Here is a 72,089-nt window from a genome sequence, read left to right as displayed (position 1 = left end):
AAAACCACTTATGTGCTTCTACTGCCACCTGGTGGAAAAGCAGAATTAGTTTCTGGAGAAAAAAAATGAGATACAACTTACGACAATTGAGCCCCAAATTTGTTAAATGAGACATTTTAAAGCAATGGTTACCAACAGGTGGTCCACGGATCATTGGTGGTCCGCGAGAAAAGTTTGGTGGTCCGTGGAGAAATTTTTGTATTTTTTGTATTGCACTTAAACTATGGCCCCTGGGCCGGATATGGCCTGAGAGCAATTAATTCAGCCCACATGCAGAAACACGTGACTGCACTGTCCACATCACCCCGCCCACACGCCAGCCCACACTCTTAAAACTGAGCTCACACCTCAACTTGAGTAGAGTGGTGCAAGCCATACGAATTGGAACTAGAAGGTAAAACCAAGAGCTTGCCATGGTCACCTGAACGGCTGCCAGGGTGGGGGGTCAGAGGAAGGTTCAGCCGCCTTTGGGGACTCCATCTCTCCTTTTGCAAGGCCTCTGGGTGGGACTCTAGTAATCAGAAGGCACTTGCACTCAAAACACACGGATTTGGCTAACAAATCACTTGAATATTTTCAAAGAATGCATGAAAGTATGCAAAAGCAAGTAAATGCTTTAACAAAAATGGCAGTTAAAGATAAGTCCTTATTAAAGGCTTCTTTTCTGACAGCACTTCAGATTGCAAAAAATAAAAAGCCATATACGATTAGAGAAGAATTAATTAAGCCTTGCATGTTACAAGCCAGTGAAGAGGTTTTTTTGAAAGCAGGCTGTCCAGAAACTGAAAGCTGTCAAGCGCAGAATTGAAGACATGGCTGAAAATCAAATTGTAAAAATGGTGAAAAATTCAACTTGATGAATCAACAGATATAAATAATAAGGCACTTTCCTTTGTTTTGTGAGGTTTGAGTGTGAAAGAGAGTTAAAGGAAGAACTACTTTGTTCACTCAACTTGCCAGGTAGAACAACTAGCTCTGAGATTTTTGAAGCACTGAATGGTTATTTCTTGGAACATGGAATTGAATGGAAAAAATCTATTAGGACAGGTAGAGACGGTGCTGCAAACATGACTGGAAATCTTTCAGGAATTGTTACAAAGGTGAAAAGTGTTGGTCACCCAGACATTTTGTCTACACACTGCATTATACATCGCGAGAAACTTGCAGTGAAAAAAATGTCCCCAGAATTACACGAAGTATTATCAGATGTTATTAAAATTTTAAATGAAATTCGGCACAAAGCGCTCAATTCTCAAATGTTTGAGGCACTTTGTGAAGAAATGGGTTCAGAGCAGGGATGAAATGCTCCTGGATCGGACCGGATCACGTGATCCGGTAGCGATGGCAGCGGGTGGTTCGGAGAACTGGTAGCAATAATCCCTGCCCCCCCATCCGCCCATGCCCAGCTGAGCCGAGCGATCATCAGAAGTGTTTTTTTTTTTTTAAAAAAGCATTTTTTCGGCCAAAGAAAAAATGCTTTAAAAGTTAAAAAAAAAAAAAGCCTTTGATGATCGCGCAGCTCAGCTGTGTGCTAGCCAAAAAACGGTGGGGGGGGGGAGTCCGTTTTTCCTCCCAACAGGCTTCTGGGGAGGAAAAACGGACTCTCCCCCACCCCGTTTTTGGCTTGCTTAGCAAGCCTGCTGGAAAAGGAAACAGACTTCCCACCACCACCCCGACTCCATTTTTTGGGTTGTCCAGCAAGCCTCCTGGAAGAGGAAATGGACTCCCCACCCCCCACCCCGTTTTTAGCAAGCCTGCTGGAAGGGAAAACGGGGTGTGTGTGGGGGGGTTCGTTTTTGAGAGAGAGAGAGAAAGAAAGGAGGCAAGAAAGGAAGGAAGGAAGAGAGGAAGGAAAGAGTACAAACATGGCACTAGACCCAGCTTCAGAGGATAATCCAGGGCTGGAAGGGACCTGGAGGTCATCTAGTCCAACCTGCTCCAGCAGGACATTGCTAGTGAGTTTCTGTTGTTTGATCCCCCAATCACATAGCCACGCCCACCCAGTCACACAAACTCCCCACAGAACCGGTAGCAAAAAAAAATTAGATTTCACCCCTGATTCAGCGTATACTCACCTTCTTCTGCATACTGAGGTGAGATGGCTGTCAAGGGGCAAAATACTAACCCGACTGTTCACCCTGCGCGAAGAAGTTAAAATTGTTTCTCTACCAGCAAAATAATACAAAATTTCAAGAACTCTTGTCTGACGATGAGGGGGTAGCCAAGCTTGCATACTTGGCAGATATTTTTTCGCTGTTAAAAATGAACTAAATTTATCTTTGCAAGGACAACTTAAGGACGTGTTCACACTACGAGGTAAAGTGGATGCTTTTCAAAAGAAAATATTACTGTGGCAAACGCGATTGGCTGAAGAAGGTCTGCAGATGTTTTCAAATTTTGATGAATATATGAGAGAGAACGATGTCAACCGGCAGGTGATAACCACTGTTCAATAGCACTTAACAATCACTGACAGAATCTTTTGGTCACTACTACCGAAAGAAAGAAGATCTCAGACATGGCAATATGTGGATAATAGATCCATTTGTAGCAAACATTGAAGATAGCAATTTAAGTATGCATGAAAAAGAAAGTCTCACCAATCTATCATCTGACGAGTCTCAAAGCTAAATTCCGGTTATCCATATCAAGATCTCATTTCTGGCTCTCCGTAAAAAGTGAATACCCATTGCTGAGTGAAAAAGCAATGAAAATTTTGATTTCAATTTTCAACAACTTATTTGTGTGAAAAGACATTTTCATCTGTTACAGCAATTAAAACTCTCGGCTTGAAATAAAAACAACACTTCGTCTTGCAGTAACGTCATTGGAGCCAAAAATCCATAAACTTGGGTTAAACAAGCAGGAACAAATATCACATTAAAAATGCATAAGCATTTTATAATTTTGCTATATTAAATAGGTGCATTTCATATTAATAAAATGGAAGTTCTCTGATCATTATTTTACAAATGTATTTATCTTTTTTAAAAAAAATCATATTAGTGGTCCGTGGGATTTCAAATTATGAATTAATGGTCCGCGGGATTTCAAATTATGAATATGGTGGTCCATGGGATTTAAAGTTAACATTCCGGTTCCGGTGAGCACGAGAGCAACAGAACAAGAGAGGGGCTCCTCTGAGACCTAAGATTAATTCACAATTATTGATTAAATATCCCCCACTACCGTGACTGACAGGTGTCCCCACTTTGACGAAGTCCTGAGGATCCGACTGATATATTCCGAGAGCGTTAATTCCAGCATATCGCTCCTCCATAACCACCGGCAACTGCCCAACTGCTGTTACTACTGCCATCTTGTAACGGCCGTTCTTAGAAACCTGACCCAGAACCGAGTGATCAAATTGCCTCTTTAAATCCAAACACCGGCTCCTCCGACTCAACGGCCCAGTAAATTCAAGAGATCCATATTTGGCGACTGCCGCCACCGCCACCCACACGCCGCTAACAGGATACAGGCGACCTACACAACCCTCCGCTGATCCACATCGCTGCCGCGATTTGACATCCGCCACCGCTCGGCTGGAATTTGGAAGTGACTGTCACCGCCAGGGTGAGCGACGCCGCCGGACCAACAACCTAAATTTTGGATTTCCCGCCATTGTGGCCGTGCTGGGGAGGGCTTTCCCCGCTGCCGCTGCTTGCTGTTGGGGATTCCCACTGTTGTGACCGACGCCAGGCTTTCCCCACTGCCATGGCTCACTGCCGGAGGCTCCCGACGCAAAGGAGGGCTTCCCCCACCGCTGAGACTTGCTGCTGGGGATTCCCACCGCCGGCGCCAACACCGGGCTTTCCCCACAGCCGAGGCTTGCTGCCAGGATTCCTGAGACTGACATCGGGCTTCCCCCTCTGCCGAAGCTTGCAAACGAGGATTCCTCAATATCACTGAGTGATAGAAGTTAAGAAAGATCTATTTAAGAGAAGATAATTCTTCAATTGTTGAAATTGGTAAGAGTGAAATAAATTAAAAGAAACAAGAATAATACTGCTTGAATATTAATTTACATAAGAATTAAAAAATTTTTTTACTATGCCAGCCAAAAAATCCAAAAGATCAACCACTGACGCTGATAAAAACTTAGAAACAAGAATAATAGCAGCTATTGAACAAAACTTAGAAAAAAGAATTCTAGATATTGAACAAAACCTAGAAAAAACAATACTAGCTATTGAACAAAACTTAGAAAAAAAAATTCTAACAGTTATTGAACAAAGTTTCACCAATCTGATAAAACAAATTACAACACAAAAAAATGAATACTCGACTGATCTAAATCTCTTCCCAACTCATCTAACATTACATAATACTCATCCTTCAACTCAACCTCAACAATAAATAACTACTGACCAACTAATTAGAGATGCCATGGAGAGAGGACAAAAAATAAATAATGCAATATTATTTGGACTAGAAAACACAAACGAACCCGGTATCACCAAAATTCACAACATAATTGGAAATTATAATTCATCATCCATCTCCCCAAATGAAATAATTGCAGTCTCCAGAGATGGACCAGAATATAAAAACAGTGACGGATCAATAGCACCAAGATTCTGCAGAGTCATAAACAAGAACAGCAAACTCAAGTTCATACATACCATCAACTCACTTGCTAAAACAAACCCTGCCTACAGTAAACTTAGATCACGCCCTGATCTATCTTTCTTGCAGTGGATACGTTCTCATGAACTCCGCACTGAACTTAAACGAAGACAAGACAATGGTGAATCAAACCTATATATTGATTACCGTGCCAATTGCATAAAAAATAAATCCTACAATCAAAAACTCACCACCAAACCCCCATCACCCAAAACATCCAACCAGCCATCCCAATGTTCAATCAAGTACCCATCATCTTCTGCAACAACACCAATACCATTTATGGACTACAAATAAAAGAACTCTTTTCCAACAGTGATCACTGCATGATTGACTTTCGTCTTAATATACGTCATTACTTAAATCATCATATCAATAGCATTCCTAACTACAACTTCAAAAAAGCCAACTATGACCTTATAAACAATGATCTTTCATCTCTGGACTGGCAAAATCTGTTCTCAACCTGTATAACTGCTGAAGAGTTTTCCTACTTGAAATCAATAGAGTCATCAAACTATACGTACCACAAACTACCACCAAGATCAGGAAAAGCAAACTACCTATATCAATAAAAAAGCTTCAATCTAAAAAAAAATCTCTCTGGAAAAGAAACAAAAAGGGCTATGTAGCAAATTTTAAAAATCGCTACAGAACTATATGCAACCAAATAAAAACCGAATGCACAAATTACCACACCAAGCAAGAAGAGGATCTTCTACGCACAAATTCCAGTCGTGCCTTCTATAATTTTGTTAACAATAAGCTTAAAGACTCTAGATCCATCCCACCACTAAAAGATTCTAACGGCAAAGAATACAATAACGAAACAACTAAAGCAAACCTCTTTAACAAATTCTTTGGCTCAGTTTTTGTCAACAGTGATGACACATATCCGACATTCCCAAATCATACAAGAAATGAGTATGACGACTTAACTAATATAGATTTTACTGAAGATAATGTTGGAAAAGCTCTTCGCAACTTGAAACCATCTCTATCCATTGGACCTGATCGACTTTGTGCCTACTTCTTAAAAAAACTTTTTAGTAATTTAGCAGAACCCCTAAGTATAATCTTTAATAAAACTTTCACAACCAGTTCCCTTCCCAATCTCTGGTCACTAGCCACAGTCATTCCAATTTTCAAAAAAGGCGACCCCAGCTTAGTTGAAAATTATAGATCAATCTCTCTATGCTGCGTCGCCTGCAAAGTAATGGAATCCATCATCAACCAATCCATTACCTTGCACTTAGAATTACACAACCTACTCTCAAATAAACAATTTGGCTTCAGAAAAAAATTATCATGCACAATTTACAACTTCTCCACTGTAAAAACCTATGGACTACAAATCTTGATCTAGGTAAAACAGATGCAATGTACATAGACTTCTGTAAAGCTTTTGACTCAATGGTACATGATAAACTTCTCCTAAAATTAAAATCCTATGGCATTTCAGGACCCTTACATAACTGGATATCTGCTTTTCTGTCGAACAGACAACAAGTGGTTAAGGTTGGTAGTGCTCTATCAAATCCTGTTCCTGTCAAGAGTAGTGTTCCTCAAGGCAGCGTTCTTGGACCAACTCTATTTATAGTATACATAAATGATCTTTGTGATCATATCTCAAGTGACTGTGTTCTCTTTGCTGATGATGTCAAACTTTTTAAAACCACTGACAATACATCTACAATTCAAAAAGACCTTGATCATCTAACCGCTTGGTCTAAAATTTGGCAACTACGAATCTCAACCAGCAAATGCTCAGTCCTACATATTGGAAGAAAGAACCCAACCATTAAGTACATGCTTGATGGACATTACCTCACAGATGACCCCCACCCTGTCAAAGACCTTGGAGTTTTTATACCTAACGATCTAAGTGCCAAAGCCCACTGCAACTATATACCAAAAAAGGCTCTAAAAGTTGTTAACTTAATTCTACGTAGCTTCTTTTCCAAAAACACCACGCTACTGACCAGAGCATATAAAACTTTTGCTAGGCCAATTCTTGATTACTGCCCGCCTGTCTGGAACCCATACCATATATCTGATATCAATACAGTTGAGCGTGTCCAGGGGTATTTTACGAGAAGAGTTCTCCACTCCCCCATAACCAATAAAATACTTTATTCCACCAGACTTGATATCCTGGGTCTAGAAAACTTGAAACTTCGTCGCCTTCGACAGGACCTGGGTTTAGCTCATAGAATCATCCGTTGTAATGTCCTTCCTGCCAATGACTACTTCAGTTTCAACTACAATAACACAAGAGCTACCAACAGATTTAAACTTAATGTCAACCGCACCAGTTTAGATTGCAGAAAACACGATTTCTGTAACAGAATTGTCTACGCTTGGAATGCATTACCTGACTTTGTGGTCTCTTCTCATAACCCCAAAAGCTTTATTAAAAATCTATCCACTGTTGACCTCACCACATTTCTAGGAGGACTCTAAGGGGCGTGCATATATATATATATATATATATATATATATATATATTTGTTTTCTGAGGTTTTCACGGTGTTATGCTTAGCGCGTTTCTGGGAGCAATGCCCCAGAAGCACGGCTGAAGCCTGAAGATGACGAATGAGACTTCAAACGCCGCCAAGACACTTCCAATTTTACACGGAGAAAACCCGAACAACCAAAGACCTATATATATATATATATATATATATATATATATATATATATATATATATATATATATATATATATATATAATATGTTTTCTGAGGTTTGTATGCTTATACTACCTTGTTTCTCCTCGTATATGTTTATATATTATATAATCTTTTGTGTTATGCTTGTTATGCTTGTGTATATTGTTATGACAAAATTAAATAAATAAATAAATAAATAAATAAACAAACTTGGTGGTCCCTGAAATCCAAAAGTTTGGGGACCCCTGCCTTAGAATGATCCGACGTTCTGAGCTCAGCTTTCCATCCAGCTACTAGTGGCACAGTGGAGGGAGCAAATGCCATGGTCCAGAAATACTTCAGATACTACAAGAGCTACCAACAGACTGAGTGGACTGAACTGCCCTTCGTAGAAGTAGCCTACAAACAACCCTGTACACAACAGAACAGGGTTTACCCCAGAGGTGGGATTCAGCCAGTTCAGGTGAACCGGTAGTGAAAATTTTGAGCAGTTTGGAGAACTGGCAAATCCCACCACTGGTTCCGGCCCACACTGGCTCCCCGCTTGCCCTGCTTATGTGCTGCTTGCCACTCGCCCCTGCCCAGCCCTGCTGCACCCAGTCACTCCTCTCACCTCCCCAGCATAGCTTTGCTTCTGTTGGGCTCCTCGCTTTTGTTGACCACAGTCTCTGCAGCTTGCCTGCCTTCCCACACGGTGCCTATGGCCCAACAGAGCAGCCCTGATCTGCCTTGGAGCCTGTGAGCAACTCTGGCCAAGTGCCTCCACCTGCAGCTTGCCTGCCTTCCACACAGCTGAATCAGGGGTGGATAATAATTTTTTTTTACTACCAGTTCTGTGGGCGTGGCTTGATGATCATGTGACAGTGGGTGTGGCTTGATGGTCATATGACTGGGTAGGCATGGCCAACTCAATGTCTCTCATGTTAAGGGATACCTCGCCTGGCCCCTCCCCTCCCAGCCATTCCTTGCCACACCCAGCCTCAACGTATCTATAGTTCTGCAAAAATGTTCACCTTTTTCAACTTTATTATCTACATACTATAGATCAGGGGTCTCCAAACTTGACCACTTTAAGACTTATGGACTTCAACTCCCAGAATTCCTCAGCCAGCTTTGCTGTCTTAGTCTTAAAGTGGCCAAGGTTAGAGACCTTTGCTATTATTAAGTCCGTGACTAGTGGGTACAAAAGGAGTCTCACACAAAGGTTGTAAGGAACACAACCTTTATTTAACTCACAATTAATCACAATGGGATAACGTGTTAAGCTCAAACCAACTCTCCCGTGACAGCCCTTATATACTAGCTGCCTCAGGAACTTTAACCAATGACAGGACTTCCAAACTCCCGCTTCTTTCCTCCAGCGCGTCTTAACCAATCAGAGACCGCCTGGCTGTTGTCAAGGCTGTTGTCGTAACCCCGAGGACTTTGTTAGACATAACACCCTTCCCCTCCTGGATCGCGCATGCGTAATCGGCTAAGTATGCAGGGCGACGTCGACTCCGCTCCGATCTCCTTAGTACAGGGCCGGACGCCGAAAGAGTGGGCGAGGCGGAGGTTGGGCTCGCTGACGAAGGTATCTCCGCCCTCGGATTTGGATTGGGCAAGGCTTTGTGGGGCCTTGCCGAAGAGGATGACTCCACCCCTAGGGAAGGACTGGCCAGCGCTGGAACACTCGGAATCTCAGGTAAGTTTGCCGATGAGATCGATTCACAGTTTGAGGGTTGGAGTCCCTCCCCGGCCCGGAAGGCTAGTCTCTGGAAGGGGCCCAGCGTTGTCGTAGGTTCCTCTCGGGGTCGTTGCCCTGGCGGTTGGGTAGTCCTGTTCATGGTGTGGCTCCTCGATGCCCGGCATTCTCCGCCGGAGCTGGTTCACATGCCGGCGCCACTCTCTCCCATCTGCCAATCGGACCCTGTAGGAATAGGGGCCAGTCATTTCCGTAATGGCTCCTGGTACCCATTTAGGAGACGACCCAAAGTTCTGGGCAAAAACAGGGTCCCCTGAACTAAACCCCCGGGGCACACTGGCATTGTACCGAGGTTGGTCAGTATCATACTGTGGATGTAATCGATCCAGGGTCGTCCGGAGACGCCGACCCATTAACAACTCGGCCGGAGTAAGATGAGTGACTGGGCACGGAGTGGTATGTTGTGCCCTTAAATACTGGCAAATTCGGTGGTGCCAGTTAGTGGGCCCCAAACGGGCCAGCGCCTCCTTCGCCGATCTGACAGCCCGTTCTGCCCGGCCATTAGCTTCTGGATGGAACGGGGCCGTGGGCGCATGTCTAATGCCATGCTTGGCTAAAAACATCTGGAACGGTGCCGACATGAATTGAGGCCCGTTGTCCGTCACCACGAGATCTGGCAACCCGTGGGTGACAAACAACCGATCTAAAACTCAGATGGTGGCCTCAGCGGTGGTAGTGGGCATAATTGCCAACTCCACCCACTTGGAGTAGGCGTCCACTACCACCAAGAATGACTTACCCAAGTACGGCCCTGCATAATCCAAATGGATTCGGGACCAGGGTGAACGGGGTACCTCCCACTCCCTAATGGGCACCGCCGGGGGAGCTGGCCTCGACTGTTGACAACTCGTGCAACAGGAGACACACATTTCAATATCCCGGTCCACCCCTGGCCACCACACATAACTCCTGGCCAGCGACGTCATGCGGACAATGCCAGGGTGGGCCTCGTGTAGGGTATTCAGAATGACCCCCTTCAGAGTAGACGGAATCACCACTCTACTTCCCCACAGAAGACATCCCCTGAGTGCAGACAGCTCATGAAAGGAAGAAAATCCTCCGGCACTGGGCCCACAGGCCAACCCCTCCGGACCCAGTCCAAAACCTGGGCCAGGGTTTGGTCCTTTGCAGAGTGGTGTGCAATGTCTGCAGCAGAAATTGGGGGTCCCCACTCTTCAACTAATAAAACAGAACCCGCGGGGGCTGGGTCACAAACCAGAGTAGGCAACGGGCAGCGACTTAGGGCATCTGCATGCCCGATCGCTTTCCCTGGTCGATAAATCATTTTGTAATTATAAGCGGACAAGAATTCAGTCCAGCGAGACATTCTTGGGGACAATATTTGGGGTGACGGCCTGTCACCTGCTAAAATGCCAAGAAGCGGCTTGTGGTCGGTCACTAATGAAAAGAAACGGCCATAAAGATAGTGGTGGAATCTCTTGATTCCAGCCACTGCTGCAAGGGCCTCTTTATCCAACTGGCTATAGTTCCGTTCGGACGCTGAAAGTGTCCGGGAATAATATGCCATGGAAGCCTCTGCTCCGCTAGGCAGCACGTGACTTAACACTGCTCCTATGCCAAATGGCGAGGCATCGCAGGCCAGAATGACAGGGAGGAGAGGGTCGTATTGAACTAGAACCGCTTGGGAAGTTAGAAGGCCTTTAACAGCCTTGAATGAAGCGGCCGCTTCTTTACCCCACTTCTAAGGTGCATTGGCCTCTAACAATTGGTGCAAGGGCTCTGCCAGGGTCGCCTTATGGGGCAAAAATACCGCGTAAAAATTCAGGAGCCCCAAAAACACCTGAAGCTCCGTCTTATTCGAAGGGGTGGGGGCTTGTAAGATAGCCTCGACCTTAGAAGGGGCAGGGTGGATTCCTTGAGAGTCCAGAAGGAATCCCAGGAATTCCACTTGTGGAATTCCAATGTGGCACTTCTCCCTTTTTAATTTAAGTCCCGCCCTCCTGAACTGAGATAAAACGGCCCTCAGCTTTTCGGCCAGGTCCTCCGGACCCGTAGCCGAAATGAGGACGTCGTCAAAATACGGGACAACACCCTCCAACCCCTGGAGCAATCGCTCCATCAGGCATTGGAACAACCCGGGGGCAACGCTAACGCCAAATTGCAGGCGCGTGCATTTGAATGCCCCCCGGTGTGTCACAATTGTCTGGGCCAGGGCGGTGGACTCGTCTACTGGCAATTGCTGGTATGCTTGAGCGAGGTCAAGCTTCGCAAAAAGGGTGCCCCGTCCCAAGGTGTGGAGCAGGTGCTGCACCACAGGAACAGGGTATGGATTGGCTTGCAGAGCCTTATTAAGCGTCCCCTTATAGTCGGCACATAACCTAACCGACCCATTTGATTTAAGGGAAATCACTATTGGCGTTTCCCAGGGGGAATGATCTATGGCCTCTAGCCCCCCTGGGAAATGAGTTTGTCCAATTCCTCGTCAACCTTAAGCCTCAATGCGAGTGGCACCCTCCTAGGTTTTAGGCGAATCGGCACTATCTGGGGGTCCAAATTAAACGATATCGGGGTACCAGTATATTTTCCCAACTGATCACTGAAAACATCAGCGAAGTCGCGGATGATGCTCTCGTAACTGTCGGGAACAGTGGAATGGACCCCTATGACATTCAGGCGGAAAGCCCTGAACCAGTCCAACCCCAGTAAGGTTGGCAGGTTACCCCTCACCACGATTAGAGGCAACCCACCCGAGAAGCCCCCATGACACACAGGGACATTGCAACAACCCATAACTGGAATAACCCGCCCCTGATAGTCTTTGAGGATGACAGGGCATGGTCTCAGGCGAGACTTGGAGAAAGTTGGCAAATGTCGCTTGAGGGCGGACCAGGCCATTAGGGTTTTGGATGAGCCAGTGTCCAGTTCCATTCTGCATGGCTTGCCCTCCAGATTCACCGTAAGGTAGATCTTATTACCAAGAGGGTCAACGGTGGCATGCCCGACAGCGAAACAATCATCCTTGCAGGTGGCCGGCAGGCCAGAAGACTTCCGACGGGGAGCAGGATCTCTCAGGGAATCAGCCATCGGCAACCCCTGGGCTAGGTGGCCACGCTTCCCACAACGGCGGCAAACGGCATTTTTAAACTGGCAATCGGCCCTCCCGTGGCTTCCCCCGCAGCCAGCACAACTCAGCGGAGAAGACTTGGCGGCCGGCAACCCGCACCGAGGAAAGGACTTGAGACGGCGCACATCATCGTCTTCATCCGATGAGCCATATGGTGTCTCCGATGGTTGCGCCTCCCCGTGGTGAACCGCCAGGCCAGGTGCGGCTTGAGTCTCAGGTGGGCGGAATCTCTGAATCTCCGCCGCGGACTTCTCCGCCAACTCGGCCGCCTGCGCCTCAACCAACGCTGTGGCCAAGGTGAGGTCCGAGCGGGCTAGCAGCCGACGCTGCAGCCACAGGTCAGCGGTCCCAGCCACCAGCTGATCTAGAAGGACATCGTCCAGCACCGGAAACTCACAATATAGGGCAGCAGAATGCAGGGACGCCATATAATCGTTGATCGATTCCCCCGGTCGCTGGACACGCCGTCGAAACGCAAGCCTCCTGGCGATACGGGAAGACGTTGGGGAATAATGGTTCCTCAGCTTGGCCAATAAGGCATCCCACGGCATTTCAAAAACCAGCGATGGGGCAGCCAGGACTCTGGCCGTCGCAAAAACCTCACAGCCGCAGAGGCTCAGGAAGTAGCCGCACTTACGAGAGGCAGGCAAATCCACATAGTCCTGGGACTGTAAGAAGCACTTGAAGCGCTCCAGGAACGAATCCCACGTCTCAGCTGCCGGCTCAAACGGCAGGAATGCGCGGGCCTTCTCCATTCTGAGGTGATCGCGAGTGAAGCCGCAGAACCGAAAAAAAAAACAAATGGGTTGCTGTGCTGTGCGGACTCCCCACACCTTCGTCGCCAGTATTAAATCCGTGACTAGTGGGTACAAAAGGAGTCTCACACAGAGGTTGTAAGGAACACAACCTTTATTTAACTCACAATTAATCACAACGGGATAATGTGTTAAGCTTAAACCAACTCTCCGGTGACAGCCCTTATATACTAGCTGCCTCAGGAACTTTAACCAATGACAGGACTTCCAAACTCCCGCTTCTTTCCTCCAGCGCATCTTAACCAATCAGAGACTGCCTGGCTGTTGTCAAGGCTCAGGCGCGTCGTAACCCCGAGGACTTTGTTAGACATAACAGCTATAGATGCACTTTCATGGACTATTGAAAGGAGGAAATGGCTCACATGCTTTGCCCAAGAGTGTGATAGGCAACAGGCTTTTAAAGAAGGGAGTGGAAAATATTTTCCAAAGCACCAGAAGGCAAAACAAGAAGCAATGGATGGAAACTCAACGAAGAGAGAAGCAACCTAAAACTAAGGACAAATTTCCTGACATGTGAACCTATATAGATTTCAGTCATAATTTCATATATAAAATAGTCATTCATGTAATACAACCTGCATATTGTTCAAAACAATCATTAGTATTATGGCTGATGTTTGACAGCAAGCCTAAAATCCCCATTCCCTCCCCACTCCAGGGGAAGGTTACTTCAAAATCCCCATTTCCTCCCCACCCCACTAATCTGTTCTGGGAAGGAATCAAACTCCCCCCTCTTCATTTCCCAAATAAAATATCCCAGATAATTAAGGAATAATCAAGCTGTTACCAAGGAACCTGCCTGGAATTAAACATTCCTGCCAGCTGTATAAAGGAAACTTTGTAAGCAGAGATCATAGAAAATGGAAGCCGGAAGTTCGGCTCCATTTACAAGCAGGCAGAAAACTCATTCAAGACAGGATACTTCACAATGGAAATCGCCCAAACCCTTTTAGAAACACAAAGCCCATGTTGCACAAACCCCAAAACTTCAAAAACATTGAACCATATAAGAATTCCTCCTCTTATCAAATTTGTTGTTCAGTTGACCCAGAAAGGAGCTTCTAGTGGCTCTGTCAATTTAAAATGACAGCGTTTTCTCCCCACCCTCCACTTCTTCTTTGCCAAGCGATCTCCCGGCTGAGAAGCGAGCCCATCAGTTGGGAGGCTTCTTGGCTTCTCAATTTAAAGGGACGGTGTCTTATTTTTTTTCCTCTCTTCTTCACAAGTGAGTCTTGATTTTTTCCCCTTCTAGCCGATCAGCTGGGAGTCGGGAGGCAGCAATAGATTAGAGGCGGGGCCAGGCAGAATTTTTACTACCGGTTCTCTGAACTACTCAAAATGTTTACTACCGGTTCTTGCGAACTGGGGAGAACCGGTAGCAACTACTGAGCTGAATCCCACGCAGCGTTTTCTGCGCAGCCCAGCTGAGCTGCCCTGATGTGCCTGGGTGAATGACTGCAAGCAGCAAGGTCTGAATCCTGGCCTAGATGTCTCCCTTATGGCCCAGCCAGCTTGCCTGCCTTCCACGCTCATGCAGCACTCTCTGTATGACCCAGCTGCGCACCCAGATTATCCTGGGTGAGCCTGCAAGCAGCAAGACATGAATCCCAGCATAGCTTGCTCCCATGTGTTTCAATTGCAACTTATGGGGGGGGGGAGATCGCGCAAAATTGGAATTAAATATTGATTGAAGGGTGCTTTTTTTTTTTACTCCCACAGACTTGTTTTCCCTGCACACAATGGCAAGAAGTGCGATGGAAAAATGTGACGGAGGGGAAATCAAATAGGCAAAGTAATGCTTGGGGGAAGCTGCGGCCTGGGAGGTGGTGGGTGGGGCAAGCTGGGAAGTGGCTTAACAGGCTAATGCAGCCTGTTATTAACACACAGCTACCTGCAATTACAATTACTGCAGGCTCGAGTCCCACCAGGCCCAAGGTTGACTCAGCCTTCCATCCTTTATAAGGTAGGTAAAATGAGGACCCAGCTTGTTGGGGGGGCAATAAGTTGACTTTGTATATAAATATACAAATAGGATGAGACTATTGCCTTACACAATGTAAGCCGCCCTGAGTCTTCGGAGAAGGGCGGGATATAAATTCAAATAATAATAAAAAAAAGCTATGCAGCACTGCAGTGGCGAAAACAGCAACTGGAGCAGCATTCTCTTCTCCATGCTCCTCATCCTGCTTGGGGAAAGTGAGGGCATCTGGACAGCCAGGGGAAGCTCCAATGGCAAAAAGGACAACAAAGCAGCCTGCTCTTTTCCCTGGTCAGCCTCCTGCTTGGGGGAAGGAAAAAGCCTGAGCAATGGTGGGTGGGGGAAGCTCCATGGCACGGTGCTGAAATGGAGAAAATGGGGAAAGCCAACATGAGGGAAGGAAGCTGCCTTTTCTCTTTGCCTGCTACTCCTATTTCTCAAACAAACTACTGCAGATTGGAGAAGGAACATTAGCCGTCGAATTTTCTGGCAAGATAAAATTGCCACCCGATTTTTGTAATCTGGTTTTGTCTGCTCAGATCTAATAGATGCAATCTATCCGGCTGTTGTCCAAAACTATCACAATTTCAACTGGTTGTGAGACGGCCATTCTGGCTGCTAAGACGTCCACAAAATAAACAATCAAATACTTGCTATGCTACCAGGCATAGTCACTGAATACAAGTCTAGCAATACCATAGAAGATGCCAATGATGCCGTCGATTTTCCACCAGAGTTCCTAAACTCATTTGATCTGGCAGGATTGCCACATCATCTTTTACTTAAAGCGGGCTCTCTAATTCTTTTACTAAGAAACCTTGACCCACCAAAACTTTGCAATGGCACAAGGCTGTGTGTAAAGAAGATGCTGGGCAATGTAATTGAAGCAACTATCTTAACAGGAAAGAGAGAAGGTGAAACAGTTTCTATCCCATGGATCAGTGGTGGGTTCCTACCGGTTTGCACCGATTCGGGCAATCTGTTAGCGATAATTTGCCGTTGCTCGCCGAACCGGTAAAGATGACTGGCTGGTCATGCCCCTGAACCGGTTGCCTGGTTGCTGCTTGCTCACCTGGCTAGCTCCGCCCAGTCACTCCTCACCTTGTAGGCGGCAGAGCACACACTGTGTAGCACTTGCACATGCACACAGTCTGCTTGCGGCTTCCCTGCCTAACCCATGCGGTGCCTGCCCTGCACACCAACTGAGCTGCTTCCTCCTACCTATAGGTAAGCAAGCAAGTCACGCTAGCCACCCCCCAGTCCTCTTTGCTTGCCACGCCTCCCGCCCCCACCGGGCTCCCATGGCTGGCTAAGCTGCAACAGCCCAGCCCAGCTCCATTCCAGGCCATACTGCCTGTGGCCTAGCTTGCCATGCCCCACCCCCCATCCCATGGCTGGTGGTAGAAGGGAAGGCAAGTCAGCACCCACGAGGAACCGCGCTCAGCCATGTGTTTTCATGCAATAGTTTTTCATACAAGCAGCTCAAGTGTCAGGCCTGGAAACCATACTAGACTTTAGGATTCCAGATGCTGCCACATTTTTCCCCTGAGGGGAAGAAGGGGGGCTGAGGGGTATGGTAACATTCTTCAAGCGGTCAAGGTCGGATGGTGTTCACATCTGCAGGAGGAGTGGCGAGAAGATATTCGAATGAACTGGGAGAACGTGGGACCACGTGACCATCAAAGGGGTCAGGGGGGTGGGACTCTTGGGGTTTGTATAACTGGGAAAAGAATCCGGAAGTTCAGTTTTGGAATTTCACTCATCGTGTGCCAGTTTCCTCCTGCTAGTAAAGAACTCTGGAAAACAATGGCTTCTGAGTTTTTTTTATGCAGAAGAGGTTTTTTTGGAACCCTGACATCAAGCTTGAAAACTCATGGCTGGGGCCAAGGAGTGATTCCTTGTGGGTGCTGAAAGTACGGGCCTTCAACCTGGCTGTTTCTCTGTGCCAGGCTTTCCGGATGGGTCCCCAAAGCACAGTGCTGCAAAATACTTTCTCTCTCTCCCAGCAAAAGAGCAGGGGAGAGAAAACAGGTTGCCGGAGAACACGTGGAGGGCTCCATCATGTGCTCTCCAGGTCAGCAGCTGCTGCTTTTCTCCCCTGCTGCTTCTTGTCTGGGAGAGAAAATCTTTCGGAGCACTGCGCTTTAGTCAGACTCCTTTAAGTCCCATCCAGATAACCTGCACTTTCCCAGAGCCCCGAGGGTATAGTGACCAGACATCCCGCTTTTGGCGGGACAGTCCCGCTTTTTAATAATTTGTCCCGTGTCCCGCAGCATTTCAAAAAAGTCCCGTTTTTCCCCCCACTCCCATTCTGAAAATGGGAGGCGGCAACGCAAGAGGAGGAGGAGGAGGCGGAGAAGGGGGGAGTGGCAGAGAAGGGGACACAAGATCGCCCGCTGCCTGGAAGAGCCGAGAGGAGACCCCCCCCCCCCGGTCAATGGTGTCCCGCTTTGCCATCGCTGAAATCTGGTCACTTTACCCGAGGGCCTCCCCACCTGCCTGCCGCCGCCTGAAGCTGTTGGAGACACACACACACACACACACACACACACACAAAAGGACGTCTCCCTTGGAGGCTTCAGAGGCCAAGCCGTCCCCCCCCCCTTTTCTCCCTCCTGCCGCTGCCTCGAGGGCTTTGCGCCGCAGAAGCCTTTTCCTCCACAGAACTGGGGAGGGGAAAGAGAAATTATCCCTGAGCGAATGTGGCATTTTGGTGAGGCTTTGCTGGACCTCTGTGGGATAAGGGCAGCGGCAGCAGCAGCCAAGGGAACGAGCGCTGTTTGTTGTTCCTCGCCACGTTGTAAAAAGCAACCCTTGCCCCAAAGAGGTAGCAGTCTGACGAAAATAAGAGTCATACCCAGCATCCAGCACCAGAGATGGCCACTTCAGCATCTGTCAGAGGCTGGAGGCTCTTTATTTTTGTTTGCTCCGTGTTCCTCCTTCATGCAAAAAAAAAAAAAAAAAAAAAAAAAGCCCGATCTGATCTGGAGCCGAATGTCATTAGAAGCAATGCTGTCAGCCTGGAGCATTTCATTTAAGTCTTTAACTAGGTAATGAATTGAACCTCCTCCTTTAAAACATTGTTTTAGCAATGTGGATTGTTCCCCTAGGGCAGGGGTCTCCAACCTTGGCAACTTTAAGATTTATGGACTTCAACTCCCAGAGTTCCTCAGCCAGCTTTGCTTTGCTGGCTGAGGAATTCTGGGAGCTTTGCTGGCTGAGGAACTCTGGGAGTTGAAGTCCATAAGTCTAAAAGTTGCCAAGCTTGGAGACCTCTGCCCTAGACCACTTTAGGAGCAAGTTGGTGAGTTTTGCTGGTGTTTCAGGAGGAAGGGAGAGAGAGACAGAAAAGAGAGGGAGAGAAAGAAAAAGAAAGAAAGAAAGAAAAGAAAGGAAGGGGGGAAGAAAGAGAGAGCGAGAAAAAGAAGAGGAGGCAAGGACCACAAACCCTAGCACTAGATGTGGCTTCAGAAGAAGCTTTGAAACAGGACAGCAATCTAGGGCTGGAAGGGACCTTAAAGGCCATCTAGTCCAACCCCCTGCTCCAGCAGGAAATCTTATATCGTCTGGATTGTTGTGGTGCCTCTAACAGAGAAGAAAATTGCCAGAAAGGAAAAAGAATTTACTAGGACAAGGCTGCCATGCAGAGGAAGGCAGAGATAGTTCTTGACTTATGACCCAAAATTTTGGTTGCTAAGCAAGAGCGTTTAAGTGAGTTTCACCACATTTTACTCAATCCATGATCTCTCCTGGCTCTAACAGTCATGTGCAAGCTAGGGAAGAATATCTGAAGGTGTGTGTAATGTTCTAAATGTACAGAAGTTATAGTTAAATGTGTGGCAGAAAGTGGACTCTGTGTTTTTCCAAATGTAGTAAGTGAGGTTGAATGTGTATAGTTTTAAAAGAGCTCTCTCTGTGTGTGTACATACACATACAGTATATATAGTAGATAATGTATCTTTTTGTGTGCCTACATACGCTCTATACTATGTAATTTGTATGTACATATATGGCATATATGCATAGGATTTATAAGCAACATATTTTGGATGTTCAGTAGTAGTAAATAAATAGACAGGGAAATTGTATCTCGTTGAGGCCTTTGAGGCGAGGAGAGGCCAGGCACCTTAACCCTAACCCTTGATGTGAGTGACGTCAAGTTGGCCACGTCTACAGTCATACGACCAAGCCACATCTACCCAGTCACATGACCACCAAGCCACGCCCACAGAACCGGTAGTAAAAAAAAATTGGAACCCATCCCTGCCATGGATACCACTCAATCCGACGGATCTCCATTTTAACTTAAGACTGCAATATCCAGTAAGACTTGCGTTCTCCATCACAATCAACAAGTCACAGGGTCAGTACATTAAGTACTGTGGAGTAGATTTGAGATCACCGTGTTTCTCCCACAGACAACTTTATGTTGCTTGCTCAAGGATCAGGGTGAACCCGTGGCGGCGGAAGGCTCTGTCCACCTGCCTGGACACCTCTGCACATGCGCAGAAGTGGCATGCGCATGCGCCCACAAGCAAACTGGTAGCGACAGATTTTGAAACCTGCCCCTGGTTCACCCGTGAATTAATTTATTCTTGCTCATGGAGGTGAAATTAAAAATATTCATAATCAAGTTTTGTGTTAAATTAATATTACAGTGAATTTGTGAAACGTTTTACTTTATAATTTGTATACTGTACTTATACTTTTAAAACCTGTAAATAAAATTACTTTGATTTGACACTATAGATATAATTCATTCCTTTTCCTTTCTCATACAGGATTGGGATAAATAAATACCCGGGGAACGCCGTGTTATCAGCTAGTAGTAAACAAATGGACAGGGAAATTTTATCTTGTTGAGGCCTTTGAGCGAAGAGAGGCCAAGCAAAGTGCCCCTTGACGTGAGTGACATCAAGTTGGCCATGCCCATGCAATCACATGACAACCCAGCCACGCCCACAGAACTGATTGTTAAAAAATTTGAATCCCAAGTGGCAAATGGCCTTGAACTTCTCTGTAAAGTTTTGTTACGGCTAATTCCATTTCACTCATGCAATCCCCTCTCCCAACTTCCCACAGTAGGATTGTGATAGGCCTGGATTCTGAAGGCATAAAGGTAATATGGCTTCCACGCATGACATACTGAACAAGTGGTGACGAAGGTGGGATCCGTCCCAGACTGAGGCACTAGATGCGAGGTAGTCGCTGAAGCTAAGAGCTGTCATTAAACCGAGCTGAAGTCATAAATGACGAGAGGTCGTGCTATCGTAAACAATCCAGACACTGCTAGCTGAGGCGCCACCACTCGATAAGAAAGGCTGCACTATTCTTTTGCTGCATTCAACCCAGCTACCGAGACATGGGACATGGTACATAGACAAATTTGAATGTTTTTTGTTAGCCAGTGACTATACAAACATCTCAAGTGACAGGAAAAAGGCATAGGTTTTTAATGTTTTGCAGGACAGAGCTGTTAAAAACGGCCAGGAACTTGCTAGCTCGCTAAAAAATACATGCTGTGCCTTGGGAGACTAATGGCCAAATTAAGGAGCCATTATGCACAGATGCCGTCAAGGATCACCCACCAGCATGTTTTTTATCACAGAAATCAGAAAGAGGGCTGTAAAGTCCTCGCTGTTATGACCCGCTCCGAGCCTGCCTGTTGCTAGTCACCACCGATTGGCTGAGACGCACGTAAACCAAACAAGCGGGAACCTGCAATTGTTCCAGCCTGACAGCTCCTGTCTCCTCTCTCTCTCTCCCCCTTCCTTTCTTTTTCTTTCATTCTTTCTTTTCTCTCTCTCGCTTTTTCTTTTTCTTTCTTGTCTCTCTTTCTTTCTCTTTTACTTTCTTTTTCTTCTCTCCATTTCTTTCTCTTCTTCTTTCATTCTTTTTCTTTCTCTCTCCTCTTTCCTTCTTTTCTTTCTTGTCTCTCCCTTTCTTTCTCTTTCTCTTTTTCTTTCTCTTTTTCATTACTTTGTGCCACAAATCAAATTGGATTATTTTGTGCCATCAATCAACCATCCATGAATCTTTCTTTCTTTCTTTCTTTCTTTCTTTCTTTCTTTCTTTCTTTCTTTCTTTCTTTCTTTCTTTCTTGTCTCTCCCTTTGTTTTTATTTTTCTCTTTTTCTTTCCTTCTCTCTCTATCCTTCAAAGTCTAGGATAGGGGTCTCCAAACTTGGTCCTTTAAGACTTGTGGACTTCAACTCCCAGAGTTCCTCAGCCAGCAAAGTGCGCAGCTTTGGCTGCGGCAAGTCGCGGGGGTAGCAGCATGGCATCCTGGCTCCCGGGGACGCAGCGGATGCGGCAGAGGAGGCAGTGGCGGGGGCAGTGGTGGGGGCAGCGGCAGCAAAGAGGAGGCGGTGGGGGAGGCGGGGGCAGCAGTAGCACCAGAGGAGGAGGCGGCAGGCGCAGCGGCGGTAGTGCCAGAGAAGGCGGCAGGGGTGGTGGGGCAGAAGCAGTGGTGGCGGCGGTAGCGACAGAGGAGGTGGTAGCGGTGACAGCTGTGGCGGTAGCGGCGGTGGGGAGTCCCAGGAACTTTTCCTGCGTGGATTTTTGCCGCAGCAGGCATCAGCAGCAGGCAAGCATGGCAGGGCCACAGGGAAGGGAATAGGCTGCTAGCTGCCTTTCCGATGACTGGGCCCCCCAACATGCTTACCTGCCTTCCATGCGCCCTTCCCAGGGGTCCCGTGGCAGGCCCATTTTCCTGCTTTCCTCCCCCACCACTACCTCTTTGTTCGGCTGCTTACCTTCCTTGGCGGCTGTCGGGAAAGGAAGCTGACCGGGAAGTCAAGTTGACCAGATTTTTCTGCCACTGCTGGAAAGCCGTTTTCTTCGCCATGTTCCTTGCACATGTGCATCCCATTAGACTTGCAAGGCAATGGGATGCGCATGCGTAAAGAATCTGGCAGCAACAAACATGGTGGCCGGGGCGAGTGACAGGCGACCGGTTCAGGGGCATGGCCAGCCATCTTTTACTATCGGTTCTGCAAACGACTACATTTTTTTACTACCAGTTCTCCTGAACTGGTAGCAACCCACCACTGCTATCAGGCATCGTCCCATATTTTGACGACATCCTAATATCAGCAACCAATCTAGCTGAACTAAAGGAACACTTAAGGGAAGTACTTCTCAGATTTAAAAAAGGAGGTCTCAAACTAGAAAAAGGAAAGTGCAAACTAACTGTACCAGAAACCACATTCCTCAGATACCAGATAGATGTGTCTGGGCTACATCCAACATCCACTAAAACTCAAGCTATCCAGAGAATGCACCCATTCTCAAAAATAAGGCTGAATTATTAGTATTTTGGGGCCTCTTAAATTTCTACGGTATCTTCCTGTCCCATGAAGCATTGGTTGTTGTTGAACAGGCTGCTTGACTCTAGAAAACCATGGAGCTGGGGCAAGAGAGAGTGCGGCATTCAAAGCTGTCAAAAGCCTCCTGACGTAACAAAGCGCGCTAATCCAATACAATGAGAAACTACCTTTAGTGCTGGCCTGCGACGTATCTCCCTATGGAGTTGGAGCAGTGCTTAGCCACAAAATGCCAAATCGGTTAGAATCACCTATAACCTTTTTTTCAAGGACCCTCTCAAAGACTGAGTGGAACTACAGTCAAATTATAAAGAAGCCTTGGCAGCCGTCTGTGTGGTCGGAACTTTGAACTGGTCACAGACTATAAGCCACTGCTGGTTACTCGCTGTCGGACACCTCCAAGTGCTTTCACCCAGGATGAAAAGGTGGACCGTTTTCCTGGCAGCCTATGCTTATTCCTCAACACATCGACCCAGAGAACACCTCAGCCATGCTGCCCATTGCAGATTGCCAACAAAGATCCAGCTCCAGACCACAGAGTTCTCCTCATAGATGACCTCCAGTGCTCATAACCACATCTGATGTTGTGAAGCATTCAAATAAGGACCAGGTAATTGCCCTGGTGCTGGATTGGGTTAAAAGGGGCTGGCCGCAGGGGATTATTGGGGAAGAATTTAGGCCCTTTAAGACAAGACAACACGAGCTATCCACAATGCAGGGATGCTTAACTGTGGGGTAGCAGGGTGATTATCCAATCCTCATTGCCAATTGTTCAGTACCCTGAACAGCGGTGGACAGACTGAGGCAAGACCGAAATAAAACTTCAATCTTTTATTAACGCTAAAAGAGTTTGCTAACACACAACTGCTCAGCTCACAACAACAGTGAGGTTTCAGTTCATCTGACAGCTCTTTTATACTAGGCTGTCAGATGGACAGCCAATCCGAACATCTGAAGAGAATGGCAGTCCTAACCATTCTTTTTGTCGGTGGGGAACAGCAGTCAGGCATGTCTGGCTAATAGGACCGAGTATGCTAGATTAATTAAGCCCCACCTCTACCTGTCAGGAGTCAGCGTTGCCGGCAAGAAGGGCTTTTAACCCAATACCTCCGAGGACCATGTGGAGCGGTTCAGGACTGCTGGCTGGCAGCTCCTGGAGGAACATTGGGGGCTCCCCCCCCATACAAGTTGCAGGACAGCCCGTTTTTCTTCCGGGGGCCTCTGAGTTGTGTTTGGAGCATTAGCTCCGCAGCGAGGAGCTTACCGTGCTTGATTAGATCTCGCCTGAAGTCGCAAGGCTAGCGATCTTCGTGGAGCATGAACCCGCGGCTCCTTCTCCCCCCCAGTGCAGCAATAGCCTGCACATCGACCCCAGGGCTCTGGGGAACAAAGTGAGTGGTGATTTTCACCTGTTTTCCTATCTTTGGGGCTAATAATAATAAAAAATTTACTGCAGCGGTGATTCAAGATGGAGGATGCCAAACGGTCCAAGGCATGGCCACAGTCACTATGCCTCTGATCCTGGAGAGGCCACATCTGAGGCCAACAATCAGAACAAATGCTCCAAGCCCCAGCAGGGGGATAAACCCGCTAAAGTTTCCAGAGTGGAGAAACGGCATAAAGCTCTGGAAGAAGTAATTCACAAAGCGCAGCTGCAAGCCTCCAGGAGGACAACCTCCCCACAGCCACAGAACTCCCAACGGAGACTCCTCCTCCCGCCCTCAGTCCAGATTGGTCCCTGCCCACTCTGAGTGAGACCAGCACTTGGTCCCCTGAGCAACCAGTGCCTCTGGACCTGGCACCAGCAGCTGAAATGGGGCCATTATTCCAGCCCGTCTGCTCCCTCCAACCAGTCCTGTCTGGACCAGCCGGCCCTTGAATCCGATCCACAGCCCTCCAGTATTTCTCAACCTCAGGCTGGGCCTTCACCTCTTAATATCCAACTAGAGTCCTTCGGGGCCATGATATCCAAGGCTGTTAGACAAGGCCTCGCACAATGTCTGCACCAGGGGGAATCCTCAGCTGTATCTGCTGAGGCAGCCAGCATCAGAGCTCTGTAGACCTAGAGGAGGCCAGGTCTACTCAGGAAAGGGCTCATTCTCCCAATTCTGTAGACCATGTCCTTGCTGACGAGGATCTTCCTCGAGAGCAGTCCCTGTCTGAGGATGAAGGCCTAAGGCCCGACCAGCCTTCCTTTATTGGTCTCTTCAAACTCTAGGTTTTTAAATCACTCCTCTTCAAGGCCCAAACAACTATTCGTTTGAAAGTCAACCGCCCTGCTCAGGATTCTGGCCAGTCAGAGACAAGATCCTTCCAATCTTCTCTTCATGGAACCCACAATAGAGGCTGAGACAATACCTGCTCCCAAACTTTCTGCAGATGAGGTTAGGCACTGGTGGGCATTCCCGGGATCTGGACCCAATCCCAATGGGCTGGATAAATGTCTGTATAATATGGCTCAAGATTTGGATAGTTTCTTGCAGGTGCCAAACGTGAATGCTCCTATTATGGCCTTGTCTTCTTCATCTCACCTCATGGGTCCCCCTGAGGAGACACTCAGGCCCGAAGACAAGAGAACATTGGTCAAGGGTCACCAGGCAGCCGCATGGTCAGTCAAGGCCTCTATGGCTGCCTCCTTCTTCGATAAAGTTTCACTTTTATGGCTCAGACAACTTCAGGACAGAATTCTGGTGTCTGACATGAGAACTCATCGGAATCTAAACAAGATCAGAGCTGCCCTGGAGTTCTTGGCAGACGCCACGCTCAATGTGACTCGCTTTGGGGCCAAGGCCATTGGGTCCAGACGTCTTCTTTTGCTACGCCAATAGCAGGCTGATGCCCGCAACAAATGTCACCTCGCGGCTGCACCGTACACTACTAAGTTGTTTGGTGCCCTCCAGAGCCTGTCCTGATTGAGACCCGAGACAAGAAAAAGATCGTACCCTCAGTCTCTCGGAGAGGTGACGCACGTCAACAATCCTATGCTCAGCCTCAGTCCTTTCGATCATCAGATTCCACATACTATCATCAATGACCTCAGTGGCAGTTCTCTCCCAAAGGAGGACAACAGGACAGCCAGGTGAGGCAGGGGTCCAGTTTCACGTCCCGCAGGCCATTTCGAGGAGGTAATGGAAAACCTTTCAGATGCTCCAAATGAACCATCTTCAGTCCTTCCCATTGGGGCTCAACTAATCTACTTTGCCTCCCAGTGGGACCTTATAACAGGTGATGCATGGGTCAGGGAGACAGTCCAAGAGGGCCTCCCTCTGGAATTTTCCTCCATTCCCCCTAGGGTTTTCATAGTGTCCCATCTCCCATAACAAAGGCGAGCCATTTACTAATCAAATCAGCTATACAGCATCTCCTTTCCATCGAGGCTATTCAGCCTGTACCACTAGATCAGCAGGGAGTGGGATTCTACACACGTTTGTTTGTTGTATAAAAATCCTTGGGGGGCTGGAGGGCAATCCTCAACCTAAAATCTTTGAACTGGTATATTATTTACCGCTGGTTCAAGATGCATTCACTCCACTCCATTTTAGTGTGGAGGGGGACTTCCTTTCGTCAGTCGATCTGATGGAAGCCTATCTCCACGTATCCATTCACCCCTTGTCTCTCTCTCTCTCATTCACACACACCCCCACACACCCGATCTCATTCTCATTCTTCCCACTCCCGGATCCTTCTCCCCCCCCTCCCCGCCTTCCTTTTGAAACTCCTTTCAGGGTGGGAGGGAAGACCAAATAAAAACGGGCTGCTTAGCCACTTTCTGGGACTGAAAAGCTGAGGGGACCCAAGGAAGCAGCAACTGGCCAGTACTAAGATGATCCCCACTCCCACCCCATCCTGTGCCACTTTCTTTTTCTCTCCCTGTCCCCATTCTTCTCTCTCCCGGGAAGAAGGGGACTAACCTAAAAAAAAAAAAACTTCTGCTGCTGAACAGAGAAAGTAGTAGCTGCTACGGAGTTAAAACATCACAGTTAAGATGCGCATTTTACTAGAGTGGAACTTCCAGGTCGTCTCTCAGCTGTTTTGTGCAGGAAAAAATCTTGCAAAGAAAAAAAAACTTCTCGTTTATGCAAGGCAATTAACTTCTCGCACTCAGGAGAAGTTTTTCTTCACTTTGCAAAGCTGTTGGCTTCCTGTAATCTACAGTTTACTCGTGAGCCCCATGCTCACATGTAAACTTGCTCACGAGTAAACTGCACATTAGAGAGGCAGCCAGCAGATTGCTGACTTACTCGCTCTGCTGCTCGCAGGCAGCGAAAGAAACCGCCGCCTCCTGCCTCCGTGCATGGAGGAGGCCAAGCAGCAGTGGGAAGCGCATGGGATGGGAGGCGAAGGTAGTGACGGCCAGCAATGCCCTCAGGTAAAAATGCTGTGGGCGGGAAGTCTCGACCCCCCTTAGGAGCCTGAGTTTACTCATGAGCATGATTGGCCTTTTCCCCTGTTTCTCCTGGCCAATGTTGCTCATGAGTAAATTGCAGCTAGGATCTCCTGCATGCTTCCCTCGCTGGCCAGGTCGGCTGAGGGAAATGCACGGGAAGAGCTCCAGTGCTGCGATCTCCTGCGTGCTCCCCTCCCTCCCCACGTGCATCAGTCCACCACCTGCTGCTAGTATCACCCATCCACCAGCTCTCCCTCCCTCCCCCACTCACCTGCCAGCCTGTGCCCTTTGGTCTTACCTTTGCCAGCAGTGGTGAGCAGAAGCACATGGCTAAATTTTGCAAGTAGTGACTAGGCCAGGCAGGCAAGCAAGATGAGCGAGAGAGCAAGCATCAGATGGGCAGGGTGAGTGATTGGGAACCAAGAATCGGTTTGGGGACCTGGCCAGTGGTTAGCAGGGACAATTATAGAAGTAACAGGCCCAAAATCATATTTAATTGATATAGGTGACAGAAGGGCCTGGAGAAGACATGTCAATCAAATTCGGAACCGGTTAGGAACCATATCAGAACAACAACAACCAAAACAACCAGGCCCTGACTACCCGCTGTTTACACCAACAGCTAACTCAAGCCCGAATTGGTCAGAGAACTTATCTGGGAATTGCGAGGTCCAGCAACGCCCTCTCGTCCAACCAGAAATCAGCGGAAAAAAATCCGCCCATAATCCAAGCCAGGAAGGTCAATTGGAGGAGCTGGGAGGAACAGAGAGTCCCTCCGACCAGCTCGACTCCCCGCCTAGAACTGAATTACGCAGGTCAACCAGGCACAGGGAATGCCCTGGTTACCTGTGTGACTACATATGTAAATGGTTGTTAATTTTTAACCAAATGTGTTCTGGGAAGGGAGGAGTGTTATGTATTTGAATTTTGGAGGGAACTTTTAGAGGGAAAATGCACGTTGGTGATTAGCTGGTGCCTCAGCCTGAATGGTATATAAGTAGGACTGTTCCCGTTTCAGTTGCTGGGTTCACACAATGAAGTAAAGAGCTGTTGTTACTGAAGACCTGTCTCTTGCCTCCTCATTTCTCAAACCCAATAGGGAAGTTTGCAGGGGATGATGGGGAAAGCTCAGGCTGTCTTCGCCCCCCTCAATTACAGACGAGAACATCTGGACCAGGTGAGGTTTTGTCTGCCTTGCGAAAGATACAAGAGATGGCAGCCCTCCAGATGCAGGGGGCCTGGAATCACCAGCTGTTATTCAGAGACCGAAGCCCTGATCGGAGGAGTTTCTGGTTTGATGAGGCGATTAAAAGAGAGGCTGTTTTTCTAGACATCCAGTTTGGGCTGCTGGGCAGGCAGACTTTTATTTTGTCATCCCAATGGGAGGGGAGGTACATAGGAAATTGCCCTGTCTCTACAGCATCGGTCATGTGACTGAGTGGGGGTGGCCAACTTGACCTTGCCTTGAATGACTTTGAATTGGCCACGCCAATTCAGTCACATGACCACCAATCCACGCCCACCAAATACAGAACCAGTAGTAAAAAAATTTGGAACCCACCCCTGCTCAGATGTGGACGGAGAGGACACCTGGCAAGAGTCTGCAGAGCTCCATAACCCCATTCACGGCCCACAGCAAAAACATGTTTTTTAAAGAATTCTTTTAAAAATACAAGCAGAGGGGAAGATTGCTATACTATTACTAAAGTTAGCTACCCCCCTGAAACAATAATTGGGCAAGCCAACAGCGATAGTACGATTTTTTTTATTACTGTTAAAATTGAAAGTTCTCCGTGTAAAATGGAGGTGGATGCAGGGTTCATCCATGTCCCTGATGTCCTGGAGTACCATAAAGTGATTGGTTCCCAAAATTTCAAAAAAGATGATTAGATCGAGCCTTATTAGATTACGAGATTACCAAGGGAAGCACATTCCCATCCTTGGTATCAACAAATTTCAAATTCAATATGGGCAATTCACAGGGCGGTTTCCTCTCGTAATCGTGGAGGAACCTCTCCTTTTAGGGTTTTGACTGGTTTATTGGCCAATTCGTCAATTGGCCTCTCTATCTCCAGCATCCACAACATCAGCTAACCAGTCATCTCAGACCTGGTTAAAGAGTTCTCTTCAGTCTTGGATAAGTACACAGGAAAACCTCTACCGGCCTGGATAAGTACACAGGAAAACCTCTATCCTTTAATCTAGATCCCCATGTAGCTCCCATCCGTTTGAAGTCCAGGTTGGTGCTTTTTGCCCTCAGGACTAGAGTAGACGAAGCCTTGGTTAAGTTATTAGCACAGGGTATCACTGAGGCAGTAAACCACTCAAAATGGGAAAACGCCAATAGTCACTCCTGTAAAACTTATTTGGGTTTGAGTACAATGAAATAGATGACATCATTAGGATTCGCAGCATCATCAGCAATTTTCCGCCATCAACTATCTCTCCTGATGAAATTATTGACATCTCCCATGACAACCCTGAACACAAAAACAATGGCACGATGGCTCCTCGTTTTTGCAGTCATTTGTAATAGCGAGTCCAGTAAACGCAAATTCATCCACTCAATAAATACTTGCCAGAAACTTCAGTAGTCATAATAAACTACATTTGCAGCCCAATCTTTCAATATTATAGTGTGCACGCTCCCATGAGCTTTGTGCAGAGCTCAGAAGACGCCTGTATCGTGGTGAAACTGATCTTTACATTGACTTCTACGCCGAGTGTATCAAACACAAAAGCAACAGCTCATGTCCCTACAACCACAACCCAATAACCAACAATCGATAATCCCATCAATCAAATATCTCAACACCCAACGATCAACAACCTCAACACCCTAACATCCAAAACTAAGTATGTACGCCCCCAAGATCATCCAGGTTCACCACTACTGATCTTCAATTATAGTGACCAGACGTCCCGCTTTTTGAAAAAATGTCCCACGTCCTTTTGAAAAAGCCCCGATTTTCGGCTGCCGAAGGGGGCGTGCACAGACACCGCCTCCTAGGTTTGCCGGGGAGCATGCGACGAGCGTCTCCACGTGCAGAGCGCATGTCGACTTTGGCGCGAAAGGAGCCACGCTTAAAATATCACCGGGGGAAGGCGGGGGGGAGGGGGAGGGAATTCTTGCCTTCTTGCCGCCAGCGATTGAGCGAATTCCTTCTGCCCTTTGGCTGCACGCTGCTCGTGGCTCCCCGTCTCCGAAAAGGTCTGGAAACAGCCGCTGCCTGCTCTCCCTCTCGAACACCTGATTGAAGCCAATTTCCCGCCGTGCGGATTGGACTGGCAAGTCTTGCTTTTATTCCCCTATTCTATTTGGCTCAGATTTTAATTAGCCAGGAGCATTTGAATGGTGCAGCCACGTGAAAAGCTGATGCCAGCTCCCTCGGCTTCTAAACAAAACCCATCAGGTGGGCACCTCAGCTGCAAAACAAGGGAAGGCATCTGGGGTGGGAGGTAGGTGGGAAGGTTTCACAAAAGCCGTTACAAGAAAGGGGAGGCTGGGGCTGCCCTCCTCCCTGCTGCTGCCTCCCTTTGGCTTCCAGGGGGCAGGAGAGGCGTTAAGCTAGCTGGACCCCATGGGGTGAAGCCGAAAAGGGGCACAAGAGAGTTTTGCAAGGGAACTATTATTATTGAAATATATTTGTCAGGGGAGGGAGGGGGACAATCTCTGTCTATGTTTTCTTTTAATGGACATTTTTTTCTTGTCTTGTTTGGTTTACTTTTGTTCTTCTTTCCTTCTTTTTTTTCCTTTTAGAGTTTGTATTTTAACTTTGGAAAAAATAAATAAATAAATAAAGAGAGCCAGCAAGGGGTGGGGCTGTAGTAGGCTGGGGGGCTCAAATTCTTCCCCTTCCTTCTTTCTACCTACCCTCTGGAATGAGCTTCCCCCAGGACTTCGACAACTTCCTGACCTCCAGACTTTTTGCTGCGAGCTGAAGACGTACCTATTCTTCCGAGCAGGACTGGCTTGATAGGGGTTTTTAATTTGTTTTAAATGGGGTTTATTTTATATTTTATATTATGTATTTTATATTTAAATTTAGGCCACATCGAATAAGTTTTTTTAAATAGCTTTTATTATAATATATTATATTGTTTTTACTTGGCTGTTCACTGCCCTGAGTCCTTCGGGAGAAGGGCGGTATAAAAATTAAATAATAATAATAATAATAATAATAATAATAATAATAATAATAATAATAATAATAATAATTATTATTATTTCTCTCTCTTCCAATGCCAGCCGTTGCCCTTGGCAAACAGGGGGTCTCTTTCCAACAGATTGCAGAGCCCCTTAACATCTGGAAATCAATCGGGGCTGCTGCAGAGTCTCTGGGCAGACTCTCATCCAGGGTTGATCTACGCTGGCTGGCGAACAAGTTCTCCAGAGACGTTTCCCTTGTTCGCGAGTCAGTGTGGATCAGCCCTGCTGGGAGACTCTGCAGAGGCACGAGTTCCAGATGCGAAATGGTTTCCTGGGGCGGAAAATGCTTTTCGGCTTGGTGTGAGTCTGATAATCACCAGTGGATTAAGGGTTAAATTGGGAAGAGAAGAAAGAGGGGAGAGAGGGGAAGGGAAGGGAGGAGAGGAGAGGAAAGAGAGGAGAGGAGAGGAGAAGAGAAAACGGAATGGAATGGAACAGAACATAACGGAACGGAATAGAATAGAATTTTTTATTGGCCAAGTGTGATTGGACTTACAAGGAATTTGTCTCTGGTACATAAATTGTCATTATACCTTAACACACTTGTAAGTGGATCATAAGCTTCCTAACTAACAGGAAGCAGCAGGTGAAGCTAAACAGAATTACATCAGATACCTGTACATAACAGATGACACAACTTTTTCTACGGTAAATAAAGTGTGTAAATAAAGTGTAAAACACACAATTAAGTGTTGAGACTTTGAAAGCCATTTTATGTGTGAAATATAATTTAACAAATTCTTGTGAACAATTTCATGACCTTTTAAACAACGACAGCAATCTACTAAAAAAAATTCACTCAAATGAGAAATATGCCAAAGAATAAAATAATACTACACATAATTATTTTTATTTATTATATTTGTAAATTGTACTTATGTTGACATTTTAAAAAATATATTACAATACTATTTTTGCGTTCTATGAAAATTTTTGTTGCTCCATATAGACCAAATCTTTAATCAAACACTCCCCTCCCCCCCGGTCAATGATGTCCCGCTTTACCAATGTTAAAATCTGTTGCTTTTCCAAATGTAGTAAGAATAGAATAGAATAGAATTTTATTGGCCAAGTGTGATTGGACACACAAGGAATTTGTCTTGGTGCATATGCTCTCAGTGTGCATAAAAGAAAAGATAGGTTGAATGTGTATAGTTTTAGAAGAGGTGTGTGTGTGTGTGTACATACACATACAGTATATGTAGTAGATAATGTATCTTGTGTGCCCATACACACTGTATTATATAATATGATTAATTTAGATAGTATATTTTGGATATTCAGTAGTAGTAAATAAATAGACAGGGAAATTGTATCTGATTGATACCTTTGAGGCGAGGAGAAGTCAGGCACCCTAACCTTTTGGTTATATCCTTTTTTTGTGTGCCAAAATTTTTTCATGTGTCCATGTCTGTGTCTATCCTGTTACTTGTTTTCTTGTATTTGTTGACAAATAAATAAATAAATAAATAAAACCTGATGGGTCCGTCAGAATCTGTGCTGACTACCAGTGTACCCTTAATAGGGCCCTTCAAAATAGCCCATATCCTCTACCAGTAGTGCAGCATTTGCTACACTCCCTGGAGGAGGGCAAGATATTTGCTAAATTAGACCTCACTCAGGCCTACCAGCAAATTCCTGTAGATGCCACCACAGCCAAAACACAAACCATAGCTACACATAGGGGAGCCTTTCAGTGCCATAGACTTCAACTCAGTGTCAGTGTCGTCCCAGGAATATTCCGATGCTTGATGAAACAATTACTCCAGGGCATCCTAGGTGTTGTCCCCTATTTTGATGACATCCTGGTATCTGCAGAAAATTTAGCCCAACTATCAGAATGCCTAAGAGCCGTTTTACTGAAATTTCAAAAGGCAGGGCGTACATTAAAACGCGAAAAATGCAAATTGGCTGTACAGGAAGTAGAATTCTTGGGCTATAGGGTGGAAGCCTTAGGCCTACCAATGCAAAAGTAAAGGCCATACATGAGGCCCCAATACATGGTGCCTCAGCCAAAAGACTATATAAAGAGGGCTGTTTGCCAGTTGCTTTTGCTGGGTTCTCACAATAAACTTAAGAGCTGTTGTCACCAATGACTGTCTCCTGCCTCATCATTGCCTGAACTTAACACTGGCGACGAGGGTGGGATGTGGATGGCAGTGAGACCAAGAAAGAGCTGAAATGGAGAAATAGCTTAGAACCCAGCCAGTTTTAGGACAGCCATGTAGAAACGATCGGAAATGTCTAACTACATGCCGCCAGCGACATTTGACCCAGCCAAAGAGAAGTGGGGGGGTCATACATGGCTCGCTTCGAGTGCTTCTTTGAAGCTAATGAATTGCAAGGGGTATCGGACAATCCGAAGCGCGCATACTTCCTGAGCCATTGCGGGCCTTAATTATTTGATGCCGCCAAATCGTTATCGGAACCGACGCCCATCCAGTCAGTGCCCTGGCCAGTACTACAGACGACGCTCAGAGTGCACTACGCCCCGGTGCCATCAAAGTTCGTGCAGAGGTATGAATGCCAACAGAGAGTCCAACGCGAGGGCGAATCAATCAGCGTCTATATGGCTGCTTTGAGAAAAGTTGCGACTCACTGCGAATATAGGGATTTAGAGGATTCCCTATTAGAGCAGCTCATCTGTGGAGTGAGATGTCAGGCCTGGAAACCATACTAGGCTTTAGGTTTTCAGATGCTGCCACATTTTTCCCGAGGGAGAGAAGGGGGGTTGAGGGGTATGGTAACATTCTTCAAGCAGTCAAGGTCAGATTGTGTTCACATTTGCAGAAGGAGTGGGAAGAAAAGGTTTTGAATGAAGTGGAAGAACATTGGACCATGTGCCCAGCAAAGGGGTTAGGGGGGTGGGACTCTTGGGGTTTGTATAACTGGGAAAAGAATCCGGAAGTTCAGTTTTGGAATTTCACTCATCGTGTGCCAGTTTCCTTATGCTAGTAAAGAACTCTGAAAGACAATGGCTTCAGAGTTTTTTTTATGCAGAGGAGGTTTTTCTGGAACCTTGACATTTTATCCTGGACAAGGATGGATCCAATACCAATAGTGAACCAGCCAGCCAAGGACTTACTCGACAGCGATCACGGCGTGGTGCTAACATCCCACCAAATAAACTACTAGCGGAATTAAAATCAGTACTCACTGACGATGCTTGGTTTAAAGAAAACATGCCGGACCTCACCTTAAGGGATGGACTACCCTGGAAGGGAACCAAGATTTATGTACCCGTCGTTATGCGGCTGGCTATATTACAGAGAAGCCACGACTCTCGCCTAGGAGATCACTTTGGGTTTTTGAAAACTCTCCACTTGGCTAGAAGGCAATTCTGGTGGCCAAAAATGAAATCAGATGTCGAAGACTACGTGCGGAGCTGTGCCACCTGCGCCACCATGAAGTCCAGACCAGGGAAACCCCCTGGACTCCTACAACCCGTGGCCGAACCCACCAGACCCTGGGAGGAGATTGCCATGGATTTTATTGTTGAACTCCCACCTAGTGGGGGAAATACGGTGATATGGACCGTAGTGGATTTGTTCTCTAAACAGGCCCACTTCACTGCGTGCAGCGGATTGTCATCAGCGAGAAAATTAGCCAAGCTCTTCGTAAAACACATCTACAGACTGCATGGAGTTCCTAAAAGGATAATATCCGATAGGGGTGTTCAATTCACAGCCAAGTTCTGGAGGGAGTTCCTACGGTCCATTGGATCCTCTCAAGGACTTAGTTCTGGGTTCCATCCTGAGACCAATGGTGCAGCTAAAAAATTGAACTCAATGGTGGAACAATATATACGTTGTTATGTAAATTACCAACAAGAGAACTGGTCGGATTTGTTAACATTTGCAGAGGTCGCATATAATAATGCTGTAGACAGCAGCACGGGGTTAACTCCTTTTCAGATAACCACCGGCATGGACTTCGTTCCAATGCCTGAACTCCCTGTGCAACCCCCCATTCCGTTTCCCTAACGGACTGGATGAATTCGTTGAAAAAAGGGTGAGAAAATACAAAAAAGGCTTTAGTTGTAACAGCTCAAAAATACAAAGCCCAAGCTGACAAACATCGTTCCCTTCAACCCCCTTTTTGGATTGGGGATAAAGTCTTTTTATCTACTAAGTATCTGAGGTTGAGAATACCAAGCAGAAAATTTGGTCCAAAATTTTTGGGCCCTTTCCCCATTGTAAAGATTATTAATCCCGTTACCGTCCAACTCAAACTCCCTCGAATATTGGGGAAAATACACCCGGTATTCCATAGCAGCTTATTAAAACCTGCTAGATAATCTGGACTGAGACCTCTACCTGCTGCCCCCCCCCACCCTTGATAATCCAAGGTGAAACCCACTATGAGATCAAAAAAATCCTTGACTCTAGACCAGTGATTCCCAAAGTGTGAGCCGCGGCTCCCCAGGGAGCCGCGCTATCGTCATAAGGGCGCCGCAAAATATTCAGTTAATATCTGCGCCCACTGGGTCTAACGCTGATGCGCCATTTCTGAAACATCTAGTGCGCATGCGCAGTTACAAGTCAGATTTCTATTCGTTTGTTATCACCTTCTCAGTGCTCGCATAAGTTTTTGTTTGTTGGGCTAACTTAATAGTGTGGTGGTTAAGTTACTTTTCAAAAGCTATTTTTCTGATCACCCTAAAATGGACAAATTCTTATTAAACTTGAATAATCAAGATAGTGCTAAATCTATAGACGAAGTTCCACAAACTAGTGGCAAGGGTTCCGAGAAGCGAAACATCGTAAATATGACGACAGTTACTTGGATTTTGGCTTTACATCAATAAACGAAAATGATAAAGAGAGACCACAGTGTGTATTGTGCATGAAAGTTTTGGCACCGGAATGTATGCTTCCAAGTAAGTTAAAACGACATTTAGAAACCAACCATTCTAACTTTGTTGGTAAACCTCACAACTTTTTTAAAAGAAAGTTAATGGAATTAAAACAACAAAAAGGCAGCATTTATAAACATATGTCAATACCAAATAATGCTTTGCTAGCATCATACAAAGTTGCATATAGAGTTGCTAAGTGTAAAAAGCCCCATACTATTGCTGAGCAACTCATTCTACGCGCAGCTGTAGTATTAGTGAACATCATGATTGGTGAGTCGGGAAACTATTTTCAAATGTCCCTTTGTCTAACAATACAATCAGTCGCAGAATTCAGCACATGGGGGAGGATCTCAATGCACAATTAATTGAAAAATTAAAAGGAAGTGAATATGGACTGCAACTCGATGAGGCCACAGACAATAATAAGGACGCACACTTGATTTGTTACGTACGGTTCTTAGATGGTAATTCAATTGTTGAGGACCTTCTTTTGTAAAAGTATTACTGAAGTACAAAGGCTCAGGATTTGTTCGAGATCCTGAATATATTTATGGTTGAAAATAATTTAGACTGGACAAAGTGCGTTGGCGTCTGTACTGACGGTGGTCGTTCGATGTCCGGCTCTTATGGAGGATTGCAGGCGCTTATTCGAAACAAAGCTCCAGATTCAGTTTGGACCCATTGCATCATTCACAAAGAAGCACTTGCATCAAAGTATATAAGTCCTCCACTAAATATAGTTTTAGAACGTGTGGTAAATATAGTAAACTATATAAAAACACGGCCACTAAAAGCAAGATTTTTTAAAAGAATGTGTGAAGATATGGGAGGTGAATACACATCTTTGTTGTACTACTGCCACTCACGATGGCTTTCCCGCGGGGGTGTATTGTCTCGTACGTTCCAATTACGGCAAGAAATAATACACTTTCCTTGAAGAAGAAAAACATGAGTATGCCAAACACTTTGTAGAAACAGACTTTTTGATTAAACTCGCATACCTATGTGATATCTTTGAAAAGTTGAATGTGTTGAATCTCTCTTTACAAGGAGGCAATATGCACATTTTAAAGTTAACAGAAAAGATTTCAGCTTTCAGAAAAAAATTACAGCTATGGAAACTAAAAATTAATGAAGATGATCTTAATGATTGCTTTCCCTTGTTGCACCAGTTTTTAACCTCCAATGAAATCAGTTTGTCTTGCAATTTAAAATCTCTTTTTGAAGATCATTTATCTCAGCTTATCAAATGGTTCGAAAAATACTTTGAAGCAGATAACATTGAAAAATTTACTTGGATTCAAGACCCATTTAGAGCCAAAGCTCCATCAGAATTTACCTCTACAGAAGAAGAATCTCTTATTGAGTTGTCTTGCGACACAACATTGAAGTTAAAATTTGTTAGCATGGAACTTTCTGATTTTTGGATATCAGTAAAAGAGGAATACCCACTGCTTAGTTGCAAAGCCCTAAGAATATTAATTCCTTTTGCAACGTCCTATTTGTCTTGACTGGGTTTTCGGCAGTCGCGGTAATAAAAAGTAAATATCGCTCAAAAATTAACATCGAGCAAGAAATGAGAGTCGCTATTTCCAATTTTATTCCAAGATTTGAGAAGTTGTGCAGCGAACAACAAGCCCATCCATCCCATTAATAATTTTAAATCATTAAACGATGTTCAATAAATTGTGAATTTAAAGCTCGTATTTAATTTATTTTTCAATCTAGACTATACAGAGGTCAAGTACAATATTTAGTCCACTAGAAAGGATATCCATTATCAGAATCTACTTGGGTCAAAAGTTGGAAAGTAAATGCAGACAATTTGATTAGACAATTTCACAACACTTTCCCTGGCAAACCTAAAAAAACTCTTGGAGGGGAGAGAGGGGGGTAGAAGGGAAGTGTGGACCACCGACACCCTTCTTTATTAATTCTTTGTTTTCTTTCCTAGGATATAGCTTCTTTTGCAAGGGGGACGCCTATCAGGCCTGGAAACCATACTAGGCCTTAGATTTCCAGACGCTGCCACATTTTTCCCCTGAGGGGGAGAAGGGGAGTTGAGGGGTATGGTAACATTCTTCAAGCGGTCAAGGTCGGATTGAGTTCACATCTGCAGAAGGAGTGGCAAGAAGAGGTTTCAAATAAAGTGGAAGAACGTGTGACAGCAAAGGGGTCAGGGGGGGTGGGACTCTTGGAGTTTGTATAACTGGGAAAAGAATCCGGAAGTTTCAGTTTGGGAATTTCACTAATCATGTGCCAGTTTCCTTATGCTAGTAAAGAACTTTGAAAGACAATGGCTTCAGAGTTTTTTTTATGCAGAGGAGGTTTTTCTGGAACCTTGACATGAGAGACATCTGACTGCAGAGGCGACTACTCGCTAAAAATAATCTGATTCTCACGATAGCCCTGGATGTAGCTAGGGCACATGAACTGTCCACCAAGGCTGCTGAAACGTTGCAAAAGCCAACCTTGCTAAATTCCTCAGCTAAAGCGGCTCCAGTCCACAGTGAGGAAATCCAGTCTGAATGTAAAGGTGAGAGTGAAGAAGAGGTTTTCCAAACGGGGAAGCTGGAGAGAAATGACCACGATGAGTCTGTGAGCTGCGGAGGCCAGCACCAGCGACAAAACTGCCGTTTTAAAAAAGCCATCTGCCGAAGGTGTGACAAAAAAGGCCATCTGGCGCAAATTTGTCGAGCTCCTCAGCCATGCCGCCAAAAATTCCGAACCGAGTTCAAACCAGCCTATCAACAAAACTCCAGCTCTGCGAGACGCCACCTATTGGTCCATTCAAAAAAGGAGCGAAGTCCAACCACACAACAGTACGAGTGGGCCAAGTCTCAACGCGACTGGAGAAAAAGATCTTCACAAGGGCCTGCATAGAAGGGGTGTCGTGTAAGATGGAAGTCGATACCAGATCTTCGATCACAATCATGTCCTGGGATACGATCACCAAGAACCTCCCAAGCATCGCGAAGCGGCAATTGCAGCCTCAGAGACTGAGAGTCCAAGACTACCAGGGAAACCGGATCCCTGTCCGAGGCATTACCACAGTTCGAGTCAAGTATGGACAATACACTAAATCTCTACCGATTACCATCGTAGATGGAAGCCTGCCTAGCTTGTTAGGTCTCGATTGGTTCTGGGCCCTAGGAATTGGCATCACCTGAGTCTACAGCGTCGGAGGTGACCTGAGGGAGGAACTGCTGCAAAAATTTGAGGATGTGTTCCAGGACAGCCTGGGCAAGTATATGGGAACTCCCATTCTTCATGTTGGGGGAAATGGCCATCAGGTCTGGGTTTCCTCTTCTCGCTTGCGATTGGACCGGGTCTGCTGTAATTTGAATTCTCATTGTCCCCGCCTCCTGTCTGTCACCAGCTTTTTGACTCGGTCCTGCTGGAGACCAGAGGTGTCGGATTGCTTAAATAGGAATTTTACTGTATTTTTAGAAGGTTAAATCTTTTGTTAACTAAACAGCGAGAAGGGACTTGATCCGGATATCGCTGTCGGCTTTTCTAGCCGCTTGCTGCCTTCAGCAGCTACTTCCTGGTTGCGCTCACAGGCTTGCCCTGAGGCGCGCCAGAAGAGCCGCTTCTTCTAAGCGCGGCTGAGGCAGAAGCTGTCAGCTCGCCTCTACTGGCGAGAAGGGAAACAAACCGCCCTCGTTGATGGATTGCAATTGAAGCCGCTTGCGGCTAGCGATCCCAGAGCCAGAGCCTCCCGAAGAAAGAGCCAGCCAGGATTATCGGCGTGGGAGGTGATTGACACAATTGCGCTTGCAGCCCGGCAGGCAAGCGATCTAGGGTTTCCTCGTAAACGGAGGAGCCTTTTTTTTGTCAGTAGCTGATCGCGCTAGTAGCCCAGTGGGCGAGCGATCCTCCTTCTTCCTGCCATTTTGGGAGCTGCCATTTTGAGGCCGCCTGAGGAGCCTAATTTTTTTACCTTGGTGGCTGCCTTCTGACACATTTCCTGATGGTCCGCAATTCCCTGTACAAGGATAATTATTACTAATCACGTCAGAGTGTTTGCCTGCAAACTGTGAGTGACTGGCTTTGAATTATACCGGGCTTTGTGACAGTTTAAATTGGCAGGAAAAATTCCCCAAGATGGCTGACAGGGACTATCCTCTTTATCGAGCAGGGTGCGTCATCTGAGCTGGCTGCAGACCTTACTGAACCAGGGGAGGGCCCATCTGGGGTGTTGCAACCCCCCAAATCAAAGGGCAGCTCTGTTTCTAAGAAAAAGAAGAGCTCTAAGGTTGAAGAAAGAAGGCACAAAGCCTTAGAGAAAGTTTTCCACAAGGCATCTGAGAGGGCCAGTGTGTCTAGATCTCCCTTATCTGGCTCAGTGCAAGCCCCTTCGCCAGTCCTAGGGCGGGGCCCAGTCCTTCCAGGGTCTGATTATTGGTCCCCAGACAGGGCTTTACCTGTCTCACAACCTTCAGACATTGGTCCTCTTTTTAGGACCTTATCACAAGCTGATTTATCCACAGCCCAGGCCTGGGCTCCAGCTAGGCCTGATAGCCAGGACCAATTTTTCGCTGGACAGCCAGCTATGCATTCTCCACCTATACTTCAGTTCCCAGAGTCCTTTGGGCTCATGTTGTCTGAGGCCATCCATCAGGGGGTGGCTTCAGTCTGAACGTCCAGTTCAAGTACAGGGACACAGGGATAGACAAGCCTCTGCAGTAGCATCTAGAGGCAGTGGGTCGGTCTCTCAGGAGACTGTTGAGCAGGAATCATTGTCTGAGGAAGAAGAGGTCACGGAGACGGCTTTGTCAGATGACGAAGGTCTGGGACTAGACCAACCGTCATTCGTAGGGCTCTTCAAGCCGCACCTTTTCCGTTCACTTTTGTTTAAAGCGCAAGCCACGACTGGCCTAGGGTTGCCTCCTGCAGAGGAAGTTAAAGCCCAGGCTTTACCTGGCGCTTCAGATAACCTATTTGTCGAACCATCGATGCCTGTGGAGGCCATTCCGGCCCCTAAATTGTTTGTGGACGTAGTCCAACGCCAATGGCAGAACCCGGGATCTGGGTCCAATCCTAATGCCAATGATAAGAGATTCTATAATTGCGCTCAGGACCTAGATAAAATTTTGTAGGTTCCCACAGTAGATGCCCCCATGGTGGCACTTTCCTCGGCTTCACATATTACTGGACCAGCCGATGAGGCTCTTAAACCAGAAGACAAAAAGGCTGAACGCTTTTTAGTCAAATCACATCTAGCGTCGGCCTGGGCCATTAGGGCTTCTACTGCCTCATCGTTCTTCAGCCAGGTGTTCCTTATGTGGATCAAGCAACTTCAGAATAGGATTCCATAGTCTGAGGTTAGGGCCCACCAAGACATCAACAAAGTCATTGCGGCAATAGAATTTTCAGCGGATGCTAGCCTCAACTCATCCAGATTCTCCGTCAAATCCATTGGCTCCACAATCATGTCCCGCCGGCTGTTATGGCTGAAAAATTGGCGCACTGATGCCAGAAACAAGTGGCGGCTTGCCTCATCAGCTTATCAAGGGTCTCAACTATTTGGAGCCTCTCTGGACCCCATCTTAGTGGAGACACGGGATAAAAAGAAAGTCATGTCTTCACTTTCCAGACAAGGGGAATTCAGATCTCAGCCTTATTTTCGTCCCTCTTCGACGCCTTCCTTTCATGGCCAAGAGTCTGGGGGATTCACACAAAGATCTCAGCGTTTCTCCTCCGCAAGAGGGGGTTACAATGGAAGTAACCAGGTCAGATCAGGGTCAAAATTATTCAGCCGTAGGTCTTTCCGGGGAGGGCGGGGAAAACAATCCAACTGCAATAAATAGTATCCCTACCAACCTCTCCATCGGAGGCCGGTTGGCCCATTTCTATTCTCGATGGGAGTCCTCCACCACTGATGCTTGGGTTCGGGACACGATATGCAATGGCTTTTCTCTAGAGTTTCTCTCCGGCCCCCCTACGGTTTTCTTACGGTGTCCACGCTGTTCCTATGGTTGCAACAGGAAACTGATGGATGAGGCGGTTCTCCATCTCCTTCAGATCAGGGCGGTAGAATTGGTACCTAGCAACCAGTATAAACAGGCGTTTTACTCCCGCCTTTTTGTCGTGAGAAAACCGTCGGGCGGTTGGAGAGCTATTCTCGACCTTAAGGCCCTTAACAGATATATAGCCTATCACCGCTTTAAAATGCACTCTCTGCGTACCATTTTGGAGTGTATTCGGCCGGGGGATTTACTTGCTTCTATTGGCTTGACGGAAGCTTATTTACACGTACCTATCAAGCTAGAGCACCGTCAATTTCTCCGTTTCTATTACTATGGTTCCCATTACCAGTATAGAGCCTTGCCCTTGGGGCTCTCTTCGGCCCCTAGGGTTTTTACCAAGATTATGGTGGTATTATTGGCTCATATTCACAAGATCCCCATTAGGCTTCAAGCCTATCTTGACAATATACTTATTATGTCATCCTCTACAGAGGAGGCAGAGAGGAATATCACACTCACCTTGAACATTTTACAATCACATGGATTCTCTATTAATGAAGACAAAAGCCATTTGATCCCATCTACATCTATACTACATTTGGGGGCGAGAATAGAGTCACTAGATTCCATGGTCTTCTTATCTGAGGACATACAGAGTAGCCTTTCCGAGTTGGCAATTTATTGTAGTAGAGCGGGATCTATTCCCTTGGTGAAGCTATCTCAGTTGTTAGGGGAAATGGTCTCGTCCTATGACATTGTCCCATGGTCTCGCCTCCACAGTTGGCCTCTGCAATGGTTCCTCTTGCCTCATCAAAGGAACCTCATCAGTGCTTCCAACCGCAGAGTGCATCTACCACAGGAAGTAATAGACTCGTTGAGATGGTGGACCTCATCAGCAGTAACCAAGGGCTCCCACTTCAGGGAACCATCACGGATTGTGATTACGACAGACGCCAGCCTGTCGGGATGGGGGGCTTATCTAGACCAGCACCTGACTCAGGGCAAGTGGTCTCCGCTAGAGACTCAACAAAGTATCAATTTCTTGGAACTCTCATTCTAGACAAAGATGTATTGATACTTACCGACAACATGACAGCGAAAGCTCATGTAAACAAATTGGGGGACACCCACTCTCGAGCCTTACTGACCAAGGCCTTATGCCTTAGTCATTGGGCCGAGACACATCTGCGTTCTGTGAGAGCGGACCATATTTCAGGGTCAGTCAACATGACAGCAGATTCCCTCAGTCGTCAAACAGTGGACCAGGCGGAGTGGTCCTTAACCTCAGGACTCTTCCAGGAATTGTCGTGCCGCTTTGGGCGCCCGCTAGTAGACCTTTTTTCGTCCATGACCAACAACCAGGTACCAAGGTTCTTGATGAGGTTCCTCTCATTTGAAGCAGAAGCGTTAGATGCGCTTCGCAGCAGGTGGTCGGCCGGCCTTCTATACGCTTTTCCACCACTTCCGCTCATACCCAGGGTGATACGCAAACTACTCACAGAGCGGGCAGAACTTATCCTAGTCGCCCCGTATTGGCCCAGGAGGCCTTGGTTTGCGAATCTCAGGGCATTATCGACCCAAGAACCATGGAGAATTCCGGACGAGCAGATAGAGTTGTGCCAGGGACCGGTCAAACATCCGGATCCACAATGGCTTCGGTTAACCGTGTGGAGACTGAGCGACGCATTTTAACGGCAGCCAGGGTCCCAGAACGGGCCATCCCCACCATGCTGGCGGCAAGGAAAGACTCTACCAAGAGAATATATGATGCCACATGGTGTACGTTTGTCTCCTGGTGTGAGAATCACAACAGAGAGGCTATCTCAGCGTCCATCTTGGACATTATAGCATTCCTTCAACATGGTCTAGACATAGGGCTTGCTCCCAACACGCTCAAGCGGCAGGTAGCGGCGCTATCTTCAGTCATGAGGTGTGGGAGGACACTCTCCCTGGCCAGGGAACCACTGATCCATCAGTTCCTGCGCGGTGCATCTAATATTAATCCACCTGTGGTGCATCGTTTCCCGACATGGCAGCTGAATGCAGTCCTGACAGGATTGACCAAGGACCCATTCGAACCTCTAAGAGAGGTATCACTGCGTTTCTTATCTCTGAAAGTGGCATTTCTAGTGGCGATTACCTCAGCCCGGAGAGTTTCTGAACTCTTTCGGTTCACCAAGACCTTTGTCTGTTTCTGGAAGATAGAGTGATTCTCCGGATGGATCCGGTATTTATCCCAAAGGTCAATACCAGGTTCCATCGGTCTCAGGAGCTGGTGCTTCCAAATTTCTGCCCTAATCCTTCCCATCACTTGGAACGGGCATGGCACACGCTGGATGTGAGAAGGGCATTGAAGATCTACATCTCTCGAACGTCAGCATTCAGAAAGACGGAAACCCTCTTTGTATCCTTCCAACCGACTTCGATGGGGGCAAAGGTGTCCAAATTGGTCTTGGCCCGTTGGATTAGAGCGGCTATTGCTACAACGTATGAGAAGCAGGCTCTACCAATTCCTAGGAACATCACAGCTCATTCCACTAGAAGTGCCGCGTCTTTGGCAGCTTGGAGTACTCAAGCGTCCATCGAGGAAATCTGTAGGGCCACAATGTGGTCCACTCCTTCATCGTTTATCCGTCATTATCGGGTAGATGCCTTTGCATCGACAGATGCCGCGTTTGGAAGAAGAGTGCTACAGGCTGTGCATCAAGACAAGCAATGACTAGTCGCCAATCTCCTATCCGGACGGACATCGAGCTTTGGTATGTCCCAGACCTGATGGCCGTTTCCCCCGACATGGAGAACGGGGCGTTGGTTTACCTGAACGCCCCTTCTTGGAGAGGGGGAAACGGCCATCAGTCCCACCCATGGCGACTGTGGTCTTTGGGGGGTGGGAGAATACTAATTGTTTTTCGTTTCAGTCCGACACATCAGTCTGCAATCAGTTCCTCGCCAAAAAACTAGTGATGGACAGGAGGTGGGGACAATGAGAATTCAAATTACAGCAGACCCGGTCCAATCGCGAGAAGAGGAAACCCAGACCTGATGGCTGTTTCCCCCTCTCCAAGAAGGGGCGTTCAGGTAAGCCAACGCCCCATTTCATTTAATTTAGATCCACAAATAGCCCCGATTAGGCTTAAGGCTAGGAGGGTCCCTTTTGCCCTGAAACCCAAAATTGACAAAGAACTAGCCCTTTTCATGGCAAACGTTTTTAATAATAGTTGATGCTTAATCCAAGTGGTTAAAAATAATATTGATGAAAACCACAACAGCCAAAGCAGTGATAAGGATTTTGCAGCGACTATTATTTACTCACGGGTTGCCAGACACACTGGTCTCGGATAATGGGCCTCAATTCACTGCTACTCAATTTGAAAGCTACTTGGCCAAGATGGGCATCCGACATGCCCTCTCGGCGCCTTTCCACCTGGCTAGTAATGGCCTTGCAGAACGTTTTGTACGAAGTGCCAAGGAGGCACTGTCCAGAATTAGCCTGGGGGACTGGAACCAAAATTGACACCTTTTTAGCCGTACAGCATGGGACACCTTGCGTGGCCACTGGCCGCAGCCCAGCGGAGTTGTTAATGGGATGGAGACTCCGATGCCCATTAGATAGACTAAATCCAAATTATTCCCCTGACGGGTATCCAACAACCAGAGACAAAACAAGGGTGTTTGCAACAGGTGATCATGTCTTTGCCAGAAATTATAGTGATGGTCCCCTTTGGTTGGCAGGGACAATTCATGAGGTGACAGGTCCCAAGTCCTATGTAGTCGATATGGGAGATGGGAGGGTCTGGAAAAGGCATATAGATCAGCTACGGAGAAGACTAGAAGCCAAAACTGATACCGAACAACCAGGCCCTGACTACCAAATGCTTACACCAACAGCTAGCTCAAGCCCGAGGTGGATGGAGGACTTAGCTGGGAGTTGCGAGGTCCAGCGATGCCCCACAATCCCTTCAGAAGCCAGCAGCGAAGAATTTGCTACTAATCCAGGGCCGGATGGCCAATTGGAGGAGCTGGGAGGAACAGAGAGTCCTTCTGACCAGCTCGACTCCCCACCAGGGAATGAATTGTGCAGGTCAGCCAGACTTAGGAGACACCCAGAATACCTGCATGATTACGTTTTTAAATAATATGTAAATAGTTGACTAAGTGTTTTCTGGGAGGGAAGGAGTGTTATGTATTTGAATTATTGGAGAGAAATTTGGGCGGGAAAAAGCATGTTTCTGATTGGCTGGTGCCTCAGCCAAAAGACTATATAAAGAGGGCTGTTTGCCAGTTGCTTTTGCTGGGTTCTCACAATTACTGTATATACTCGAGTATAAGCCGAGTTTTTCAGCACGTTTTTTGTGCTGAAAAACGCCCCCTCGGCTTATACTCGAGTCTACCCTTGCAGAGCCGACCCAGGGAGAGGGTTTTTTGCCCTCGGGAACAGCTGGGCCGGCAGGACGAGCCCAAATGCTGCCGGCATGCTTTGCCAGCTCGGCCGGCTCGTTTTGGGGCGGTGGCTGGCCTCCAGCGTTTTCTTCCGCCGCTTTTTGATGGCGGCGGCGGTGGTCGGCGGAGGGGGCGGGGGCGGAGGGGGCGTTCGACATTTTCGCCCCCCTCTCACTCGTCCTCCTCTTGCCCGCGGTGGGGGCGGAGGGGGCGTTTGTCACGAATACATCCCAATAAAATGCAAAGGTTTCAAAGCATGTTTTGGAAAAGCAGTGAGGATGGGGAGAATGCTGCCTTGAATGTGAAAAGAAACGTGGAAAACTCCAACTACAGTATAAAAAAACATTTGCACTCAGTACTTTTTATTTTATTTTATTTTTGCCAAGTTTTCCCAGGTTTTTTTCCCCTATGGAAATTGGGGAGGTGGGGAGAAAGAGGTGAAAAGAAAAGCCTCTTGAAAGCGGAGAAAACGGCAAGAACAAACGATTTCTCCCCGCCTCCCGCGCCGTCCTTCTCTCCCGCCAGTCACACGGTTCAGTTTTTTCAGGCTAACTATACTTTGCGTTTCACTCCCGAGTGAACATTGTAACCCGAGACTTGCTCGTAAACAGTGAGCAAAATTACGGTAATCTCCTCTGCCAAATCTATTCCCAAACCTCCCCAACACCTCCGCTCCGCAAAGGCAAGAAATGAACGCCGAATCCGAGAGGGGGCAGGAGGAGGAGGAGGAGGAGAGATGGGGCATTGCAAGCTAGGGTGGGAAGAAGGAGGAGGAAGAAGAAGGAGGCAAAAGAAACCGACCTCGCAGATCAGCAAATTAGCTTTCCTTCTCCAAACCAATTTTTTTAAAAACCCGTTCTACCCAGAGCAAATGGCAAATAAGCAGCCTGCTTTGAGTCTGATTATTGTTTCGCGGTGGTTGCCTCTCTGATCTCCTTGTACATGACAAGGCACCTCTAACCCAGCGCTTTGTGTTTGTTATTGGTAATTCTCCTCTCCTTCTTCCATTGGAGTCCTCTCCTTCCTTTCCGAACGGGCGGGCGATTTACCTTCTCTGCCTCTTTTATTTTCCTGGAGGTGGAGGTGTATTCCTAAGGATGCCTTCAGTGCTGGGGAAGGAGCCGATCCATGGAGGGAGGGGGCGGCGCTGCCGAGAAGCCGCTGCTTACAGAGAGCGAAAGAGCCAGGAGACCTTGGCATAGGTGGGCGGCTGGTGTAAGGCAGGGCAGAACCTTCGACCCGCAAGGATCCCGGGAGGTGGGGACGAAAGAGAGGCAGAGAAGGAGGAGGAGGAAGGAAAAGAAAAGAAAAGGGGGAGTGAAAATAAGAGCAGTCCGAGCAATAAATAAATATTGCTGGGCTGCTTTCCAAAAATCCTCAGCACGGAACTAAAAGTTGCAAGTGTTTTGTGAGTTCAAACAGTCCCTTCCAGACTAACACGTTTCATTAAAAGATACAAAGTTTGGTAAACTGAAGCTCGCTCTGTCCAATGCAAAAAAATCATCATCATCATATAATAATAATAATAATGATAATAATAATAATAATAATAATGATGATGATGATGATGATAATGATAATAATGATAATGATAATAATAATAATAATGATGATGATGATGATGATGATAATGATAATGATAATAATAATAATAATAATGATGATGATGATGATGATAATGATAATAATAATAATGATAATAATAATAATAATGATGATGATGATGATGATAATGATGATGATAATGATAATGATAATAATAATAATAATAATAATAATAATAATAATAATAATAATAATAATAATAATAATATTCAGCCGTGCTTCGCTTTGATGGCAGCCTGGCGTAAAATGGGGGCAGGGGATACATACAGTTAGGGAAAATAACAAAACAACGTTTTGGGCTCAATTGCAGTCTTAAATTGAGGACTACTTGCATTTTGAACCTTATTGGACACTTCATTCCTGGAGGGTTTTTAAAGAACAGACTGGATAATCCTTTGTCTGAAACAGTATAGGATCTCTTGCTTGAGGAGTGGGGACTGGACTAGAAGATCACTGTTAGTTTGTGATATGTTCACAGCCCACACATCTGATGACAAAAAAATTGGCAAAGTCATCTCAAGTCACTTTGGCGTTATTCCAGGTGGGCTTACATCTGTATTACAGCCCCTAGATGTCAGTTTAAATAAACCTTTCAAGGACCGTGTGCGAAGGATGTGGCATGAATGGATGACATCTGGTCAAGCTCGTCTGACAAAAGTTGGAAATCTGAGAAAGCCAGACATAGAACTAATAGCACAGTGGGTTCGTGATGCATGGGAAGATATTCCAGAGGACATGGTGCAACGTGCCTTCAAGAAATGTGGCATTAGTAATGCTATGGATGGCAGTGAAGACAGCGCATTGTATGAGAGTGACAGCAGTGATGATGGCGACTGTGAACTCAGTGATGGCGACAACGATATGCGGATAACATCACAGAAGCTGAAGTAGCTGAAGCTCTGTTTGGACAAACAGATGAGGAGGAGGAGAACTCCAGTTTTGAGGGATTTTAGCTCTCGTTAGCTTGGTTGCTGTTACTTTTAAAGATACTGTATTTTTGATACCATATTCTTTTTGGGGACCCCCTTTTGCACTTTTATTGTTTTTCGTTCAAATAAATATTCATGTTATTTTACTTGGCTCTATCTTTATTTTTTACATTGACCAGTAGCTGCCTCATTTCCCACCCTCGGCTTATACTCGAGTCAATAGTTTTTCCCAGTTTTTGTGGTAAAATTAGGTACCTCGGCTTATATTCAGATCGGCTTATACTCGAGTATATACGGTAACTTAAGCGCTGTTGTCAACAATGACTGTCTCCTGCCTCCTCATTGCCCGAACTTAACACAAACCCTGGCACTTCAGAAGACGCTTTGAAACAGGACAGCAATGTAGGGCTTGAAGGGACTTTAAGGCCTAGTCCAACCCCCTGCTCCAGCAGGAAACCTTACATCGTCTGGATTATTTTGATACCTCTAACAGAGAGGAAAATTGCCAGAAAGGAGAAGGAGTTTACTAGGACAAGGCTGCCATGCAGAGGAAGGCAGAGATAGTCCTTGACTTATGACCACAATTGAGTCCAAAATTTTGGTTGCTAAGCAAGAGCGTCGTTAAGTGAGTTTCACCACATATTACTCAATCCATGATCTTTCTTGGCTCTAACAGTCATGTGCCAGCTAGGGAAGAATATCTGAAAGTGTGTGTAATGTTCTAAATGCACAGAAGTTATAGTTAAATGCGTGGCAGAAAGTGGACTCTGGGTGTGTTTTTCCACATGTAGTAAGTGAGGTTGAATATTTATAGTTTTAGGAGAGGTGTGTGCCTATACACACTATACTATGTAATATGTATGTACACATATCGCATATATACATAGAATTAAATAGTATATTTTGGATGTTCAGTAGTAGTAAATAGACAGGAAAATTGTATCTTGTTGAGACCTTTGAGGCGAGGAGAAGCCAGACACCCTAACCCTTCAGATGAGTGACATCAAATTGGCCACGCCCACCCAGTCACATGACCACCAAGCCATGCCCACCAAACAAGCCACACCCACAGAGCCGGTAGTAAAAAAATTTAGAACCCACCTCTTAGCTGCTCACCACTTCACTCCAGGTATGCATGGACAATTGTTGGAATACATTGTTGAAATGTATAATTTGCAATAACTACAATAGTATTCAGGCAGGGTTTGTAAGTTTGCTAGGTATAATCTATAGTATATACCCTGTTTTTTTTGTTCTGAGGAGTTTCCTGTTACAGTTAAAACAGTTAAGCAGCGCAGTCCATGGTGATTGTACACTTTGTACTGTAGTGCTATATATAAACAGAATTTCTAACAGCAATCATATGGAGCAATGGAAATTCTACTTGGTCACTGCTTCTATTTCCCTATTTTGCTGGGATTGGAATGGCTCCAGTTCTTTCCTTGTACTGCATGAAAAAGTAATCAGACATCCAACGTTCTTTGCAGATCCTGCACTCAAGAGTCAATTTTTCTTTTCCCTGATGTAATTGTTTCCTAGGGATTAAAAATTGCTATTAGTAAGATACCAATAAATACAGAGCTACAAAAAATAGGGATCACTATAGCACGGAAGTAATGACAGGCTGAGAGAAGCTGTCAGTGAATGTCCCTCCCCTCCCTTCTCCTCTGTGGGGCCCATGTGGTTCCTTCCTCTTTTGTTCCAGGAAAAGGCTTCGCAGCGCTGCTGAGGGTCTCTTACAAGCAAAGAGTTAAAAATTAAAGTTTGGATATGATAGTTGAATTTAGGCATGGCAGCTTCTGCAAAACCTCTGGGAAGAGCTCAAAGAACAATTGAAATTTTACTTGGCGACTGCTTGCTATTTCCCTATTTTGCTGGGATTGGAATGGCTCCAGGCATACAAGCTAAGGATCATTGTGATCAGAGGGGGTGATCCATTTAGAAAGCCAGAAATGCCACTCCCATTGGCTGCAGATATGTTCAGTGGAGAGGCCTCCCACTCTGGCCCCGGACCACCTGTTGGGAGATCTCGGACTATGCTGACTGTTGTGTCCTCACAGTTACGACCTGCCTCAGCCGGGCCTGTTGCCACCATTCTGATTGGCTGAGACGCAGGCAGCAAAATAAGCGGGAAATTGCAAGTACCACTATTGGTGTTCCCTGTCTGACAACCCGGTATTTAAGCAGCTGTCAGAGAGCGGCTTTTTGTCAGTGTCTCAAGCGGGTGCCGAGTAGCCTTGTTATTGTTAGCTGAACTTGTTAGCCATTAAAGAATTGTTGCATTCAGCCACGTCTCTGCCTCTCATTACCTGGTTCTCGAACTAGAACACTGGTGACGAAGGTGGGATCCCTGAAGCAATAGCTGATAAAGTCATTGAGACAGAGCTGACGGTGCCCAAAGCGAAAGGCGCTTACAGTCACTAGTGATGAAAGGTCGTCTCAAGGCATTCTCCCCGCACGACACTGACCATGTCAGTCTTACTGCCGGCTTTCTCCCCCTTTGTCCCAATCGCTGAGAAATGGGACGTCTACCTTGATAGGTTTGAATATTTTCTGCAAGCAAACGACCTCGCAGACCTATCCAGTGCAAGAAAAAGGGGTATTTCCTTAGTTCCTGTGGCAGTGAAGTTTTTGGAACCGCTAGGGCCCTAGCTACCCCACAGCAGGTCTTCGAATTAACTTGGGAAACGTCGGTGGAGAAACTAAAAAACCACTATGCTCCAACTCCATCCTACATTGCCCACAGGCATGCATTCCGCCAGTGCGCGCAGAAAGAGTCAATTAATGATTACATGGCCTCTCTGAGGGCTGCCACCTTGCAATGTGATTTTCGTGAGCTAGATGAGATGCTGCTGGACCAACTGGTCTGTGGAGTTAAAGTTCTAAGACTCCAATGTCGTCTCCTTGCGCGCAAAGATCTGAACCTCCAGATGGCTTTGGATGAAGCAATAGCAGCTGAAATGTCTGAGCGGTCTGCCACAGAAATTCAGCAATTCCAGATGGTTGCTCCGCCCGCTGTCCATCCACTATGAAGACTGCGACCAAGGGACCTCCTCTGTGGAAGATGCAGAGGTGAGGTGCCTCAAGCTGACTCACAAGCGAAGGTGTGAGCTCAATGGCAAACAACCCCAAGCACCTTGTTTAGGTTGTGGTGGGAATCACTGCAGATTCAAGATAGCCGTCTGCCGCTGCTTTGGGAAAAGAGGGCACCTGGCCAGGGTTTGCAGAGCAACCCTTCCAGCCAACGATGACACTAACAAGCCTGCCAGAAACCGAAGACCCCTTAAAAAACCGGCTGCCCGCCAAGGAGACTGTTTCGCGGTTTCTCGTTTTGAAGACAAGCCTGAAGTTGCTGTAAGCCATGCTGTTATGTATCTTTAAATGTTTTGGCGGGAAACAAGCACGTTGCTGATTGGTTGAAGCCGCCGGTTAAACTGTATATAAAGAGAGATTTTTCCCCAGCCTAGTCGCTGGGTTCACCCTATATTAAAGAGCTGTTGTCACTACCCTGGTCTCCTGCGTCATTACTCCCCGAACTTAACACTGGCGACGAAGGTGGGATCTCGAGGTTAAGAGCACCAGGAGCGAGCTGAACGCACGAAAGAACCGAACCCAGCAAAGTTCAGGGTGAAATCGCAACGATGGCCAGCTACACCCCGCCCGCACCGTTTGACCCATCCAGGGAGAAATGGGGAACGTACATGATCCGTTTCGAGAGCTTCCTCGAGGCAAACGAGCTGCAAGGGGTGCCCGACAATCGCAAAAGGGCATATTTCCTGAGCCACTGCGGTCCCGAGGTCATCGACATCGCGGAAGCCCTGGCAGAGCCAACGCCGGTACAATCGGTATCGTGGCCAACTCTGCAAACTCTGCTTAAAAACCATTTCGCGCCAACACCGTCCAAATACGTGCGGCGTTTTGAATTTGGAGAGCGCAGACAGCTAGAGGGCGAATCCATCAGCGACTACATGGCCGCCCTGAGGAAAGCCTCCAAGGACTGTGGGTACCGAGACTTGGACGAGGCGCTGTTAGAGCAACTCATCCGTGGGGTCAGAGACATGCGTTTGCGGAGGCGGCTGCTATCAAAAAGCAATCTAACGCTGGCAAACGCTCTGGACGAAGCCAGAGCGCATGAAATGTCCACCCAAGCGGCGGAGACCCCGCAAAAGCCACTCACACCGGCGAGCACAAAATCAACCCCGTGCACCACGAAGAGATCCAGACCGAATCAGACGGCGAGGATGAGGAAGGGTTTGTCGTCGAGAAACGTGGCAAAGAAGACCGGGAGGAATGCGGAAGTTGCGGAGGACAACACCCGCGTCAACAATGCAAATTCAAGGACGCTACATGTCGGCGGTGCGAGAAGAAGGGGCACCTGGCTCAAGTCTGTCGAGCACCCCAACCTTCCCGCCGAAAATTCAAACCAACCAATCAGAGCGCGGGATCGGCAAGGCGACCCGTGATTGGCTCAAACAAAAAAGGCGCGAACTTGAATCGAACGACCGTGATCATAGGCCGCGCCGCAACCAAGGTGGAGAAGAAAATCTTCACCAAACCCAAAATAGAAGGAGTGCTGTGCCGACTAGAAGTGGACACCGGGTCAGCGATCACAATCATGTCCTGGGACACTTTTGCGAAAGCTTTGCCAACAGTAGCAAAACGAAACCTGCAAACACAACGGCTACGAGTCCACGACTATCAAGGGAATCGCATCCCTGTTCGAGGGACCACCTCCGTCCGAGTCGAGTACGGACCACACAAGAAGACCCTGCCCATCACGATCGTCGAAGGGACCCTGCCAAGTTTGTTGGGACTAGACTGGTTCCGTGCATTGGGCATGGGAGTGACTGGCATCTACCGAAGTGACGTTAACCTTAAAGATGCACTCATGAGTGAATTCGAAGATGTGTTCAAGGACTGCCTGGGCAAGTACAAGGGGACCCCTATTTCTTTTAATCTAGACCCCCAGGTAGCCCCTATCCGGATAAAAGCAAGGAGGGTACCTTTTGCCCTTAAGCCCAAGATTGATAAGGAAATAGACAAGCTAATAAGGCAGGGAATACTGGTACCAGTCGACCATGCCAAATGGGAGACGCCAATCGTCACCCCAGTGAAACCAGATGGGTCAGTTAGAATCTGCGCTGATTACAAGGCAACGTTAAACAAAGCCTTGCAAAAGAGCGCTTACCCAGTTCCCGTAGTGCAACACTTGCTGCACTCGTTGGGACAAGGGCAAATTTTTGCTAAATTAGATTTAGCACAAGCCTATCAACAACTACCCGTAGACGCAACCACCGCCGAAGCCCAAACGATCGTGACTCATAGGGGGGCTTTCAAGTGTACCCGGTTACAGTTTGGGGTGAGTGTGGCACCAGGTCTATTTCAAAATTTAATGGAGCGACTGTTGCAAGGGCTCCCCGGGGTAGTTCCCTACTTCGATGATGTTTTGGTATCGGCAGAAAATTTAGAGGAATTGGGGGAGCGATTGAGAAAAGTTTTGGGCATTTTCCGGTCAGCCGGTCTAAAGCTTAAAGTAAACAAATGCCAAATCGGGGTAGAATCCGTAGAATTCTTGGGCTACAGAATTGACAAAGAGGGAATTCACCCCACCGAGAGCAAGGTCAAGGCAATAAGAAAGGCTCCAGCGCCCAAAAACAAAACAGAGCTACAGGCTTTCCTGGGTTTAGTGAACTTTTACGCGGTCTTTTTAAAAAATAAGGCAACGATTGCCGAGCCGCTACATAAATTGCTGGGAAAGAATGCTGCCTGGTCTTGGGGGAAGTCGGAAGCCAAGGCTTTCGAAGCAGTAAAAAACCTACTCTCGAGCAATAGCTTGCTAATACAGTATCACAGCAAATTGCCATTGGTTCTAGTTTGTGACGCTTCCCCTTACGGAGTGGGGGCAGTGCTCAGCCACAGACTCCCAAATGGCACAGAAGCCCCAATAGCCTTCTATTCCAGAACGATGTCCTCAACCGAGAGGAACTATAGCCAGTTGGATAAAGAAGCCCTAGCTATAGTGTCAGGGGTCAAGAAGTTTCACGAATACGTATTTGGCAGAGACTTTGAAATTGTCACAGACCATAGACCTCTGTTAGGGTTATTGGCTGGCGACCGCCCAACGCCTGTGGCACTCTCACCCCGATTGACCAGATGGACTATCTTTTTGGCCGCCTACTCCTACAAACTGCAGCATCGACCAGGAAAGGAGTTGGGGCATGCAGACGCATTAAGCAGGTGCCCACTACCAGGGGCAATCGAGGACCCCACTCCGGGGACGCCCGTACTATTAATTGACTCTCTGGACTCTGGCCCAGTCACATCTAAGGAAGTGGCTCGGGCATCTTACCGGGACGTTATCTTGAGAACTGTACTTGGTTGGGTACAAAGAGGGTGGCCCGCTGCGCCGGGCGAGCGTTTTAAGGAGTTTGAGAAGAAGCGTGGGGAACTATCGGCTCAAGGGGGGTGCCTGCTATGGGGGGATCGAGTGGTGATCCCGGAGAAATTGAGGGCAAAGGTATTGGACCTCCTCCACGAGGGTCACCCAGGGATCGTAAGGATGAAGGGGCTAGCGAGAAGCTATGTGTGGTGGCCCCTAATGGACTCAGAAATTGCTGAGAAGGTAGGGAAATGCCTGGCCTGTCAGGAATCTAGACCACTACCCCCAACGGCCCCAGTCAGGGAATGGGAAAAACCCCAAGGGCCCTGGTCGAGAATCCACATTGATTTTGCTGGCCCCTTCCACGGCCAAACCTTCCTAGTGGTAGTCGACGCCTTCTCTAAATGGCTGGAAATCATTCTCATGAGATCCATGACAGCCGAGGCCGTAATCGCAGCCCTACGGCACCTGTTTGCAACCCACGGGCTGCCCGACACGCTAGTATCCGACAACGGCCCGCAATTCACGGCAACACAGTTTGAGGAATACCTGGCAGATGCGGGCATCCGGCATGCCCTCTCTGCGCCTTTCCACCCTGCGTCGAATGGCCTTGCAGAGCGTTCCGTCCGGAGCGCAAAAGAGGCATTGTCAAGACTCAAGCCAGGCGACTGGCAAACAAAGATAGATTTCTTTCTAGCGGTCCAGCATAGAACCCCCAGCACCGCAACAGGCAGAAGCCCAGCCGAATTATTGATGGGACGGAAGCTCCGGTGCCCACTAGACCGTTTAAATCCCCAGTACACACCAGAGGGTTACCAGGGGGAACTTGGAAAAACTAGAGGAATGGAAATAGGCGACCGAGTGTGGGCACGCAACTATGGGGACGGCCCAAGTTGGCTAGCAGGGCAAATCATAAAAGCAACCGGTCCAAAGTCATACTTAGTTGAGTTAAAAGACAACCGAGTATGGAGGCGCCACATAGATCAAATAAGAAAACGAATAGCCGAACAATCCGAGCTAAATGAAACAGACCCTGACCACACATTATTTGAACCCACAGCTGACTTTAACCCGGGAGAGGCGAAAGACTTATCTGAGTCCCCGGAGGTCCAGCGACGCCATCAGGTTCCCGTGGGAAACAGCAGGGACGACTCTGCAAGTAATCCAAGGCCGGATGGCCTAGAAAAAGAGTCTACTAGTAATCCAGGGCCGGATGGCCTAGAGAAAGAGCTGGGAGGAGCAAACAGCCCCTCCGACCAGCTAAACCCATTTCCAAGGACTGAACTGCGCAGGTCCGAAAGAATCAGGAGACGCCCAAGTTATTTGCGTGACTACGTCGAAAAATAACATGTAAATAATATGTAAATATAGGTAAAGTTGTTTTCTGGGAGGGGAGGAGTGTTATGTATCTTTAAATGTTTTGGCGGGAAACAAGCACGTTGCTGATTGGTTGAAGCCGCCGGTTAAACTGTATATAAAGAGAGATTTTTCCCCAGCCTAGTCGCTGGGTTCACCCTATATTAAAGAGCAAACAAACCCCACAATACATATCTCCCTAAATGTCAAGATGGGCTTTCTTCCTGGCAGAGTATAATTACACGTTTTGTTACCATCTAGGGAAGAACATTGGGCATGTAGATGCTCTCAGCTGCGGCCCGCGGATCGTTGAAGACTCAGTCCCAGCCGCCTCCATCAGTCTGATAGAGACCTTCCAGCTACCTTTGACAGCCTCTGATATTGCTAGATCCACAGCTAAAGATCAGGTCCTCACTGAAGTGCTGAACTGGGTGCGTATGGGTGGCCTTTAAGACAGGTAGCCGCAGTTTCTCCCATTAAAATTGTCAGTACAGAGGAAGTGTCTCCTTTGAGGAAATACAGTGGTAGTTCCCCCAGCTCTTAGGAAATTCTACAGGTTTTACATGAAGGACACCCGGGCATCACCCGGATGAAAGCCCTGGGAAGGAGTTACCTGTGGTGGCCTAAGTTTGACCAGGCTGCTACTGAATGGGTCGAGGTGCCCAAATTGCCAGCAGTCAGGGCCAGCGCCACCTGCTGCGCCCGTTAAGAGAGTGGAAAAACCTTTGGATTGCATTTAGATTTTGCTGGACCCTTTCAGGGTCAGACCTTTGTGGTCCTGGTGGATCCGTACTCTAAATGGGTAGAGGTGTTGTTAATAGCATCCACTACCACCGAGGCAATAGTTAGGGACTTACTTAAAATCTTTGCCACCTATGCTTTGCCAGACATTCCAGTGTCTGACAATGGCCCACAGCTTATTTCACCACATTTCAAAATATTTTTGGCAGGGCATGGAATCTGCTATGTCTTGGTGACTCCGTTCCACCATCCAGCAGGGGATTGGCAGAGAGGACAGTGTGCTCGGCCAAGGAGGCATTGGCTAAAATGGGACCCAGGGACTGGCAGATCAAGGTAGCTAAATACCTGTTGCATGCCACACTATGCCCCACTACTAATAGGAGCCTGGTGGAGCTATTAATGGGCTGCCATTTACAAACTAATTTGAGTAGACTACAGCTTAATTATTCACCTGAAAACCCCATAGACTCCACAGGAATCACTAGGGAATTCATTAAAGGGGACAAAGTTTATGCCTCATATTATAGGGGTGAGCCAAGAGGACTCCCAGGAAGGGTCGTAGAAGTAATCGGGCCAAATGCTATAAATCTCAAATCCTCGCCCGTTCTGCTGACCATGTCTGCCTGTGAAGTTAAGGTGCTCAGTAGTAAAAAATTTTGAAACCCACCACTGGTTTGGGGTTGATGTATGGCACGATGGTGAAATGACAGTCTTGCTAAGGGATATTTCAGCTCAATCTTTGCAAATAGATAAAACTGGTAAGTGAGAACAAGCATCTTAGTTGCAGGGTTCAAAAACTACATGGAGAGAAATAATCCAGGCCATATGTAAATAAGTAGCTTGTTATCCATAAATCACAACTAATAGGACACTTCTTGGTAAGCCTTTTTAATCATTATACAAGCCCTGTAGTATTTATAAAGACCCAGCCTTTAGGCTTCAACTTTCCTTTAGAAAGAAAGAAGAATTTTCCCCCCTTCTACTGAGGAAAAAAAACTTACAATGGAGAGCAAACGTTCAGGGAGAACAATCTAGACCCTCCTATAACATCTACAACACAACAACGGAGATATGTTGACTATGCCAGGACTTGCATGAACATTATTCTTCTCTTTCATTTAGATAGAAATCAGATTTCTTCCCTGCTAAGGACTCCTTCCCTTCATGGATTACTGCCTTGTCATGGCGAAGGGGCTTGCTTAGCTCAATGAAGCTATGAGCTATGCCGTGCAGGGACACCCAAGAGAGTTTTGACAAAACGTGATCCACTGGAGAAGGAAATGGCAACCCACTCCAGTATCTTTGCTATGAAAACCCCATGGACAGTATGAAAAGGAAAAAAGATATGATGCCGAAGATGAGCCCCTCAGGTTGGAAGATGTCCAATATACTACTGGGGAAGAGCAGAGGGCTAGTACTAGTAGCGCCAGAAAGAATGAAGCGACTGAGCCAAAGCCGAAAGGATGCTCAGCTGTGGATGTATCTGGTGGTGAAAATAAAGTCTGATGCTGTAAAGATATTTACAGCATAGGAACCTGGAATGTAAGATTCATGAATCAAGATAAGCTGGACGTGGTCAAACAAGAGATGACAAGACTGAACATCGACATTTTAGGAATCAGTGAACTAAAATGGACAGGAATGGGTGAATTTAATTCAAATGACCATCAGGTATACTACTGTGGGCAAGAATCCCTCAGAAGAAATGGAGTAGCCTTCATAATCAATAAAAGAGTAGGAAAATGGATTGGTTTAGCTCCCTGGGCCATGGCATTTCTGGCATTCACTCCATCACAGAAGTTGCTTATGAATCATTGTATGATGAGTTTGCTGACGTTTTCAACGGCAAATATGTGGGCACCCCTATTTCATTAAATTTGGACCTGGGGGTGGCTCCCATTAGTGTTGTGACTCCAGCCCCTGAACCTGGTCCCATGCCCGAAAGTGACTCCAAGAGTGAGGGGGAAGGGCCGGTAAGGCTTACCTCGGGAGCACCAATTCTTTTGGCCCGGCTCCAGGATCCAGAACCAGACCAGTCTGAGAAAGTAATGAGGCCGTCATTCCGATTCCTCCCTTCCCCAGGCTATGCCTTCAGACCCAGCTGATAATAATAATCAAGCTTGGCTTGACCCGTGTTTCAGAAGATTAGAGAGGCGGCGTCATCAAAAGGAAGAGTGGGGCAGGAGCCCCACTCCACAGAATATATAAGGAGCTTTGGGACTGCTTTCATTCCATGGGAAGCAAAAATTAGCCGAACCGTTTCAAAGAGAGCTGAAAATCTTACTCTGTGAGTCATTTGTTTGAACTTTGGCAGGTAGCTGCGATTTCTCTGCCAGGACTGATAAGAGCCGTGAATCCACTGGCTGAAGGCCAGCTTGTTGCTCCAAAGTGGAGAAGGAGACAGAACAATTAGGCTCAAGCCTCGTCATGTCTCCTTCGCACTAAGCCCAAAGTTGGATGCTGAGCTGGATAAGTTGATTGACGAGTGTTGGAACCTACTGACCACTCCAGCTGGGAGACCCCTATCATTATTCCGCTCAATCAGGATGGCTCTACCGCATCTGTGCAGATTTTAAATGCACCCTCAATAGAACCTTGCAGGCGAATCCTTATCCTGTTCCTGTTGGCCAGCATTTGCTCCACTCTGGTTTCTGGCTCCATTTTTGCCAAGTTAGATTTAGCTCAGGCTTACCAGCAGCTCCCGGTACCTGCAGTTTGGCATTAGCATAGCCCCAGGGGTGTTTCAAAACTTGATGGATGGTGGCTACAGGGGTTGCCTGGGGTTGTGCTGTATTTCGATGATGTTCTCATCTCAGCTACCAGCCGGGGAGAACTCATCAACAGGGTTTGGACCATCTTGACATGCATTCAGAATGCTGGCCTCAAGTTAAAGAAGTCTAAATGTGTAATTGGGGTTTCCTAGGTTGAATTCCTGAGGTATCTGATTGATTCCTCAGGCATTCACCACACTCCGTCTAAATTGGCTTCCATCAAAGACGCCCCCGTTCCCTCTTGCAAGGCAGCTCACCAAGCTTTTTTAGGCCTTTTAAACTTTTATAGCATGTTTTTGCCCCATAAAGCATCTGTGGCCAAACTTCTCCACAGACTGCTGGACAAAAACTTGCCATGGACCTGGGGCCCCTTGGAGTCGGCTGCTTTCCAAGCAGTTAAAGACTTGCTCACGTCTTCTGCTGTCCTTGTCCTGTATCACGCTTGCCTTCCTCTCATTCTGACTGCTGATGTTTCTCCTTTTGGGATTGGGGCTGTTTTGAGCCATAGGCTCCAAAATGGCTTGGAAGCTCCAATTGCTTATTATTCAAGGATCTTGTCCTCCACGGAGTGGAATTACAGTCAGATTGATAGGGAGGCGTTGGCTGCTGTGGCAGCTGTGAAGCGCTTTCATGACTATGTGTATGGCCACAAATTTGAGCTAGTGACAGATCACAAGCCTTTGTTAGTTCTGTTGGCAGGGGACAAACAGACACCCATTATTCTTTCTCCCCAATTGTCCCGCTGGACTACTTTCTTGGCCACTTACGATTATACATTGGTCTATCGGCCAGGCAAGCCCTGACCCTGCTTTGTCTGCCCTTTGGCTCAATGACTGGCAGGCCCCTTTGTCGGCCGTTGACATCGCAGCAGCCTCTGTCACCGACCCTACCTTGTCCCACGTTTTGAGCTGGGTTCGACGGGGTTGGCCGTTGGGACAGGAGGCCAAGTTGTTCTCGCCTTTCTACTTGCGCCAGCATGAGCTGTCTGTCCAGCAGGGATGTTTATTGTGGGGACATAGGGTGGTGGTCCCCGCCTTATTTCGGACTTCTGTACTGTACCGTTTACATGAGAGCAACCCTGGTATTGTCAGGATGAAGGGCCTCAGCAGGAGTTATGTCTGATGGCCCGGAATTGATCATGACATCGTGGCATGGGTTTCCGAGTGTCAGAGATGCTAACTCTCTCGGCCAGCTCTGCTGGTCGCCGCTCCCCGGGAATGGGAAACTCCGAAGGCCCCGGGGTCGTGAATTAACTTGGATTTTGTAGGGCTGTACCAGAAGCACACTTTCCTTATTGTGGTGGATGCTTACTCTAAGTGGATGGAGGTCGTTCTCATGTCCACCACTATGTCTAAAGCTGTCATCAGGGTTCTTGATGAATTATTTGCCACTCATGGGCTCCCTGATGTCTCAGACAATGGGCCGCAGCTGATTTCTGCCATTTTTCAAACCTACCTGGCCACCCATGGCATCTGCCATGCCCCAATTGCCCCTTTTCATCTGGCCTCTAATGGGTTGGCAGAACAGGTCGTCTGGTTGGCCAAGGAGGCTTTGGCCAGGTTGGAACCAGGGGGGTGGCAAGCTAACCACAGCCCGGGTGAGATACTGATGGGATGCCGTCTCCGTACTACCCTTGATAGACTGCACCTGTTGTGTCTGCGCCTCCCGAGCTGGCCCTGCTGCCAGAAAGTGACTTGGACAGTGAGGGGGAGGGCCGTCAGGACTTACCTCAGGAGCACTGGCTTCCCTGGCTCAGCTCCAGGAGCCAGAAACAGGCCAGGTGGAAGAGATAATGAGGCCTCCATCCCCTGACTCTTCCCCCCCACCCAGGCCACGCCTGCAGACCCAGCTGTCGGCAATCAGGCTTGGTTGAACCCTAGGTTTTGTAGGCAGGAGAGGAGGGAACAGAAGCAAGGGTGGGGCAGGCCCAGGAAGTGCTGAGTCATGGAGCCACACCCCACAGGATATAAAGGGCAGCGAGAGCTGCTGTGTCTCTTTGTAACAGGTAAATCCACTGATTAAGAGCCGAAGTTTGTTTCTGGGTGACTCACCAGCGTCGTGGAAGATAATGGAGGCTCTTTGCAGACACTGGCTATTCTGCTGCCAGAGCTAATAGTGCTGGCTAATTAAGCCATCACTCGGACGGAGACAAGGGAGGACAGAACAGCACCCTAGTTATTTGGCTGAACCCCTCCCCCCCCAGACTATCTGCACCCGTCCAGAACTTTTAATGAAGGGAACTCTGTCTACGCTCCGAACCTTGGGGGTGAGCCTCGGTGGTTACCAGGGTCAGTAACTAGTGTAACGGGTCCCTGCTCTTATAGGATCCAGCTCCAAGATGGCAGGAGCTGGCGGCGCTATGTAGATCAACTACGGGGGTGAGTCGGTTCGTCAATTGGCCAACAGAGAGGATGCCCCACGGATGGCCATACCTAGCCCTGTCAACATCCCCGCAGCTTCCGGCTTGACCACGCACATTCCCGACGATACCAGAACATCGCAATGCTTACAATTTAACATCGTTCCTTCACCTATAGCTTCGGACCCGGCGGAGTGCTCAGCAGTGCCACCAGACTGCCAACTGGCAGCGCAGGAAACTCCCCTGCCTCCAGACATACGTTGTTCAGGACGTGTACACAGGCGTCCCTCGTACCTGCAGGACTACTCATGCTCAATCCAGGGGAAAAGGGGTGTTATGTTTGGTGAGCCGCCCTGACAACTGGTGGGCCGTGGTGGCTCAGGCTGTAAGATAGCCTGTTATTAAAACACAGCAGCCTGCAATTCCTGCAGGCTCGAATCCCACCAGGCCCAAGGTTGACTCAGCCTTCCATCCTTTATAAGGTAGGTAAAATGAGGACCCAGATTGTTGGGGGGGCAATAAGTTGACTTTGTAAATATACAAATAGAATGAGACTATTGCCTTACACACTGTAAGCCGCCCTGAGTCTTCGGAGAAGGGCGGGATATAAATGTAAATAATAAAAAAAAAAACTAAGCCGCCATTCTTATTGGCTACACGCTTTGAGCAGGAGTTATTTTACTGTTGATTGGCTAGCGGGTCTGACAGCTGGCATATATAAGAGCTGTCAGCCCCAGTTGTTGCCACTGGTTCTTAGTGTTGCCTGTTGCTATTAAATAGTGTTGTTTGAGCAGAACCATTCGCCTCAATCATTCTTTCCACCCTCTACGTAACACAGTGCTTGAGAAAAAGTCAGTTAAAAGGGGAGCAGCTTTTTAAACATCCCACAAGGACTGTTTAATCCCCAGGAGAATAAGACAGGAAGCTTCTGAAATTTTTGTAGAGATTTCCTTTTGAATCTCCAACTCATGAAATTTATCATTGTTTCCTCTTATTTTGTCTCTGAGAATCACCTGGGGCCCCTGAGTAACTTCAGAGATTCAGAAACTTTAATCACTTCCTTTTGAATCTCCAACTGATGATTTTTCTCTTTGTTTCCTCTTACTATTTTTTTGAAAGACATCTTCGCCCACTTCTTAACTTTCAGAGCTTCTGCAATCCCTGAACACACTTCCTTTTGAATCTCCAACTCATGAGATTTCTCTTTGTTTTCTCTTATTTTTTCTTTGAGGCACATTTCACCCATATTAACTTTCAGAGGTTCTGAAATTTCATGAAGAGGAGGAAAGGCATATAGTAACCCTCGGGGCCATGGACTCCGGAGTGTATTGCCCCCCCGGTGCCACAAACCTGGTATAGAACTTGTTATGGATGTTATAATGTAGCTGTTCTGTTCTTAGAACAAAGGCACACCTCAGACGGCTTGTCAACAATAACCTTTTATTAACAGTTAACCAACAGAAGGAATCAACATAGCAAACTCACCGGAGAGCAACTGTCTGACAGCCGCTTAAATAGCCGGCTGTCAGGCAGAAGGAACCAATGAAAACTCTCCAATCTCCCGCTTCTTTGTTAGCTCGCGCCACAGCCAATCAGAGAACCCTAGTAACAAACTCCGGCTGCAAACAGTCGTAACCGCGAGGACATAACACCCCTCTCCCCCCGGATGGCGCAGGCGTAGTCAGTTAAATACGCCGGCCTGCGCCGACTCCGCCCTGAGCATCTTAGTTCTGGAGTGGGCATGGCTATAGGAGAAGGAACTTTGCCCTGCGCTTCCACTGGAGGCCGCGTCACCAGACTCTGGGTCAGAATGCTAGGCAAAGGAGCGTCCGAAACACCAGGTAAGTTTTCCGATGAGAACGCTCTGGCGGGTTTTATGGGTTGAGTGTCCTCCGATGGTAGGTGCCTGGTAGGGCTCTGGCCGGCTCTTGTAGTAAGGCCTGGTTGTGCAGGCTCCGGTGCCGGGTCTGTTAATTGTGTCGCGTGATCCTGTAGATGTAAGTCTGGCATGCCATTCATGTCAGGGACGGGTCGGCGCCGCAGCTGGGTCACATGACATCTCCAAGTTCGTCCGTCCTCCAACCGGACCCTATAGGAACACGGCCCAGTCAATTGGAGGACTTGTCCCAGTAGCCATCGACCCGGTCCCCCATAATTTTGGGCAAATACTAAATCCCCCACAGCAAAAACCCGAGGTAGTCCTTGCTCCTTGTGCAGTCCATCAGCAGCGTATAAGGGATGCAGGCGGTCAAGTACCGTCCAGAGGCGCCGGCCCATTAAGAGCTCTGCAGGGCTGAATCCAGTGGCAGGGCAAGGGGTAGTGTGCTGTGCTAAGAGATATTGGTTGACTCTCTTGTGCCAATCAGCCGGGCCTAAACAGCCTAGCGCCTCTTTGGCCGATCTCACGGTTCTTTCCGCAAGGCCATTAGCAGCTGGGTGGAAAGGAACCGTGGTGGCATGGCAAATGCCCAGTCGTGCCAGAAAGAACTGGAAGGGTGCCGCTGTAAATTGGGGCCCGTTGTCTGACACCAAGGTGTCAGGCAGGCCATGGGTAGCAAATAGGCGGTCGAGGACCCTTATAATGGTGTCCAAGTGCCAACTCCACCCACTTAGAGTAAGCGTCTACCAAGATAAAAAATTGATGCCCAACATATGAACCCGCTAAATCCACATGGACCCTTGTCCATGGCACTCGAGGCCTTTCCCATTCCAGAACCGGTGCTGCAGGGGGCACCGGCATGGACTCTTGGCACGCGGAACATTGATCTACCCAGCGCTCGATTTCTTGATCTATTTGGCCACCAGGCGTAACTGCGGCCCAAAGCCTTCATTCGAACCACCCCAGGGTGAGCTTCGTGGAGGCATGATAGAACTGTCCTCCTTAGGACTGAGGGAATTACCACTCGATTCCCCCACAGCAGACCAAAAATTTTTGAGGATCGACTATAACTCGGGGGCTCAGATTTCCAAACAGGATCAGGGAGGTAAGCCCTACAAACTCTAGAAATGTGACCCTTTTTTCCACAACGGTGGCAAACGGCCGCCCTGAAACGGCATTCTGCTCGAATGTGATTGCCTCCACAACCCACACAAACGCCCTGAGGCAGCCTTCCTCCTTGTCTGCGCCAATTTTAACTGTCTGACGTCCTCCTCCTCCCCCGAAGAAGTCTCTCAATCAGAATTCTCGAAATGGACATCTAACATTGGTGCTTCAGGGCCGGAGTTCGCCTGAAAACTGCGAAGCTCAGCAGCAGACTTTTTGGCCATCTCTGTAGCTTGCACCTCGTCCAAAGCAGCCTGAAGGGTCAAGTCCTTGCGAGACAAAAGGCGCCGTTGTATCCGAAGGTCCCTAATCCCGCAAATCAGCTGGTCAAGCACCATATCGTCCAGCTCGTGAAATTGTCAGTGTAAGGTAGCAGTCCGCAATGAGGCGATAAGATTCCCTGTCCCTTTGCATTCGCCTCCGAAAAGCTAAGCGACGGGCTATTCGTGACGGAGCCGGAGCATAATGCTCCTTCAGCCGAGTGACAAGTGCAGCGTATGAGGCTAGAGAATCGTTGCCTATTGGCTTATAAATGAGTGGCCATCATTGTCCAACAGGTGATAGCTGCTATATAAGTAGCAGCTGTGTGTGAAGCTGGTTTGTTCGGGAATATTGCCCTATTTTTACTCGCTGTTAGTTTGTTGTTAATAAAGGATTTTTGCTAACCATCAAGCCTCCATTCCTTCTTCATTCTTTGAATGAAGCACTGGCGACGAGGAGGTGGAATCCCTGAGGCGACGGTTGAGTACTGGTTACGGTAGGGGAGTTTATTTATCCTCTATCCTTGTCTATCCACATTGCTCCATGGCGGCTAAGATCTCTTTCGCTCCCTATGACCCGGCCTACGAGACGTGGGATGCGTATGTTGAGCGTTTTGACTGTTATCTCTTAGCCAACGATTTCACCGAGCTCTCAGGAGATAGGAAACGCGCCCATTTCCTGAATGCCTGTGGCCCACAAATGTTTGCAACGGCCAGAGCTCTGTTGGCTCCTCAATCAGTTTCTGCGGTGCCTTGGGCCACCTTGATGGGCACATTGCGAGCTCATTATGCGCCAGCTCCTTCACGCATTTCCAGACGGTTTGCCTTTCGCCAGAGGGTCCAAAAGGACGGGGAGTCCATCAACTTGTATATGGCTTCTCTCCGGACCGCTGCTATAGAGTGTGAGTTCCCTAACTTGGATGACTCCTTTCTTGAGCAGCTGGTGTGCGGCGTGATTGCAACGCCGTCTTTTATCTAGAATGGACATTACCCTCCAGTCTGCCTTGGATGAGGCACGTGCCTATGAAATGTCAGAGAAGTCATCGGCGGAGATGCATAGGGTTCCGGCCACGCATACGGTGGCCCACTCTGCTTCCATTCACCATGACGATGTTCTCTCCGAGGACTTCGAGGGTGAGGAAGACGAGGTGGGTCGCCTCCGAGTAGCCCCGGGAGCCAAGCGGCCACCAGAGCGGAAACCACAGACGGCGCCGTGCCTGGGATGCGGAGAGAATCACCCTCGCTCGTTGTGTCGTTTCAAAACTGCAGTTTGCCGCAAATGTGGCAAACGGGGACATCTGGCTAGGGTTTGTCGTTCTACCCCACTGGACAATATTCCATCAGGTCCTCGTCCGGCTAGACCAGACCTGGGCAAATTAAGGCCCGCGGGCCACATCCGGCCCTTTGTACGTCCCTGTCCGGCCCGCGTGAGGCCAATCATAAACACCATAAATTAAACTTTTTTTTTAACTTTTATTTTGAAATTTTATTTTGAAAAGCGTTATGTCGCTACGTATGCACGTCGTAGACGTAGCACCTTCACTCGCGTATACACGTGTGTGAGTGAAGGTGATGCTGTTCGCCAGGTTATCCCCAAGATGTCGGCACACCCCAAGAAAAGAAAAGTTGATAACGAATGCCGTATTTTCAACAAAACATGGACTTCCAAATATTTCTTTACAGAAATTAAAGGCAAAGCAGTGTGCTTAGTCTGTGGTACACAGGTTGCTGTGTTTAAAGAATATAATTTGAATCGCCACTACACCACCAAGCATGAAGATAAATACAGAAATCTGTCTGGTGAAGAGCGTGCAAGGGAGTCTGATGCATTGCTTGCAAAACTACAAACCCAACAAGGATTTTTCACTAAACTTCACACTCCCAGAGATGCAGCCGTCAGGACAAGTTATGTCATTTCTCACAAAATCGCCAGAAAAAGTAAGGCGTTTTCCGACGGAGAGTTTATTAAGGAGTGTTTATTGGACTCTGCTGCGCTGATGTGCCCAGAGAAAAAAGGCGCATTTGAGAACGTTTCACTCTCCCGACGCACTGTAACGAGGCGGATTGAGGACATCGTGGGGAACTTAGAACTACAGCTGAAGAACAGAGCGGCCGACTTTGACTTTTTTTCTCTGGCTTTGGATGAGAGCTGCGATGTACGTGATACTGCCCAGCTGCTCATCTTCTTACGTGGGATAACCGCAGACTTTCAAATCACGGAGGAGTTGGCAGCCATGCAGGCAATTAATAGGACCACCTCCGGTAAGGACTTGTTCAGAGAGGTAAATGCATGTATGGACATTTTAGGACTGAAATGGGACAAGCTTGCAGGTGTGACAACAGATGGTTGTCCAAATCTGACAGGGAAAAATGTTGGACTTTTAAAGAGAATGCAGGATAAAGTGACAGAAATTAACCCTGATCAGAAATTGACATTTTTGCATTGTATCATACATCAGGAAGTGTTGTGTAAGACAGTGTTAAAAATGAAACATGTCGTTGATGCTGTCACTAAAATAGTTAATTTCATCAGAGCAAGAGCTTTAAATCACAGACAGTTTGTTGCTTTGTTGGAGGAAACTGAGGCTGAACATGGTGACATAAGCTATCACTGCACTGTTAGGTGGCTCAGCCTTGGCAAGGTTCTGAAAAGTGTCTGGGACCTGAGAGACCAGATTCAGGAGTTCTGTATTCAGAAAGGTCATGACATCCCAGAACTTTCAGATAACAACTGGTTGGCAGACCTCGGATTCGCTGTGGATGTGACTGCACTAATGAACGAACTAAATGTCAAAATGCAGAGCAAGGGCCTTTTTGTGCATGAGATGTACAGTGCAGTGAAGGCTTTCATGAGAAAACTACAGCTTCTCTCAAGCCAAGTGAAGGACAACATTCTGACCCACTTGCCAACACTTAAGGAAGCCAAAAGATCAGGTGATCACCTCCAAAAGTACTCAACCATGTTAGAAGCATTGCATGCAGAGTTTTCAAGGCGATTTCAAGATTTCAAAACTCTTGAGAGTGAAATGCACATGGTTTCTTCTCCCTTCAACTGCAGTGTGGATGATGCACCAAGTGAAGTTCAGATGGAACTCATTGATCTGCAGTCTGACACACATCTGGCAGATCACTTCAAGTCAGTCTCACTGCTGGACTTTTACTCCGCCTCAAAGAGGAGAACTTTCCACACCTGAGGAGGCATGCTCAGAGGATCCTAGTCCTCTTTGGATCTACCTATCAATGTGAACAGACATTCTCAGTTATGAAGTTCAACAAATCCAAACACAGATCCTCTATGACTGATGACCACCTCTCAGCTGTCCTTCGCATAGCCACTTCAGACATTCCGCCAGATTTCAATGCCCTTGTTCAAGCCCAGAACAGACTGGATTATTCTCGCTGAAGAGGTAACATGAGGTGGAAAGCATTACAAGTTATTGTTTGTGGAGATTAACAAATTAAAAAATAAATTGCACTGGTTCAATAATTGTTTTTCTTATTTAACCAATAGACCACAGTTTCACATAACCTAATATACATATTTACAGAGTGCTTTATTCTTCTGATTATCAGTACCAGCTATTCAAAATATTTAATTTAAGTATTTTACAATGAAAGAAAGTTGGTGGCCCTCTGACACAATTCAGGCTTCTCATGCGGCCCCTGATAAAAATTAATTGCTTATCAAATTGACAAAATTTATAGAGTTAATTCTTGGATTGCTAGGCAAAAGAAACTTCCTAGAGACATTGTGGTTTATTTTTTGAAAAGAACAGTGAGGAATCAAATTTTGCAAGTTGCTTTTCAGAAAAACTTGAAAATAGGGGAACAGGAGTTGAAGGTTTTGAAAGAGATTCCTCCCAAGATGTTAAGGGATAGAAAGGACTTTACATTTTTCACTCAAGAACTTAAGAAATACCAGATTCAATTTAGATGGGAGGTTCCAGTTGGCTTGACAGTGTATTATCAAGGAAGGAGATATCGTATTGACACAGTGCTTAAGGCCAAAGATTTTCTTTCTACAGTGCTGAAATTTGAAATAGAAATAATAGAAAAAAGAATTCAAGAGACTCAAATGGGTGTGGAAGCTGAGGTGATTCCAGTGATGTTACCATCAGAGGAACAACCACAAGAACAAAGACTGACGAGGGGAGCCCTTAAGCGTAAAGAAAAGGAGCAACAAACTCAAAGTAAAGTTCAGGATTCTGCTACAGAAGCGGTGGGAGGAGCACGGCCGAAGATACGGGAGGACGATCTTCAGTTGATTGCTCAAAGGCTTCAGCAGCCCAGTAATGGCAAATAAAATCTTGACTTGGAATGTCAATGGTTTGAACTCAGCTCAGAAGAGAAGAAAATATTTCATTATTTGAAACAATTAAAATGATGTTATTTGCTTACAAGAAACGCATATTAAATTATCAGATCAAAAGTACCTAATAAACTCAAAGTTAGGTAAACATTTTGTTGCTTCAGCTTTGGAGAAAAAACATGGCATAGTGGTTTATTTGAGAAAAGATATACCAGCCAAGTTAATAGAGGCAGATATTCATGGAAGATATATTGCTATTGAACTTACAATAGAAACAAAAAGGACTCTCTTGCTTGGTATATATGCACCCAATCAGCAACAAGAAAATTTTATAGAATGTTATATGATAAGTTGAATCTATGGGATTATAAATCGTGCATTATATTGGGAGATTGGAATGGAGTAATAGATACACGAAAGGACAAGAGAATTTCTTCCAAGAAGATACCTGCACATGCAAAGCTGCCTAAATCCTTTTTTGATATGATAGAAGATTTTGAGTTAAGAGATGTATGGAGACTGCGGAATTTGGAGGAAAGAGACTATACTTTTTTTCTGATAGGCATCAATCCTTCTCACGTATTGATTTTATTTTAATTTCTAATGATTTGCTTTTTAGGTGAAGAAAACTAAGATATTTCCAAGATGTTTGTCTGATCATAGTCTTGTTTGGATGGAATTGCAATATGGAAAAGAGGGTAGAAGAACTTGGAGATTAAATGAAAATTTGTTTAGATATCAGGATAATGTAAATCAATGTAAAAAGCAGATGAAAGAATTTTTTGATTATAATTTGAATAATGAAACATCGATAGAAATGGTTTGGGACTCCAGTAAAGCTTTTATGAGAGGTGTGTTAATATATCTTAATAATAGACAGAGAAATAAGCAACAAAGACAGCGTAGGTATTTAGAAGAGGAAATTTATAAGAAACAACAATTATTAATACATAATCCACATGATCAAAAACTTAAAGATGCAATAAAGTTACTACAGAATCAATTTAATATGATAATGGCTGATCAGGTGGCAACAAATATACAATATGCCAAACATAATACTTTTTGTAATGCAAATAGGCCTGGTAGGTGGTTAGCATATACTTTAAGGAAAAGACAAAAACAACGTACTATAGAAAAAATAGAATATAAAGGTAAAGAGAGATATCAACAGGATAAAATTAAAAAAGCTTTTTTAGAATATTATACAAATTTATATCTTAAAGATAATATATTGAATAGGGATATTGATAATTATTTGAAGGAATATAAAAATTTAACTTTAGAACAAACGGATGAACTGAATCGGCCTATAACTTCGGAAGAAATTATTTTGGTAATTAAACAATTAAAAATGGGGAAAGCTCCTGGTACGGATGGGCTCACAGTTAGTTACTATAGGAATTTACAGGATGAGATGTTAGGTCCACTTAAGGAATTATTTAATCAGATACAACTAGGAGGGGGAATTCCCCCCTCATGGAGAACCTCTTTTATTTCATTGATACCAAAAGAGGAACAGGATTGTTCTAAACCTGGGAATTATAGGCCAATCTCATAGGCTGCGCGGGTGATAGAGGGAGCCCCTCGTGGCTCCCGGGTGACACCTATCCTGCGTCGGCTGCACTGGCTACCTGTGGCCTTCCGGGTGCGCTTCAAGGTGTTGGTGAATGTCTTTAAAGCGCTCCATGGCATAGGGCCGGGATACTTACGCGACTGCCTGCTGCTACCGAATACCTCTCACCGACCCGTGCGCTCTCACAGAGAGGGGCTCCTCAGGGTGCCATCGGCGCGACAGTGTCGTCTGGCGACACCCAGGGGAAGGGCCTTCTCTGTGGGGGCTCCCGCCCTCTGGAACGAACTCCCCCCAGGACTTCGTCAACTTCCGGACCTCCGAACCTTTCGCCGCGAGCTTAAAACCTATTTATTCATCTGCGCTGGACTGGGTTAGTGTTTTAATGGGTTTTAATGGGTTTTAGTTCTAAATTTTAATTCTGGCCAATTTTAATAAGTTTTTTAATTATATTTTAATTTGTATTTATAGTATTGTATTTTTTACTTGGCTGTGAACCGCCCTGAGTCCTTCGGGAGAAGGGCGGTATACAAATTTAAATAATAAATAAATAATAAATAAATAAATAAATAAATAATGATTATAAGATTTTTGTTAAAATAATAGCTAATAGATTAATGTTGATTCTGCAGCGAAGAATTCATAATGAT

At 46.8% G+C, this 72,089-nt stretch overlaps 1 protein-coding gene across 1 annotated transcript; it reads left to right on the top strand.

Moving 5' to 3' along the window:
• Positions 1-44,389: 44,389 nt before the first annotated feature.
• Positions 44,390-60,698, top strand: LOC131198284 (uncharacterized protein K02A2.6-like). The gene is made up of 7 exons (XM_058182771.1): positions 44,390-44,481; positions 51,648-51,754; positions 53,358-54,136; positions 54,737-55,991; positions 56,645-56,814; positions 57,144-57,185; positions 60,048-60,698. The coding sequence occupies exons 1-7, from the start codon at positions 44,390-44,392 to the stop codon at positions 60,696-60,698; spliced, it is 3,096 nt and encodes a 1,031-aa protein (XP_058038754.1).
• The last annotated feature ends 11,391 nt before the right edge of the window (positions 60,699-72,089 follow it).

Source organism: Ahaetulla prasina, chromosome 4, assembly GCF_028640845.1.
Source record: "Ahaetulla prasina isolate Xishuangbanna chromosome 4, ASM2864084v1, whole genome shotgun sequence".
NCBI lineage: Eukaryota > Metazoa > Chordata > Lepidosauria > Squamata > Colubridae > Ahaetulla > Ahaetulla prasina.
This window is presented reverse-complemented; position numbering and strand designations above follow the sequence as displayed.

Coding starts and splice junctions, on each gene's coding strand:
- LOC131198284 (XM_058182771.1), top strand. CDS start 44,390: ATGACTAGTCGCCAATCTCCTATCCGGACGGACATCGAGCTTTGGTAT. Junction 51,755..53,357: donor GCTGACTCACAAGCGAAGGT/GTGAGCTCAATG, acceptor ATCAAGGGAATC/GCATCCCTGTTCGAGGGACC. Junction 56,815..57,143: donor TCACTGAAGTGCTGAACTGG/GTGCGTATGGGT, acceptor GGACCCTTTCAG/GGTCAGACCTTTGTGGTCCT.